Source organism: Poecile atricapillus, chromosome W (genome assembly GCF_030490865.1).
Source record: "Poecile atricapillus isolate bPoeAtr1 chromosome W, bPoeAtr1.hap1, whole genome shotgun sequence".
Lineage (NCBI taxonomy): Eukaryota > Metazoa > Chordata > Aves > Passeriformes > Paridae > Poecile > Poecile atricapillus.
The window spans coordinates 63525129-63597217 of record NC_081288.1 but is presented as its reverse complement, the minus strand read 5'-3'; positions in this window follow the sequence as shown (position 1 = coordinate 63597217).

Below are 72089 nucleotides of genomic sequence, written 5' to 3'. Positions count from 1 at the left end.
TTGTTTCTTTTCCTTCTTTCTTCTTCATGTTCTTCTTCTAGAGTTTTTTAGGTAATAGTAAGTGATTAGACAGAAAATGCTGTAGCACAGCACACAAGTGATGAGTCATTAGGTCATTAAGAAAAATAATATACGTGTCTATTGTTAATTGGGTAAGAATAAGTATAAAAATAAAATAACTGCATAGTTCAGAGCCATTTTATGCTTTCAAAACCAAAGCGAGCCACAAGGCCATTCTGTAACATCAGAAAAAAATGAGCCAGATTGCAGTGAACTGAACTTGTACAGAAAGTCTGGAGAGACCTGCCAAGTTTTGTGATAACATCCTAATAAACATGAGAAACAAGATTCTAATGAGCTCAAGAGTTTTCTTCAAACCTAAAGAACTGAGATAAGCGGGACTCCCCAAGAGAGAAGATCCCAAAAGAACTCACCTCAGAGGAGACTGAGAAATCCAAGAGAAGAAAAATACAGAAGTAGTCCAGTGGAATCAAAGAAAGAGAAAAAAGAAACAAGAAAGAATTATTAGAAAAAGTTACAAATGGTGCCCCATGTGAGGAATGGTGCCCTGTGTGAGGATCGAACTCACAACCTTCAGATTATGAGACAGGTTTTAAACCTTTTCTTTTGTTTGAGCAAGTGTATTGTGGATTTAGTTCAACACAGTTTTCAGTAATCTCAAAGTTAAACTGAAAGAGATTCAAATAACAAAGAGCTGATTAAATTCTAATTGTTAAGAATTTTGTTTAAGGAAGGCAAGATAAGGGCATCCCTCCAGTTTAAAATTGAGGCCTTGGCCAAGATGAGAGTATATCTAGTACATTCAGTAATCCATACTACAGATGATTTAGATAATTTTAATATCGCATAATATTAATTATGCAACTTCTTAACAAGTTCTTGATCACTGTAAAAGTGTTATTTCCTATATGTATACATGTGCAAGTGTCTTACTTTGAAGGTTTTTTATTGTCATAACAAGAAAACAGATATTTTACCTTTGCTTACAAGAGGGGGGGAGAAACAGAGGTTGCACCTCAGAAGCATGGAAACCCTATGGATTTTGGATTTTGGAAAAAGCGTAAAAATCTTATATCGATTGCAAATAATTCCTGAACAGTCCTTTTCAAACTTATCGGCTGCAGAAACAAGCAGACAGCCCAAAGAGCAGAAGAGCGAGCACACAGAGGTGAACTGTATCAAAACCACAGTTGACAGCTTGTCGTGGTTTTAAAGCAGTAAATAAAAAATTACTAGAAAACTTACTTATTTCTTGCTGTGAGATATGGATTAGAACAAGAGCAAAACAGGCTTAAAATTTAAAATAAATAAAGTTTATTAACAAAACTACAAGAATAAGAACACCAGAATAAACTTCCAGAAAACTCCTTTATCCCCCACTACTTAACCATTCCCTCGTTCACATGACAACATAGAGACAAAAAACTTTGGAACTTTGGTGTTTAAAACAGTCACAACTCCTGCTAGAGTCTTTTCATCAGTCTTTGTAGAGAAACAGAAGTCTTCTTCTGCTAATCTATGGAGTTTCTCATAAGAAAACTATTTCTGTTATAGTTTTCTATTTCTCTGAGGCCAGCTGCCCGGAAATCTGCCATCAGTTCACTCCTCCCATTTCACATCACTCTGAGGTGTGTATGGGTCAATGAGTCTAGGGATGTCATTTTTAAGGATGAGTTATTCAAAGGCAAAAGTTCTCTTCATTTGTCTCTGTGAGCTTCCCTGGAAAACAGAAGTTTTCTCTTTGCCTCTACAATGGCCCCAAATCTTCAACTATTACTTCTCTCCTTCTGTTCCAGCACCTCACTGTATCATAATTACTCCACCTTTTCCTCAAAATCCACACTTAGAACACTCCATTCCTCCCTATATACTCTGTCATGAATTAAAGGAGCTCTTTTTCAGAACATTATTGTCCATCTCCATAGCTTTAACAGAAAAATATTTCAGCTTATAAAGCATCTCCTTATTCTCTACCTTTTCTGAAGCTTAATTCTTTTCTTTACTGTCTCTGATAGTTTATAAAGTCTCTTTACATGTTGATTACTCTTTTTTTCTTTCTCTGGAAAAAAGGATTAATCTGCAAGTCTCATCTGGGTAATGATAGGGTTAAAATCTTGCCCAGGCTTTGTAGATGGTTCTGTGATCTCTGCCTGAGCAGCAGCTGGAGTTGTTTGCGATGGAAGATTCTTCATGGCTACTCTGGAGAGTGTGGTCACTGTCTCAGCCTGCCACAGGTCAAGAGCTTTTTTTCTCTCTTTTCTTGGCAGTCTCTGGTGAATTCAGTCACAGGAAAAACTGCAGCCGAGCCAGGGACCGGCCTGGCCAGGCCAGAGCCCGGGGCAAGCCCCATCTCCCGGCCGGGAGCCGCGGCAGGCTCACCCCAGCCCCTGCCCTGGCGCATGGCCTTGGCAGGGGACGGGAAACCAGCTAAAGCTCAGTTACCTTTCACAGCCAGGAAACAAAGAGACAAAGAAATTCCCAGGCTTAGGTCTTAAGGTGGTGTTCGCAGGTTGATCTCACTTTTCGATGGTTAAAACTGCTGTCAATTCTTAGAAATAGCCAGCTGTTGGCTAGGAGAAAAACTCCCATCAGCCTCCAGCAGTTTTAACTTCCTTAGGTGTTTCTCTTTGTTTTCTTAAATGCCAATCTATCACACAGCTGAACAGCTTTAATCCCACATGCAAAAGCAATGAACTTTGGGTTTCATGTGAAAGAGTGAAAAAGAATTTTTTAGAAAAAGTTACAGTGCGTATTAAGGGGAGACCCAGCACTGGCTCAGAACTGGCCCAGAGCTGTTAATAAACATACCACTCTGTAACCCCAAAACAGTTAAAGAGTCTTTGTCCGTCTCAGTTGGATATTGATACTAGATCATATCCATATTTTGGTAAATCACCACGATTTCCCATCCTACAATGGATGTTCAAAGGAAACATTTCCTCAACACATCATGCAACCAGCACTACATGGAGTAAGTGGGTAGCATTAATTACACGAGCCCAAATGGAAAAACCCAATTTCCCAAGAATCCTAGAAGAGATTTTGGATTGGCCAGAAGCCAGAGATTTTGGAGCACTGCCTGAGAAGGTGACTGGTGCCCAAGAAGCACCACCATATAATGAGTTACCAGAAAATGAATGAAGATATGCTTTATTTACTGATGGATCCTGCCAATTGATAGGAAACTGTGGATGCTAGCTCTGGAGCATGCTGCAGGGAGCCTGCAGAAACTGCAGGCCGCATAGCTTCTCAGTCCTGCCTGAGAGCTAGCCTGAGAAATTCATGGGAGGATTTAAAAACAATCCTCAAAGACAGAAAACAGCCCTTGCAGGTGCTGTTTGTCTGTCTCTTGTTTTCTTGGCAAGAAAAAGTCAGAGGGTGTTGTTCACCACTGACCAATGATGGTGATGTAGTGATTTGATGACCAATGAGAGTTTCCTTTCTGTACTTTCCACGAACCAGTCTATAAAACAAAGCTGAAGCAATAAACTAGGGAATTCTCCTGTTCTGACTCCATGAGAGTCTGTGTCGTCTCTTCTCAGCTGTTCCTTAATAGAGCGACAGGAAACAATCAGAGGTGGAAAGCTGCTGTGTGGAATCCCACATGAGAAGTTGTCCTGGTTTAGGGCAAATTTGGGAGAGAACCTCCAAATGGGGATTCCCCCAGAAAAGCAAATTCAAGCAGCCCCTCCCCCAACTGGTTCAGGAAAAAGGATTTCCTTGGAGAAAAGTGGAAAAAACTGTTTATTTAACAGAAATTTAATAATATTAAACAATAAAACCTCTCGCTGTTCGATGAGATGGTCCTTTTCATGTGGGGTTGCTCGGCTCGCTCAGGTTCTTATCAGTCCCTTCAGTGTTGGAAAGTGCTGAGGCCCAGGCCCTCGTGGGCCACAGGTGTGAGCTCCCGGGATTAGGCTGTTTTTTCAGTCCAGAGCAGGTTTGAACAGATCCAAGTAAAAGGAAAAAAAAGTCCAGGGAACTTCTCTGCCTCAGATGCAGCTAAGCCAGCAGCTAAACCAGACAGTGAGCCCAAGCCAGCAGCTAAACCAGACAGTGAGCCTAAGCCAATGGTTGTTGCTCCTACCACAAGAGGCATGAAATTCAAAACCAAAACCGATCAGCCAGTGGATGATTACAATGGTGATGGGGGGAAGGACCCTCAAGACCAGCAACTGACACAAAATCAGAAGGCACTAGTGAGCCCTTTTCCCTGAAGGACTTTCATGGCCTAAGAAAGGATTACACTCAACAACCTGGTGAATCTATAATTAGCTTGTTAGTCCATCTGTGGGACGCCGCAGGTGAGGCTACAGTTCTGGACAGTACTGAAATGAGGCATTTGGGATCCCTGTCGCATGATCCAGTTATTGACCAAGGAATGATGAGAGGGGATGACCCTTATAGTCTCTGAGAACAGGTCCTAAGAAGTGTGGCACAAAGAAATCTGTGTGCAGACAATCTCTATATACAGCAAACTCATTGGAAGACCATAGAACAAGGGATTCAGTGCTTGAGAGAAATGGCAGTGGTAGAGATTGTCTTCTTGGATGACTAGAAATCCAGACTTAGTACCATGTACATCCGTGATGAAGTGAAAACTTGTATGACTCGGGCCACGAGAATACGCTTCTGCTTTAGCAATGATAAAGCGGGATGACAGGTAGCTAAAAACTAACTAAAAGCAAAAGAGATCTCTGTCCCTCTGTCTGTCCATGCTGCAGACAACACAGTCCAGGAGCAGGATGTGGGGGAGTGAGTGTTTTTCCTCAACACAAACTGAGCTATCCTTCTTCACCCCCGCTTCGTTCTCAGAGCCAGTCTTAAAGGTGCAGAACTTAATATGTAACAAAGAAGGCGATTTGGGATACAAGTCACCCCAGGACACAAGTCATTGAGGATGCTGTAGGGGAAGGCGAATCAAGCCAATCTGCAGAGGTGAAAGCCATTCAACTAGCCCTAGAGATTGATGAGAGAGAAAAGTGGCCCATACTTTATCTCTATGCTGACTCCTGGATGGTAACTTCTCTTTCCTATGTGCCTGCCCCTGCCCTCCTGGTTGCCTTGCATGTCCCTGGGTGCTCCCATCTTTTCTTGTTGTGTCCTTCAGAGGTCCCTGTGTCCATCAGTCCTTCTGTGTTGGGTGTCTTAGCTCTCCTTCCTGGCTACAGCAAAGTACCAACTCTGCAGCTGGGGTAAAAAAGAGCAGGACTTGGGGGTTTGGATTGAGAGGGAAAATTTCCAAGCCCCTGTTGCAGCTACCCAGCTGTAGAGGGATTACTGTTGAAGGCATGACTCAAGGGAAGCCTTGCCTGCTTGGGATGGATACTAGGGGCTTGTGGGAACCGACAATGGTCAAATAAGAGATTTTTAGGCTTTAGGCATTAGCTTAAGCCTGTGTGAAACTAAGTCACATAACTTTCTCTGGCCTGAGAAATCATAAGGAGGAATCCAAACAATCCTTAGAGAAGGAAAATAATCTTTGCAGGTGTTATTTGCCACTTTGTTGTTTTCTTGCAAGAAACGGTTAAGGGGTGGTGTGCCTAACTGTCCAATCATGGTGATAGGTTGGTTTAATTGTTTCTATGGGGTTAAATGTTTCTGAAAATGTTTCTTAAAATCATGTAGAGGTAGGCCTCAAGAATGCTTGATATTAGGGATGGTCTAGCAAGCTGGAATATTTACGGTAAAGGGAGCTGGTACTTGGGGTCTTGAAGATACCCACCCAGAGATAAGATTCGTACATGTTCATACAAGGATGAGCTAACTCTCATGAAGCAATATCGATCAAGTTAATGAAGATTTATTAATGAAGCAATATTGATAAGGTTGTTATAGTGACTACTGCTACAGCTGAAATTGTATAAATATGTGCACTTTGGACAAAGACAATGGAGCTCGATTTGGGTTGCTGATACCCCTAGTTCCCGCATGCTTCAATAAAGCACCTGCATATAATCAATCCATGATTATGTGTGTTCCTGAATGCTAACATAATGACCAACGAGAGTTTTATCTTTTCAGACTTTCTCGGAACTGTCTATAAAAGAAGATCTGGAAAAATAAACCTTGCTCTCTTGTGCAACCCAGCCAGAGAGTCTGTGTCATACTTTTGCCATTCCTAATACAGTGCGACAGGGGCTCAGTGCAGCACTGCAGATATGCACCCCCAAGGGTACTCAGCCACCCTCATCTAAGCTGCTGTGGTTGGGGGAGGGGTCCATCTGTAACTTCCACTGAGAGTAAGAACAGGGGGAACATCTGGTAACTTGCATGATGATGAAGGAAAGGGCCCAACATTCATACCTGATGCAGAAATCTGTTTGCTGGAGGGGCTTGACTGTCTGGGGCTTCCCAGGACTGTTTGGATTAAGGATGGGGTGAGAGGATAAAACCTGGACCACATCAGGGAGCAGGACATGAGCACAAGGACATAGCAAAGAGCAGTGGATCTGCTGGGGCAATGCCTGGAGAAGACAAAGAACCAGGAGCAAGCACTGAGCTTCTCTGCATGAGGCAGGACATGTCAGGCCAGGTTTGGGAGGGATGGGAGTTTTCCATTAGAAAACCAAAGAGCAAGAAGCAGTGGGAAGTGTCATTGGAGGACTGTGGGGAATATCCTGTCAGTGGGTCACTGACCTCTGTTGGGAAGCATGGACTTGAGCTGGCTCTGCTACAGTTGGCTGGTGGAACACAGTGAGTGGCAGCTCTGTGATAAGCATGTGCCAATCTGATCCCTGACTCAGATATTCACTTTATGAAGAGCTGTCTTTCTGCTTTCAGGAATAAGTACTTGGCTCCCAGCAGCATTGCCATCATGGGAAAGGACTACTACAAGATTTTGGGCATCCAGTCTGGTGCCAATGAGGATGAAATCAAGAAAACCTGACAGAAAATGGCCCTGAAATATCACCCTGATAAGAATAAAGACCCCCAACACCAAGGAGAAGTTCAAGATCACAGAGGCTTGCAACATCCTAAATGACCCAAAGAAATGAGACATCTATGACTAGCATGGGTGTTGGAGTCTGAGATACAGACTGTGTGCCCTTGTTTTTAATATTTAGTTCTAAGATTCAAGAAAACACTGAATTTCATATAATATGAAATTCATGAGCATGTTTTCATAGTGATACATGAAAACAAATGCTAAAGTTAGATAAGAAAGGTAGGTGTGTAGATTAGAAAGTTTCTTAAATCACTGGGTGAAAAAAATAGTTTAGAGAACAGGAGACAAGATGGAGGATTTAGGGTGTTGTCCCTTGTCCCTTCTTCTTTCTTCTTCATGTTCTTCTCCTAGAGGTTTTTGGGTAATAGTGATTGGATAGAAAATGCCACAGTGCATCACAGAGGTGATGGGTCATTGGGTCATTAAGAAAAATAATATACGTGTCTATTGTTAATTGGGTAAAAATAGGTATAAAGATAAAAGAACTGTGTAGTTCGAGGCCATTTTGTGTATCAGACATGAAGTGTGCCACAAGGCCTTGTTTGTACCATCAGAAGAAAGAAATGTACCAGATTGCAAAGATTAACCTTGTAACCAGCCTGGAGAGACCTGTTAAGTTTTGTAAAGATCCTTCAATAAACACAAGAAACAAGATTCTAACGAGCTCGGGAGTTTTCTTCGAATCATAAGGACTGAGATAAGTGGAACTCCCCACGAGGGAGGATCCCAGAAGAATTCAGCCCAAAGGAGGCTGAGAGACTAGAGAAAAGTTGTATCCACAGAGAATTGAGCCCAAAGGAGGCAAAGAAAAGAAAGAGAAATTACAATGGGGACGAGTGCTGTCACTCAAAAGTGGGGGTGCTCTGTCCAAATAGGCTTTTATAGGTGAGGGACTGTTGTCTCACCCTCAGCATAGCTGGAGTTTTCCTCATGATTCATGTCTTCCTCTGAAATGGAGATGATAGGTTGTCCTGGAGTGACTTTATGATACTGGTATCCCCAATCGTCTGGTTTATGTTATATATTAAGTTCTACACCTTTAAGACTAGCTTTAAGAGCAATAGAGGGGGAAGAAGAAGCGCTCAGTTTGTGTTAAAGAAAAACATCACTCCCACACATCCCGCTCCTGGACTGTGGTGTCTGCAGCACGGACAGACAGCGGGACAGAGCTTCTCTCTGGCTTTTAGTTAGTTTTAGCTAGCTGAGGCAGAAGAGTTCCCTAGACCTTTGGTTTTTTTTTTCCTTTTTTCTTGGATCTGTGCAAACCTGCTCTGGACTGAACACCCAGCCAAACCCCGAGAGCTCACCCCTTTGGCCCACCAGGGCCTGTGCCTCGGCACTTTCCAGCACCAGAGGGACTGATAAAAACCTGAGCGAGCCGAGCTACACCACATGAAAAGGACTTTTCTTCCTAGACTTGCCATCCCATTGAACAGCGAGAAGTTTTATTATTTAATATTATTCAATTTCTGTTAAATAAACAGCTTTTTCCACTTCTCTCCAAGGAATTTTTTTTTCCTTTTCCCGGACCAGTTGGTGGGGAGGGGGCATTTCCCTGGAGAAATCCCCATCTGGAGTTTTTCTCCCTAATTTGCCCTAAACTAAGACATAGGTGAAGAATCGAGAGCAAAGGTTCTACAGATGCCAGAAATTGCCTCTCAAACCACTTCTCCTCAAGCTGCTCCATTTTTCCAACCTGCCACCCTGCTTCCCAGGATGGCTGGAGTCTCCTTGCCCTCTGCCCCAGAGCCTGGCAGCCAGCTGAGACAATGGAAGTAGAAGGAGCTTATCTCCTGGGTCATTCCTGGGGTAATTTAATAGCAACTTAAATTTCCCAGTATTGCTTTTGCCTACATTTCCCCACACATTTGGACACTAGTCCCACTGTCCTCCTCAGTACAGGCTGACTTAGAGGACTCAAAGCTTTTCCCAATTTAAGTAATAAGCTCTTGTTTTGAAATCAAGTCTTCTGTTGTCAGAGGTTGGCACAGAGGAGGACATCCACTCTACCACAGGTGACCTTATTAGTTGAAAATGGAAGAGTGCAAATATCATCTACATTAATCAGCCCAGGGCTTGGGTGCTTAAAAGAGCAGGAAGTCTGGCAGGATCAGGTTGCTGGTTGAAAGATGCAGGCCTTTTTGTGGGGCCAGCAGGTAGATGCATCCCCTGATGAGCTACCAGCAGGATTTAACTAGTGGTGGTGATTTGCTCCAATGCCAAGTCACCTCAGAGACTGATTCAGTGAGGTGGGTATTTGCTTTATTCGGCACCAGGTACACAGGGGTTCGCTCCTCCTAACATGCGCAAGCAGCACTTTTACACAGCACAATATATTGTTAAATTTCATGCATATTATTACATTCCTTGGGATGGGAGTGGTTATGCAAATTACTCCTCAGAAGTCATTAATATCATTAGCATACATGATGGGCAAGCACAGTGTACTCTGGTGGTCACACTGAGGAAGGCTCTGAGTCTTCCTCAGGGGTTGTTCCCATGAAGACCGGCAGTCTGCCTTTTTCACCTTTCTTTCTGAAGCATGTGCAGTCCTTCGCTGGCTGGTTCAGCATTTTCTGCTGACAATAGGTTTTGTTCCTCTTATCTTGTCAAGGTGCATTCTGTTTCTCTTATCTTGACAAGGCTGAGGCGCATTCTGCTTCTTACACTTGTGATTAATATTTGCTGACTCTTAAAAGTTAACTCATGCTCACATGAGTTAACTACTGATCAACTCCTTTCAGTGGGTTAATTCTTGACCTATTATACCAAGACTGTGATGGATGCACCCGAGTCACTTGATTTGCTGTGGTGTAAAATGAGACGAGATTGTCTCAAGTGGGAAACCAGCCTTTCCCTGAAGTTACCACTGAAATCAGACCCTGCTTGGGTTGGCAGCACCAGATTAAAGGTGGAACGTCCTGGTTGTACAGTCTGTTAGGGACAGAGAGTGGGGTTTTGGTGAAATCTCCATGGCCAAAGGCAGCTAAAATAACTTCAAGTTAAGGAGGGAGGGAACAGCAGCCCCTTCTTTGCAGCAGGATGGGGAATACTAGTAAAACCAAACACCATAGGTGTTTTGGGGAACCAGCACTGGTCACACACAAGAAGCTGGGGCAGAAATGGGTGAAAACATGGTTGGTGGCTCCACACATCTTTTGTGTCCATCAGATGCCTTTTTTTTTTTTTTGAGCAGTTGTGGTAATTTGGCATTTAGGGAAAGAAGTGGGAAACAACCACGGAAGTGATTTCTTTGAGAAAAGCTGCTGGGAGTTTTTTCTGAGCTTGAGATCAGGCCAATAACTGGCCAGTTCTGAGAACTGACAGCATTTTGCACCACTGAAAAGTAAGTTCACCTTTGTGGATGCCACCTTTTAAAAACCCAAGCCCAGGAACCCCTTCCTCTTTCTTTCTGGCCTTGAAAAGCAGCAGAGCTCTGGTGTGGCTCCCCTGTCGCTGTTGGACACAAAATGAGTCACACAAATGCAGTTTGAGGTGTGGTGAAGGAAAGAGCAAACTTTATTTTTTCTCTCAGTATTTATAGGTTTCTGACCACGACCAGGGATTGGATAGTCAGGTTAACACTGTAGGAGTCTAGAAATGCAGGAAAATTTCTCTGCCTGTGAAATTCTCTGGAAAATACATCAATTGTATATAATACTGATAAAAAGGCTTCTAAATATCCCTGAATAAGCCAGAGCTTGTAGGAAATTAAATAAGAAGTAGAAAAGTAGTTTTTTTGACACAGAGGTGAAAGTATAAGTTTTAAGAGGGTTCCACACATGGAGTAAAGATGGAGGGAAAAGGGTGTAGTTTTTAGTCCTTCTTCTTCCTTCTTCTCCATGCTTCTGCAGTTTATAGAAGCACAGAATGTAATTGGTTTAGAGTTAGTCGCACTTTTAATTACGTTAGTAGATATAGAAAACCTATTTGTTAAAGTATGATAACAATATACGTGTCAGTAGTTAATAGGATAGAAATTAGTATAAGAGTGAAAAGGCCGCGTGGTTCGGGGCCATTTTGTATCATTAGAACAAGATGGACCAGGCCGTGGCGATTTAAGCTTGTGCAGTTAGTCTGGATGGACCTGCCAAGTTCTGTAAAAATCCTTTAATAAACCCGAGAAATCTGAACCTAATGAGTCCGGGAGCTTTCTTCGAGTGACAAAGACGGAGATAAGGGGAACTCCCCACAAGGGAGGATCCCAGGAGAATTCAGCCCAGAGGAGGCTGGGGAATTAAAGAAGGACTGTATCTACAGAGAAGTCAGCCCAGAGGAGGCTGGAGAGTAAGAGAAAATTGTATATAAAAGAGAGTTCAGCCCAGAGGAGGCTGGGGGACTATAGAGAACTGTATTCACAGAGAATTCAGCCCAGAGGAGGCTGGGAGAATATAGAAAGTTATATCCGCGGAGAACAGAGCCCAAAGGAGGCAAAGAAGAGAGAGACAGAGGTAACAAGTGGTGCCCCGTGTGTGTGCTATATATAGCTCACGAAAATCTTTATCAACGCCTGTTTGGATCACAACTCCGGATCTCGGACCATCCATCTGCTATCAAACTCCGAAGTTCCAAGGGCCCTGAACTCCGGACGCTGGATTCTGCTGGTCGGTAATCCTCGTAGATAGCCATCTGAACCGGTAAGCTCGTTCCAACCTTACGAGATGGGATCAAATATCTCTAGAGGAGAACAGGCAATCTTAGAAAAATTAGAGACTGTTATTGAACAGTATCATTATAAAATTCCTAGGAATGAATTAGAATTATTGTTATTGTGGATAAAAGAAAATTACCCTAGGGTAACTGAAGAGCAGATATTTCAGCCGTGTATATGGGCAACTATAAAAATGAGATTACAAGAATCAAAAATCCCAGAGACATGGGTACCAGAAAAAATGATAGAGAGATGTGATATTCTTTTTGATGTAATGTATCAGTATCATTTTCCGAAATTACCTACCCTGAAAAGTGGGGAGGGGAAAGATATTGAACTGCCCTTTCTGGAGCAGCGGGAAGCTCCAAAAAGCCTCAGCGGCATGGTTACCCTTAACCCCACCCCTTCGGATATTGTGCGGGAGGAGGGAGGACTGCGGGAGGCGGCGGAGCACCAAATAGGTCCCACTGAAACTCCAGAAAGCAAAGTGAGCAGTTTGTTGCAATATTGCAAAGAGAAAAGTCGCGCGCGAACATATGAAGAATGGTATAAAGTCTTTATGGAATTAATAGAATCAGAAAAAGTAGCGGGGGGGGTAGAGAAAGTACTAGAAAGTATCCATGATATTTCTAAAGCCACGCCTATAGAACAACCCCCTTACCCGCCTCTGTCAGAGGAGCCAGAGCGAGGGAGGGATTTCTCCCCGCCCTCTGACAAATCTAATAGCCCGGACATGATATCGGAAAAAAATAATGAAACAGAGCATGCCCAGCAGGCTAGCTCAGATATACCCGCCCAGCAGGCGGAATCAGAGGCTGCCCAAGAGGAGGAGCCACAAAGAGCGGCGGGAAACGGCAGATTGGCCGCGCCGCAAGCAGACCCCGGATATAATGGGGAGAAATTAGGAGCAATACCAAAGCGCCGCCTTAAAAAGGCAGGAAAAGCAAGGGGGCCGGCCAAAGCCATAAAGGCACGCCCCGAAGGGAGACCCATGACGCGGTCTATGACGCGGAAGCTCCAATCCATTAAGGCGGAGACTGGGGAAGCCCCCTGCCAAACCGCGCATGCGCAGTCCAGCATAGCTTCCGAGCCTGCGCAACTTAAACATGAAGACGATCTATCAACAAAGAAAGAATTATCTACTATAAGCATCATTAGTACAAAAAAGGATTTATCTCTTAAAGAGAATTATCCCCCTGATTCTGCATTTTTAGAATTTTTCTCATATTTCTTAGAAATTATAAGAACAAGTACTAATGATTCAACAGTGACAAAGGAATTACAGCCGATTGCTGAAACAACAGCATCATATGGGCAAACAGCATCACACCAGCCCTCATTATCATCTGAAATTACAAGCGCAAAGCATGTGGAGGATGACAGTATTTTAGCCATTACTGCTAGTGAAGGAATTCCACTGTCATCATTTAAAGCACAAGATTTTTTCCTTCAAGCTGACAAATCAGCTTTTCAAAATATAGATTCAAAATTGGATTTGTTTTCAAAAAAATATTCCTCCTCTTCAAAAAGATTACATCATTCTTTAGATTTCCAGGATCTAATTGATCCTAATTTTACTCAATTCTCACAATCACAAAATTTCCCTATGATACCGCAAATTAGAATAAAACAAAAACAAAAAGCAATATGGACCCTTCCTCAAAGAGAAGGGGGAGGAATGGATGCTCCTGGAAATATTGAGGATATTGCTGTTCTACCAGTGAGACTTGGAAGAAGGGAGGATGCCCCGAGATGGGAGCCAATAGATGGCTCACTTTTAAAAGACCTACTGGATGCAGTAGAAAAGAGAGGACTTGGCTCTCTGTATTTTAAACAATTATTGAGAGGCCTCTTTCGCAGTCATGAAATGCTACCTTATGATTGCAAATACATAGCAACAACAATATTTACAGAGTCACAGTACATGTTATGGAATAAGAAATGGAGAAAAGCCCTCCAAGAATTGAGAGATAAATATGCAAGAGGACCATATGCACACATTACAGTAGCCCAGATGGCAGGAGATATCCCATATCATAAACCAGAAATCCAAATGGCAGATTTGCCTCCAGAGGTGCTCCGAGATATCATAGAAGCAGCTGAAAAGACACTGCTGCAGATTCAACCCTCTGGATCCTCAGAAGGTATTTACACTGAAATAAGGCAGGGTCCTTCAGAGCCTTTCACCAGTTTTGTGGACCGTCTCACACAAGCAATTGACCGACAGGTGACAGATGAAAATGTGAAGCCACATTTGCTTCAGGGTCTTGCTTTTGCGAATGCTAATGCAGAGTGTCGACGTATTATCAGTGCCTTGCCAGGATATCCAACAGTTGAAGAAATGATAGAGGCCTGCAGTAAGATGTGCATTTCACAAGTTGCCAGCGTTTCTGCAGAAGAATTTCAAAAGTTACTTGCAGAACAACGAGAGGGATTTCAGAAAATATTCAAGAGCATGGAATCAGGATTTCAACAACTTAATTGTACAGACGAGGTGGAAACAGCACTTTCCAAAGGAATATGTTTTCAATGTGGAAAACAGGGACACATAAAGAAGAATTGTACGTCACAGAAGAAAGCACAAACTCTTTGCCCTAGATGCAGAAGAGGAAAACATCATCCTAGTCAATGTTTTTCCAAGACAGATGTAGATGGGAAACCTCTGGCAATGCCGGGAAACTTCAAAAAGAGCGCGCCGAGCCACCGCGCGATGACACAAGTGGTGGTAAGGGAAAATCCTCAACATCAATTTTACTGAATTCTTCTAATCAGAAAGTGATTATTGGGGAAAAACAAACTGATTCACTTAGCAAGACTATTTGTCAATTCCCCAGTGATCCAGATTTATTACCACCAGGTGCGCAATGTGAATTAAGGACCTCAAAAATGGTGTGTTTTTTTAATGAAGATCATGCAGTAATTCATACAGGAGCAACCGGAGCATCAAGAAAGAGACAAGATTTTTTGATAATAGGCAGGGACAGATGCACTATTCTGGGACTCATTATATATCCATGTGTTGTCTCTGCGAATTATAATGAAGAATTAACAGTACTAGCTAAAGCTTTACGTCCTCCATTGACCCTTCCAGCGAACACACTGATAGCTAAAGCTATTGCCCTGCCTCCACATGCAAATACTCCAATCAAGATAAAGACCAGAGAGCGGATTGCGTCTGTCAATGAATACCTAGAAGTTCATGCTACATGGGTGAAACAAATTAGCCGTGATCGACCTGTAATCACTTGCAGGCTGACATATGACAAAAATACAGTTTTAATACAAGGGACAGTGGATACAGGCGCGGATGTCACAGTCATTTCACATCTTCTCTGGCCTGGAGAGTGGAGTTTAAAAACTCCTCTGAGTGCCCTCTCAGGGATTGGAGGGAACACCGTGTGCCTGCAGAGTGAACACCCCATCATCATTACAGGGCCAAAAGAAAAGACAGCTATTGTGTGTCCTTTTGTTGTACAGAGACCCTTCACAGTGTGGGGAAGAGACATTCTATCCCAGTGGGGGATGAGAATTGAAATGGATTTTTGATAGGGGCCACTGAGGCACTCACCACCTTGAAATTAACTTGGAAAACAGATGACCCTATTTGGGTGGACCAGTGGCCCCTAGAAAAGGAGAAACTGAGTGCTCTAGAAGAATTAGTTCAAGAACAGTTGCAGAAAGGTCACATTACACCAACTACTAGTCCCTGGAACTCTCCAGTTTTTGTAATTCGTAAAAAGTCTTCAGGTTCGTGGAGATTGATTCATGATCTCAGAAGAATTAATGAGGTCATTGAGGAAATGGGACCCCTTCAACTTGGACTTCCATCGCTTTCAATGATTCCGAGACACTGGCCAATCATGATCTTCGACCTCAAGGATTGTTTTTTCAACATTCCGCTTCATCCGAAAGATGCTCCAAGATTCGCTTTTTCAGTTCCAAGTATTAATAGAATGAGACCTCTACAGAGGTATCATTGGGTGGTATTACCACAAGGTCTCCGTAATTCTCCAACAATTTGCCAATGGTTCGTGGCACGAACCCTGTCTCCAGTGAGAGAAAAGCATCCAAAGGCATTGATCATTCATTATATGGATGATCTGCTCATTGCTGCAGCAACAGAGCAAGAACTGGAAAAAACTCGTGACAGCATGTTCATAGAAATTCAGAAAGCAGGACTAGAAATTTCGACTTCTAAAATTCAAGAAGTTTCACCATGGAGCTATCTAGGTTGGAAGATCACAGCACAAGAAATAAGACCACAGAAAATACAAGTAAGAACCCGAGTCAATAACCTACAAGAGCTACAGCGACTCCTTGGAGAAATCAACTGGGTCAGAACAACTTTGGGAATCACAAATTATGAACTCTCGCCGCTTTTTAATTTGCTTAAAGGGGACACTGATCTTAGATCTCCCAGAACTCTTACACCCGAAGCTCAAAGAGCTCTCGAAAATATCACTGAAGCTCTCCAGAAAAGACAAGCTCATCGAGTTTCAAGAACTCTCCCCTTTTTTCTGGGAGTATTAGGGGAGGGTATTCAGTTGTACGGTCTTATATTCCAGTGGGACAATTCAGAAAGAGATCCTCTATTGATAATAGAATGGGTATTCTTACCCTATAGGTTCCCCAAAACAATTTATACTGCATTAGAAATGGCAGCCCAGATAATTATCAGGGCCAGAACAAGATTGTTAACAATGACAGGTAAAGATTTTGCTATCATCTACCTGTCTCTGAAGAAAGATTATTTAGATTGGGCATTGCAAAAGTCCGATGACTTGCAGATTGCGTTGTTGAATTTTACAGGAGTTTGCTCAAGTCATTTTCCTAGTCATAAACTGTTACAGTCCAAATTAAGTTATAAAGAAAAACCAAAGCTGAGTGAAGTACCGCTAAATGCAATAACTCTATTTACTGATGGTTCAGGAAAAACCCACAAGGCAGTTGTAACATGGCAAAATACCACTACAAAAAAGTGGGAATCAGATATCCAAATTGTACAAGGCTCACCCCAAATTACAGAATTAGCTGCTGTAGTTCGAGCATTTCAGTTGTTTCAAGAACCTTTTAATTTGATAACAGACTCGGCTTATGTAGCAAATATTGTCAAAAGAATAGAAGGATCTCTTCTGAAAGAAGTAGATAATGAAAATCTGTATTGTTATCTCATCAGTATGCAACAACTAATAGAACAAAGAGAAAATCTGTATTTTGTTTCACATATTAGAGCACACTCTTCTCTCCCAGGTTTTCTAGCAGAAGGAAATGCCCGAGCAGATAAACTGACTTTGATCATTTCAAACACTTTACCCAATATTTTTGAACAAGCAAAATTGAGTCATGCATTCTTTCATCAGAATGCACAGGCATTAATGCGCACATTCCATATTTCAAAAGAGCAAGCAAAAGCCATCATAAATGCTTGCCCAGATTGCCAGTTGGCACAGCCTCCTATGTCCACAGGAGCAGTAAATCCGAGAGGATTGGAGAGTTTGCAATTATGGCAAGCAGATGTTACTAAATATCCATCTTTTGGGAGATTTAAGAACATTCATGTATCAATAGATACTTTTTCAGGTGCAGTTTTTGCCTCTCTACACACAGGAGAAACAGCGAAACATGCATGTAAACATTTTTTACAAGCGTTCGCATCATTAGGTGTACCTAAAGAGATCAAAACGGACAATGGTCCAACATATAAAAATCGTACTCTTGAAGAGTTTTTGAAAAAGTGGGGTGTTTATCACACTGCTGGCATTCCCCATTCATCGACAAGTCAAGCAATTATTGAGAGAACACACCGTACTTTAAAATCTATCTTAGACAGACAGAAAAGAGGAGAGGCAGAAGCTACACCTCAGATGAGATTGAATAAGGCATTGTATGTCTTGAATTTTCTAAATGGCTCCTTTGCAGAACCAATTCCACCGATTATTAGGCATTTCTCTAACAGTACCCAGGCAAGACTAAAAGAGAAACCTTTAGTCTTGATTAGAAACTTAGAGTCAAAACAAACAGAAGGTCCATTTCAACTAATAACCTGGGGAAAAGGATATGCTTGTGTCTCCACAGATGCAGGACCAAAGTGGGTTCCCGCGAAGTGTGTGAAACCATACTGGACCGAGAAACAAGCAAGAGAGAAAGTAGACTCCAGAAGCCAAGAAGCCAGCACACAAACGTGATCTCGAGTGAAAACAACATCTCAATTGCTGAAGAATCAATAACGCAGGAAATAAGTGGACTGAGAAATTTAAAAGGGAATTGTTTATTATAGAAGTTTAAGAACCTTTGAAGGGAGATAAGGCTTTAGAATAAGATCAGTTAATTATTTCGTTTGTGCCTTATCTTTTTATTAATTGTATTAATCAATACAAATTTGCTCGTGATTTAGTTCAGTGAAAATGTCTGAAGACATTGTTTGCTCGGCTAATTCATGGATAGAGAAGCCGTTTTAAAAAATTAGAGAAAGCTTTTGCAAAGAGAAGGGGGAGATGTAGGAGTCTAGAAATGCAGGAAAATTTCTCTGCCTGTGAAATTCTCTGGAAAATACATCAATTGTATATAATACTGATAAAAAGGCTTCTAAATATCCCTGAATAAGCCAGAGCTTGTAGGAAATTAAATAAGAAGTAGAAAAGTAGTTTTTTTGACACAGAGGTGAAAGTATAAGTTTTAAGAGGGTTCCACACATGGAGTAAAGATGGAGGGAAAAGGGTGTAGTTTTTAGTCCTTCTTCTTCCTTCTTCTCCATGCTTCTGCAGTTTATAGAAGCACAGAATGTAATTGGTTTAGAGTTAGTCGCACTTTTAATTACGTTAGTAGATATAGAAAACCTATTTGTTAAAGTATGATAACAATATACGTGTCAGTAGTTAATAGGATAGAAATTAGTATAAGAGTGAAAAGGCCGCGTGGTTCGGGGCCATTTTGTATCATTAGAACAAGATGGACCAGGCCGTGGCGATTTAAGCTTGTGCAGTTAGTCTGGATGGACCTGCCAAGTTCTGTAAAAATCCTTTAATAAACCCGAGAAATCTGAACCTAATGAGTCCGGGAGCTTTCTTCGAGTGACAAAGACGGAGATAAGGGGAACTCCCCACAAGGGAGGATCCCAGGAGAATTCAGCCCAGAGGAGGCTGGGGAATTAAAGAAGGACTGTATCTACAGAGAAGTCAGCCCAGAGGAGGCTGGAGAGTAAGAGAAAATTGTATATAAAAGAGAGTTCAGCCCAGAGGAGGCTGGGGGACTATAGAGAACTGTATTCACAGAGAATTCAGCCCAGAGGAGGCTGGGAGAATATAGAAAGTTATATCCGCGGAGAACAGAGCCCAAAGGAGGCAAAGAAGAGAGAGACAGAGGTAACAAACACCTTCCCAACCGCACTGGTTGTGAGAGATGTCCATCAAAAGGCTACAGGGCCAAGGGGGAGGGGAAGGTATGACTGATCCTCCTCGGCGGCAAGGATAAAAACAGAGGGGTCTGAGGAAGAAAACTCCAATAACCACGGTAACTGATCCCCCAGCAAGAAGACAGGAGAAGGTGGGGGGGGGAGAAGCCACGGCTTGGAGACGAGGAGGAATGCATTCCAGGCTAACAGCTACAAACATAAACTAACTTAGTAACATTCTAACAACCCTTACTGCAACATTCCATCACAGCGTTAACCTTCCAGAGGTCTTGCAGCAACCTCCTCTTCCCGGACTTCTTGATACAGAAAACAGGAGTGTTCCAGGGACTGGTCGAAGGCTCCAGATGACTCTGGTCCAACTGTTCTTGCACCAATTCATGGAGGGCGACTAGTTTATCATGAGGGAGGGGCCACTTGTTTCTCCCAAACAGGTTTCTCCACCAGCCAGCGTATGGGAGGCGTAGGACAGTCTGCACCCTCCAACACAGTGGCCCCTATCAAAAATCCGTCCCAATACGCACCCCCCATGCAGCCAGAACGTCCCTCTCCCAGAGAGTTATCTGTGAGTCCTTTGTGACATATGGCCAAATCATGGCCATCTCCCACAGGGTTCATGATGAACACGGGCCTCTGGCTCACATGGCATTGCGCTGCTCCTGCCAACCCTGCCACAGATGTCTGTACCGGTTCCAAGGGCCACTCCGGGGGCCAGTCGGCAAACCTGACAATCGTGATGCCCGCGTCATTGTCAAGAAGCCTGCGGAGGCTAACCTCTGAAGGGCTCTTACCAGGGATGGACAGGGTGCAGACCCATTCAGGACGATCCTTTGCCATCAGAACAGCAGTCCAGTGAACCTGAGGTGGCCCAGTGGACCCGAAGCTGCCATCTCCCCGCAGCCGGCCATCCGCTCTGCGAACACAAGACTTAAAAGGCAGAAGTTGAGCAAGTCTGGTTCCCGCAGGGATAGCAAGAAGGGGGATGAGCGTGGAAACTATGGCGTAAATCCACCCCGTGAAGTCCGAATCAATGATTCCTAGGTGCATAATGATGCCCTGAGCAGTGGTACTAGACCTCTCCATAAGAAGAGCACTCATGACCTCACCCACTGGGCCAAAAGCATCCAAAGGAACCCTGTACATCCTGCAAGAGTCCAAGACAACTGTGTCTGCTGTGCAGACATCAAGGCCTGCTGAGCCGGAGGTGCTGGCTACAAGCTGGCTGAGCAGACCTGCATTGGCTCCGGAGTGTGAAGAGAGACTTGTGTCTGAGCATGTCTGCCTATCGCGCTCGACTTCCCATTTCCCAAGCTTGACAGTGACTGACCATGGGCATGGACCGTTGCCTTGCACACATTCGCCACATAATGCGGCCTTCCACACCGTGCACAGTAAAACAGAGGAGCCGAGGCCCCCTGCGCCTTCTTTTTCTGCTTCTTGCTGGCCTGAGCAGTCCCCCATTGCTGCTGCCCACCCTGTGGCTTCACCCAAGTTGGCCCCAGTGCAGCAGTCACAGTAGGGGGCTCCTCAGCAGCGACACCTGCCTCTACACAAGCCCGCGCCATCTGCGTCAGCAAAGGATCACCAGGGAGAGCCCTAATGATCCTCCGACACACGGCATTACAATTAGTCTTCGCGAGACTCTTGAGCACAAGCAGCCTCGCCACACTATCTTGCACCTGCCACTCCACAGAAGCAGTCAGCCGATTTGCAAAATGCAGAAAAGACTTGTCAGCCCACTGAACAATATTCGCAAACGGCTCCTTTGGGGAGGCCTGTTCTATGGTCCGCACCAAAGCCGCCTCGCCTGTCTCCTTCCATTGCTCCAGCACAATAGGGTCAAGGCCAACTTGCCTACTAACGTCAGCAAAGCCATCCTTACCCAGCAGAGCATCAGAGCCGATCACCTGCCTGGGATCCCACTGACCCAAGGCACTATTCTTCTGCACCACTCGACAGGCTATCTGAGCCCATTCTGCCTCAAAAATGCCATACTCCACCGGCTGAAAAAGAACACAGGCTATACTCCAGATATCATAAGGTACCAGGACACCACCCACAAGGCCCCAAAGAGCTTGCATAACCTCATTCAACCCTAACCCATTTTTCGGCCATCTCCCGGAGATCCGCCAAGGCCTTCCAGGATAACAGTTAATGAGTCCTCTGAGCCGCATCCTGAAGCACAGGGAATGCCTGATACCCATCCAGAGGAGCGGCCTCACTTGCTACGTCCTGTGTCACAGAGTTCCCCAAGACAGGGCCAGGCACCTGGCCGGAAGACCCCACAACAGAGTCCAGCACCACAGCCGTCATAACACCAGCAGAACCCAAGAAGCCATCCCTGCCATCTAGGGAGCTGTGCTCAGAATCACAGCCAGCTACCTCATCAACCTTAGCCTTCAGAGCGCCTCAAAATCATGCCTAATCCTGCGGCAGCACAGTCATCTGGCAGGGGGGCAGTCCACAGGCTAGCCGAAGAAGATCCAGCAGCCCAGGACCCCTTGCCCGTGGAGGCCACTGGCTTCACCCCTGGGGCATCACCACCCGAGCCAATAGTAAACAGTGCAGGACCCCGATCTGCAGCGGCCGCAGGAGGCAGCAAGGACATCCTCTCTCCAGCTGCAGGCTCGGGCGACACCCAGGAACCCGAGGCGGGGTGGAGTGGAGCCAGCTTGGCACAGCCCGCCTCCAGCCCGGGGAGGGGACCAAGGCGCAGGTAGAACCATGGCCCGCAGAACCGCGACACTGTCGCGCTCCACTGCCAGGGGGCGTCCCGGGCTCTCAGAAGGGGAAACCCGCACCATGGAGCTGGCAGAAGCCGGCCCGGCATCCGCACCACTCCCAGCACCCTTCCCCACGCCCCACAAATCCAGCGCGGGAGGAGGAGTGATCGGAATCGCCCCTAGTAGCATCTCCTCGGGAGTGCAAAAGCCAAGAAGCGGCGCCGGCCACTCTGTGCAGAGTGGCGCTGGGCCCTTCTCCATTGGAACAGTGTACACATGCTCGGCCATGGGCGCGGAGCCTGGCCCCCTCCTGTCCCCCACCACAGGGTAGGGCACAGCTGCCCCCCGTTCAGGCAGCTCCCCGTTGGCCTGCTCCAGAAAGACACACAAAGGAGGCGACCCCGCCCCAGGCTTATGCCGCCAGGGTGCCGGGTAAGGCGACATCACACCCATCGGCTCCACGACGCCCCCGATGGCCTGCTGGCCAGGATCCAACCTGCCAGGGGCCCCAGCAACCCTGGGGGAGCCGACCTCGGAACCTGCGACATAGCTGCCCCCTGGCTCCGTGTCACGGGGGGAGAGGGAGAGCCCCACCCCCTTCCTACAACTGTGTAACTTTTCTCTAAAAAATCATTTTTCTGTTTCTCTGATTCTGCTGCATTTCTTCTGTATTTTTTCTTTCTCTTTCTGGTTTTCTAAGCCTCATTTGGACTGAATTCTTTTGGGATCCTCCCTCGTGGGGAGCCCTGCTTATCTCAGTTCTTATGATTTGAAGAAAACTCCCGAGCTTGTTAGAATCTTGTTTCTTGTGTTTATTAGAAGGTCATCACAAAACTTGGCAGGTCTCTCCAGACTAACTGCACAAGGTTAGATCTTTGCAATCTGGTACATTTTTTTCTTCTGATGGTACAACAAGGCCTTGTGGCTCACCCTGTGCTTGAAAGCACAAAATGGCCCCAAACTACGCAGTTCTTTTATCTTTATACCTATTTTTACCCAATTAACAATAAACAAGTATATTATTTTTCTTAATGACCCAATGACCCATTGTCATGGGGTAGCTTCACCTTTAAGACAGATCGGAGAGAGGGAAAGTTGAAGCTACTGGTGGCTGATGGGAGTTTTTCCTCCAGACCAATTATCAGTCATTTCCAAGAATTGACAGCCATTCTGACCATTAAAAAGTGAATTCAACTTGTAAACACCTCCTTAAGAGGTACATTCCGAGCTGTCTCGCTCTCTTTGATTTCCGACTGCTGACCAGGTAACAAGCTCTGTCTTGGCTTTCCCCCCCCCCTCCCAGGCCGGAACGAGGCCGCAGGGAAGCGGGGGGGGGGAAGCAGAGCTGGTCAGCCGAGCTTGGTTTTCAGTTTCTGCTGCTGGACTGAAACCTGACACCATGAACTTCTGCAGTTTTTCTAAGCTTTTAATTCTTTTACTACCTGGATAAACAAACAGATTACTCCTTTTTCTTAGAAAAGACAAAGAAAGAGAGACAATCAACATGTAAGACATCATAAAACCACTAAAAACAGTGAAAAAAAGAGTTAAGTTTAAATAAGAAAGAGAGAGAAAGAAGATGCTTGCTGCTGAAATGTCTTTCTGTTACAGCTATAGAGATGGACACTAGTAGTTTAAAGACTCCTTTAATTCATGACTAGCGTATGAGAGGAATAGAGTATTCAAAGTGTGGACTTTAAAGAAAAGAGAGAGTGGTTGTGATACTGTGAGTTGCTGGAAATTACGAGTAAAGTGAAGATTTTTAAAGCCTTGAGGGAGCAAGGGGATAGCTGTATTCCAAGAAGGCTCACAGAAACAAATGAAGAAAACTTCTACCTTTGAATAACTTATCCTTAAAATGGCATCCCTGGACTCATTTGACCCATGCACACCTCGGAGTAGTGTGAGATGGGAGGAGTAAACTCTAAAAACTCCATAGATTGGCAGAAAGAGACTTCTGTTTCTATACAAAGACTGATGAAAAGACTCTAGAAATTAAGACTGTTTTTAACCACCAAAATTCTAAAATTTTTTGTCTCTATGTTGTTATGTGTACAAAGAAATGGTCAAGTAGTGAGAAGTAAAAGGGTTTTCTGAAAGTTTATTCTGGTATTCTTATTCTTGTAGTTTGTTAATAAACTGTCTTTATTCCTTTTAAGTTTTAAGCCTGTTTTGCTCTTATTTTAATCCATATCTCACAGCAAGAAATAAGTAATTTTTTGTTACTAGTTTAAAACCACGACACTCATCACCTCTGTGCTACACTGCGGCATTTTCTGTCCAATCACTTACTATTACCCAAAAACCTCTAGGAGAAGAACATGAAGAAGAAAGAAGAAAGACAAGATTCAACAGCCTAAATCCTCTATCTTGTCTCTTGCTCTCTAAACTAACTTTTTCACCCAGTGACTTAAGAAAACTTTCTAATCTACACACTTATACTTTTAGCTTTTTCTATCTAACTTTAACAGTTGTTTTCATGTATCACCATGAAAACATGCTCATGAATTTCATGTTATATGAAATTCAATGTTTTTCTGGATCTTAAAACTAAGTATCAGAAACAAGGGCACACACTCTGTATTCCAGACTCCAGCAAACTGGAGTTAGAGCTGTCTCTCTCATCCAGGTCAGAGAAAGCGTCTATGGATCCAGCAGAAGAGGACGCGCAGCTATTCAGAGCGCAGTCACACTGCTGCCAGATCTGCAGCAGCTGAGCCAGGTGGCAATCATAAGCCACAGACATTGCCCAGATCTGGGAATCGCCTAACGCATCCCAAGCAGGCTTCAAAACAACCGCCTCAACCACAGGAAAAAAAACTTCAGCTCTCCCATAAGCATACAACCGCTGAAAGTCAGCATCTGAAACATCAATCCATTTCTGATCAAAAACAGCATGCCACACCCCCACAACTATGGCTTCCGTAGGAGAAAACCCAAAGGCAGCCATGGTCCCAGGGCTAGACAGTATCCTGCAACCATCACCTGCAACACATGTCAGGGTCACCAGATGTCGCTGTTGGACACAAAATGAGTCACACAAATGCAGTTTGAGGTGTGGTGAAGGAAAGAGCAAACTTTATTTTTTCTCTCAGTATTTATAGGTTTCTGACCATGACAAGGGATTGGATAGTCAGGTCAACACCTTTCCAACCGTACTGGCTGGGAGAGATGTCCATCAAAAGGCATATTTTTAATGGAATGTATAAACACCTATGTTTATAGTTACTTTCCTGGGAAAGTGGCCAGAACTCGTAGAAAAACAATATCGAGGGCCCGATTCCCAGGGCCACACTCCCCCTCTCCCCCGCAGCCTGGGTCTGACCCCAGAGGCTCCCAGAGGGGAGATGGAGACTGTGGGGACACCCCAGGCTAGGCCAGGCTGTGCTGTGGCGCTGGCTTCTCCCGGGAAGCCCTCCAGGTCCCAGGCTGGGCTGAGCCATGGTTCCTTGACACTCGCCGACACCTCCCCCACTTCCCTCCGGCCCGTACAGACAGCTCCAAGCTGAGCACTGTCCACTTCCTCCCAGCCACTGCCGGGCTGAGACAGGCACCAGTGACACCTGAAATCCAACACCGTGACTACCTGCCACGGTCTGGGAAAAATTTAACCCCTTCACTACACAGATGAGACCTACAGACTTAGTCCCCTCTCCAGAGAGAGAAAAGATGGAGCAATCAACACGTAAAGAGACAACATAAAACATCAAGGTCAGTAAGAGTCAAGCCTCAGATGGAAAAGTAATGAGGACATGCTAAATGAGGCTGAAATATTCTTTTGATAAGGCCATGGAGATAGACAATAAATCTCCTTTAATTCATGAAAGAGTATAGGGAGGATGAAGTATTCAAGATGTAGATCTGAAAAGAGGTATCCATTGAGGAAGCTAAGCAGATGGTGGAGTAGCTGTGATCCCATGAGACACTTGAACAGAGAGCGATGAGAATTAATGAAGACCCTTTGCCCCCAGGGAGAGAAGAGGAAAACCTCTGTTCCCAGAGATGATCACAGAGACAGATGGAAAGAACCTTTGCCTTTGAATAACTCATCCTTAAAATAATACCCCTTGAGTTCATGGCCCATGAACATACCACTAGGAGAGCTCATGGTTTTTCATTTCTACAACTGGCAGCCATCTGGGAAGAAACTCTGCCATCATGCTCTCCTCCAATTTTCACAGCTCTCCTAGTGGTATGTTCATGCACAAACCAGCCTTTGAAATAAGTCGTGATATTAAGGGCTAAAGTCCTTGAAACCTTCCTGCAGAAGAGAGAGTAAAGCAAAACAATATCCCTGTGTGTAAGAGAAAAAATGTAAACTGTGTGTGTTAGCCAACAGTAGCTTGCTCTGCCTGCAGACCCTGTAGAACCCTATAAAAGTGTGCTAAAGATAGAAATAAACGGCATTCACAATTACTTCTGTGAAGACTGGTGAACAGCTCGGGGGTCTTTCAATATTTGGCGCTCCGACCAGAGACACCCCTGCAGGCAGAGGGGCTTTGGAGTCAGCAGAGTGGATCTGGGCATTAATCGTCGTGGGCTCGGATCGGCACCAGATAGGCAGTCTGAGCGCGGTGAGACGCGGTGCGGTAGGACGTGGTAATTCAGGCTGCTGGGGGGGGCCCAGGCAGGCAAGGGTGTTGTAGAAGGGTAGCAACCTTCCCTCTTGCGGGTTGCCGTCAGCATGGATGTGGAATTTGCGGCGGCAGATAAACTGCTTCTCTGCATCCTCATTAAACGAGGCGAAGCAGCCCAGGAAAAGGACCTGGATATGCTCATTATATGGGCTAATTGTCTTGGGCATTTGCAGTGCTCACTGCTTTTTGCGGTGCAAGAACGGACTGATATATCGGCTCTGATATGGGAAACGGCAATTACGGAAAAGAGCAAGGACACTGTGTTTCTCGGTCGAACTTGGCAGATTGTAATTAATACCTTAAAAAAAAAACAGAAAAATGAGATATGCTGAAGCTGTGAGCCCCGTAATTCTACCTGCGTCACAGCGGCAGATGCCTTTACCTCCCACTGCTGGGCAAGTACTCCTATCATGCTGCCCTTGGAGAGAGGGAGGGAGAGTTAGGGAGAAGAAAATAATGAGAAAAAAAGTTCCACAGCGAACGCTGAAACAACGAACAAAATCTGTTCAGTTATGGCAGGATGTGATACACCCAGAAATATTTGCTTCATTTTTGGAGTCACTTTTAGCACTACAACCTTATTTAAGTTCCATCTTTACCACCCTGGAAGAAAAGAAGCCGGATTTGGACTGGTTTCCACCCGAACCAGGGGGACATGAGGGAGTAAGGTGGGCGCAGAGAACAAAGGCACCCTGGGGTTAGAAGCAGCGCAAGAAAAGTTCCAAGGCCACTCTGAACAATTACAGAAACAACTGAGCAGAAACAGGTGGCTCAGACAGCTTCAAAGAGAGACAAACTAGTCAAAAAATCTCAAACTATATGGTATCTAGTTCAAAATTCATCCTTGTAATTAGAAGCTGATAAACCGCAATGGTCACCGTTGTTAGCACCTGGACGTGAGAGACTTTTCGTGTAAAATCGCCTGCTTTTGCAAAATCATGCCCTTTTTTCCTCTATCGGCGAACAAGAGAGATTGAGAGAAAAAACTGCATTTGTTAAAGTTAACTTTGTGAGGCTTTTCTTTTTCTTTCTCTCCGTTTTTCCTTGCTGCGAGAGTATGTAGAGAATGTGAAGAAAGATAAGAGCAGAGCTGCAGCAGCGGCGGGGCGGGCGGTCAACCCCCCCGCTCCCTCTCTCGGGGGGGGGCACGGAGATGGTGCCTGGTTTGTTGCAGGGTCATGATTTATTGGGTTTTCGGAGTGTTTTTATATACCATTGTAGAGTTAATTTTGTGTTTTAAGTATTTATGAGTTTATGCAATTGCAGTTTTTAGGATTTTACTATAGAAATTATTGTGGTTTTTTAAAAGTTAAGAAAAAAAAGAAAAAAAAAAAAAAAAGGTGTTTAAAATGAATATTATCAGAAATTGCCTTGCAATAATTGGTTTTAAAACCCAAGGTTAAAATATGGTGTGATTTACAGCTTTTAGGAAAACCTTCTTCCAATTAGTGTTATCTATAGAAGAGATTTGTGGTTTAAAAAAAAAATAATTAGTTAAGAGAACTTTACTGTACAAGACAAAGCTAAGTTAAAGTATATATTATCCATTTGCTTGGTTTTTTCCACAATTTTAATAAGGTAATTTTAATGTGAGTCCTTTTGTTATATAAAACACATATAACTGCATATATACCAATTTGGATTTGGGGTTTTAGATTAAGAATTGGACTTAATGTTTTTGAAAAGCGCTACAAAAGCTGGATGGCAACTTGCCAAATCCCATGTTGTTGTGGTTTTTCTCTAGAAAAACTGCACTTTAACATCCTAACCAATTTAAGCATATACTAGGCAAATTTCTATTATGAATAAGTATTTTTAGTAACATATGCAGTTATTGTGGGTTATTCTCAAAGCTAGATGACATAGAATTGTGATGTGTTCGCTACATTTTTATAATCTTTATAGTGAATTTATGTTATTGTTATATTGTGTTTAAAAGGTATATATTAAACTTTTAGTTGCTTTTTTGTAGTAACAGAATAAGATTAAGTTATGTTTTCATTTAATATAGATTAAGTGCTAATAAAATTAAGGATAGTCAAGTTTTATAATGTTTAGGCTTGAATATTTTTCAGTTAAGTTTTCTAACTTAGATATTCTTTTAAGGTTAAGTTTGTTATTTCCTTTTGTCATAAATAATTATTGTTAAGTTTAAATATTGTCTAATTTAAATTGTTTTATGTTTTCTTGGAGACACTTGTTTAAACTGCAAAGTATAGTTGTTTTCCTAGAGAGAGGAGGACGGCCACAGCTGAGACAGCTGTGATGGAACACTGGTGAACACCTGCTTGTGGATAGAAGTAAATGCAGTCTGTGACACCCTTGACTCCATTAGGAGTTCTACTAGTTGTTGCAATCTCTGCAGTTTTTGTTTGTTATAGTTTTCTTATTTTTCAGTGTTTCCAGAATTTTAAGATGTGCCATTGCTGAGGATCAGCTGCCATAGGAGAGGCTTCAGATTAAACCAACTGCTGCATGGTTTAATTAGTCTGGTACCTAAGGCTCCTGATCATTTGCTTTGTACAAATGCATTTTAACAGTTTGCTGTGCTGTAGGCATCTCATAGCTGCTACTATTGAGAACCTTGTTTTAGAAATGAGTTAAGAGGCATCTTTCCAGTTTAAAGCCTAGGCCCTGGCCAAGCCTTGACTTTACCTGGATAGAATGTTTGCCAGCAGATCCAGATGTTTTCTGTACCAAATCAGTATTTGAGTCACTTTTTGACTCAACAATTTGACCCTATTAATATGACAGCTGGATCAATTTTGAAGTGGGCTTGGAGAATCATTTTCTGGAGGTGATGATCCAATCCTTCACTGATTTTTTTTTGTTTCTGTTTGTTTGCTAACTATGGGATGCTGGTGCAGTGTTTTCGTAATTAATAGCAGTTTTATATTATATACCCTATTAATAATGTTTAAGATTTAATTGATTTTTAACTAGTATAAGTTCTTATTAATTGTGTATATGGTTTTGTGTTGTTGTTGATGTTTATAACAGAAGTACATTTCATTTTTATTTTTTTTTAAGAAAACGGGGGAGATTGATGCCCTAAAAGCATTTAATTAGTGTAATTTATTAACTTCAAGGAAAGAAGTGTCTGTGTTTAGTTGGCAGGTTCAGAAAGGTCTCCTGTTCATCTGACCAGACTGTGTGCCTCTGAACACACGAGATCCAGTGAACAGAGAAGTCATCACACAGCCTTGGTACTCCAGACATGGATCAGAAGTGGACCTGTCAGGACACAGTTGTGTCTGAACACTATATAGACAGTTGCCAACAGAAATTTTATGTTGTTATTATGATGTTGTGTCTCTACCAATTTTTCAGGTATCCTTTGTTTTAAGATTTAGAAGGATCTGAAGAACAACTTGAACATCAAAGCCCTCAGTCACCAATCAACTGCCAGCTGACATCACAGGTGCAGTGAGCGTTCCAGGACTGAATCGTGCTGGAGAAATTCTGTAGAAGATCTAAGAAGTGTAGAGACTCCATTTTACTGTATATAAAGCAAATTGTAGTTATGTGTTTACCCTTTCAGCAAATTGCTTTCACGCTTAGACTACATATATACCAGAGCACCTGTGTTAAAAGTAGTTAGATAATAGTTTAAGTGTTTAGCTTGTGTAGTAATTGTTATGTTACTAAAAAATATAAGTATTCCCTCTTCAAGAGGTACTGTAAGCATCTTTGAAAGTTCATTTAACGATTGAAGTTCTAGCTGTGAGTTTGCAAATATGGTGTCATTTACATGGTAAAATGCTTATGGTAATTGTGTTGTGTATAGTCCTGACCAACTGTCTGCTAACTAACATCCAAAAGTGACAGAACATATGGGTCACTCTGGCACATGGAACTGGCCAAAGGTCAATGTGTTTGAGCCTAGCCACCCCTGGAGATCCTTTCGCACCTGTCTCGTAGGAGTCCCTGAATGGGATCCTCCAGCATTTAAAGGTTTAATTAGTAATGAGACTCGACTGAATCGATTGGCAATGTTGCAAGAGTGTAGTCGCACTGTTGGCTTCACATTAAGACAACTTGAAGACTGTTAGCAAGCAAAAATTACCAAAGTTCTTAATGTTACCATAGAACCCTCAGAAGGATTAGATTTGTTAAGTTCCACCTATACCTCAGGTGGATGGATAATGTTTGAACCCCCGACAAAAAGTCATTCTAACAAAGTAATGCGGCACTGGGCTGCAGTCAACCCTATAGCTGATCTCGTTACTACCACTGTAAGTAAAGCCTTTATTCGTGGTGCAATCTCACAGGACAATTACCAAAACAATTACCTAGTTCCATATTCCTAATCTGTGGAGATAGAGCATGGAATTAGATTCCTGCTAATCCACATAGAAGACCCTGTTATCTTGGGAAATTCACTTTGTTCCACCCAAGCTTACATCAATTGTTGAATGTAGCTAGCAAAATGAAGAACATCAAACAGTCAAAGCGAAGCCTGAATGAATTAAAGTTTAGCCACCATAAAAAGGCTCGCTTGCTGGACTAGGAAAGAATTAAACTTAACATCCACAATGTTAAGTGAGCTTTCAGCCAATGTGAGTAGTGTATATCATGCAGTACTATGAAATCAAGTTGCAATTGACCTTTTGCTCTTAGCACAAGGACATGGTTGTGGAGAGTTTGAAGGCATGTGCTGCTTGGATCTTACTGATCATTCAGCTTCCATCCATGAGCAACTACAACAGCTACAGGATGGGTTACATGCCCTGAAAGAAGATAGTGATCCCATTGGAAGTTGGTTCGCCAGCTGGGGCATCACTGGATGGTTGAAGTCTCTTATGCTAGAAGGGGGACGGACTTTACTTATAATGTTAATTGGGATGACAGTCTAAGTTGTATGTTATCTTATCCAAAGATTGGTTTGTGCAAAAAGAGAAAGGGGGAATTGTTGCTATATTTTATATATTAGTAAAGGCCTGTATGCACAAACCAGCCTTTGAACTAAGTCGTGATATTAAGGGCTAAAGTCCTTGAAATCTTCATGCAGAAGAGATAGTAAAGCAAAACAATATCCCTGTGTGTAAGAGAAAAAATGTAAACTGTGTGTGTTAGCCAATAGTAGCTTGCTCTGCCTGCAGACCCTGTAGAACCCTATAAAAGGTGTGCTAAAGATAGAAATAAACGGCATTCACAATTACTTCTGTGAAGACTGGTGAACAGCTCGGGGGTCTTTCAATAACGCAGCACTCAAGCTGTCCTACTTCATCTAGTGCCTTGGCAGCTGCAACCCATGGAAGAAATATGGATGCAGCAACCCTTTTTGATTTTGCTCAATGAAATATATCCGAATCATAATTTGAGTCTAAAATATCAGTGCTTCTTTTGTGGATTTCATGAGTTGAATTGTCTTTCCTAGTCCATCTAATAATTTGGTATTGGTTGGATGCAAACAGGGACAGCCTCCCAAAAGTGCAAGGCCCCCCTTGAAGGCGTTATGGGACTCCTGCCCACGCTTTATCTCCACATATTAGAAATATACCTTTAGGGAGGATTCTTGGATGTGAACAACGAGGATCGTCCGCTAAGGCCTGACTTAGAGTACCACACCATTGTTTTGCTTTGTATTCTTTTCGATACTGGATTATGTGATTGTATAGTTTTGTGTCTGGCAGTAAGCTGTAAATGAAGTGAACACAAAAGGGTGCAGAGGAAGAACCTAATAGCTCTAATTCTTGGGGCTCTTTATTAGCCCTGGGCAGTACTGGTAACTACTTTTCTATAGGATTTTTTACTGCTACAGCTCGTCGTTTACGATTTCCATGTGGTTGGTCACTGTGTGTTTTAGGTGTGGTATTAAACTTGGGATCACTGAAGTTGGCTGTAAAATCTTCATCCTGCAGGGGAATTCCTACCAGACAGGTGGACATAGGGTCTTTTGCTGCTGCAGTAGACAGGCAGATATTGTCTTGTTGAAGTGTGTGTGCCAGGGTTACCCAGATGTTCTGTCGTGGCTGAGGGATGATCTGGGCAGTGGTCAGGCTGCTCAGAGCAAGCAGGAGGATAGCTGAGGTAACACTCATCATGGGTTTGGGTGTGAGGTAGGTTTTTTCTAAAAGAAAAGAAACAAACATTTCTAAAACACATTCACAGTCAATGCAAGCAGGTCAGAGAATAGCCAGAGGTTAGGAAGGTTTCTTCTTGTTTTTCCCGGCGGCGTCTTCTTTTGGAAGCGACTGCCACTTGTCTCTCTTCTTCTTCTGCTGGGGCTGGGTTTTTGGGAACAAAAGGCTTTACCCATTTTTGAGGAATCCATCGGGGGCCTGCAGGGGTGGATACACATAGGTAACCACGCCCCCAGGTGGTAAGTTCATAAGGGCCCTTGGTTTGCCAAGTTTCAGGGTCCCTGATTAAAACCGGTGGACGCTGTGACAATTTAAACTGATCACCACTGTTAAAATGCCGAGTCACTGAAGGATTCATGTGTTCAAATGAACAGTTCAGGAAATTGATAGTAAACATAGCTTTGCAAAGATTTTGCTGTGAAGACATCCACATTGTTTCACTACCTTGCCTGGCTAGGACTTGTTTGAGCATCTGGTGTGTACGATCAATCACAGCTTGACCTGTGGGGGAGTGGGGGATGCCAGTTTTATGTTCCACTCCCCACTGCTGGACAAATTCCAGGAACTCCTTGGATTTATACACTGGGCCATTATCTGTTTTAATTTCTTTAGGGATCCCCAGAACTGAAAAGGCCTGTACTAAGTGTTGTTTGGCATGCACAGATTTTTCTCCTGCATGAGCAGAGGCATACACTGCTCCTGAGTATGTGTCAATACTCACATGTACATACTTAAGGCGACCAAAACTGGGAATGTGAGTGATATCTGTTTGCCACACCTCACAGCTTCCAAGGCCTTGGGGATTAACCCCGATGCCTAATGATGGCACCGCCTGGAGCTGGCAATTGGGACAGGTAGCCACAATGGCTTTAGCCTGACCCCGTGTCAGCTGGAACTGACGCATCAGTCCTGGCACATTTTGATGGTATTGCTGGTGACTTAACTTTGCCTGTTGAAACACATCTGGGAGACGTGCCTTTTCAGCTGGGGCAGCAAGGGAATCAGCTTTCCAGTTTCCCTCAGTGATTTCACCTGGCAAATTGGAATGCGATCTTATATGCATCACATAGAAAGGATGTTCTCTATTTGAAATCAAATAAATCAGTTTTGAGAGCAGTCTAAAGAGATGTTCGTTCTCAATGTCCTTGAGAACTGCCTGCTCTGCTCTGGACACCACTCCTGCTACGTAGGCTGAGTCAGTAACCAAATTAATCAGTTCTGAAAACTTCTCAAAGGCTCTTACGGCCGCAGCCAGTTCAGCTATCTGGGGTGATCCTTCTACAAACTCAATATCAGATTCCCAATGCTGAGTCTGTGGATTTCTCCAAGTCATCACCGACTTGTGAGAGGTTCCAGATGCATCAGTGAACACTGTAAGAGCTTTGAGTGGCCTTCGGCTCCTTTTCTCACAAGGAATGAGGTGGAATTCCTCATGAAACAATTTGTTTGATGGTGCATGAACTGAAATTTGCCCACTATAGCTGTCCAGAGCAAACTGGAGATTAGCATTGCTCTGCAGCAGATGCTCAAACATCTCTTTGGTCAGTTTCTCAGGGGAGTGTTTGCCTTCTCCAGAGAGTCTCCAGAAGGTTCTCCAGAAGGTGAATACACATAAGGTCACACCCTGCCAGTTCTCGCAGCCTTACCCTGGCCTTTTGGATCAGCTGAGCCATCAGTTCTTGTGGCTTGGTGATAATTTTGGGTCGTTGATGGGAGAGGAAGACGCATTCTATTATTAAGAGTGGATCTCTCTGCCCCTTGGCCCACTGGAATATTAACCCATGTAAGTGTGGTAATTTCCCCAGGACAATAAATTTGAAAGGCAGTTCAGGTTTGAAGCGATGTGCCTGTCTTTCTGTCAAGGCCCTTTGTGTCTTTTCAATTGCAGTTTTTTGCTTCTGGAGTCAGCTCCCTGGGAGACAGCAACTCTCTCTCCCCTTTCAATAAATTGAGCAGGGGGCTCAGGTCTTCATTAGTGAGACCTACCCAGGGTCGGACCCAGTTTAGTGACCCGCATAGGGAATGGAGATCTGCTAGAGTTTTAGGATTGCAAATAATTTCTAATTTCTGTGGAACAACAGGTCGTTTACTTATCTCTAAGCCCAAGTATTTCCAAGGTGGCATCATTTGAACTTTGTCTTCCTGCAATTGGAATCCAGCAGAGGTTAAAACTTTAACTACTTAGGTCAAGGGTGTCTTGCAGCATGTTGTTATTGGGACAGCATACTAACACATCGTCCATGTAGTGCAAAATGATGGCATCTTTTTTTTCAGCATGCACTGGTGTCATGATTTTGTAATAAATTAATCTGTAAATAAAAATTCGTAAAGGTATAAATAAGATATATATGTGTTGAAATAATATAAAATCCAAAAATGTACATAAACCCTTTCTCCAAGCCTGGCCGGGAGTTTCCTCCAAAGGCAACGGATTGCAGCCAACACCCAGATAACGAACATTAGCTTGGAAAATAGACAGGACGAGGGCCATCAGGAAAACAAAAGAACTAGCTCGGAGGAGACATCCATCTCCGGACCTGACCAACGTCCCTGCAGATCTCTGTTGGGAAACAATCAAGGTCGACAAAAGACAAGCCTCAGAAAAAGTATCCGTTGCTAGACCTGAACGCCTCACCTGTCAAACCAGTGTTGGAGATGCAATCAATGGAAACAAAAGGAAAGACTCAGCCGAGATACCCATCGGCACCAATCCCGGATCACACCACTTTTGCATTGATAACCCAAATTGAAATACATACAGAGTCTCTTTACATATGAGGAGACTCTGTCTGGACACTGGTTAGGTCTATTTTTCCAAGCCAGGAAATCCATTCACCGGACAATCAAGAACACTTGGTGAATGGAGCCTGCTTGGAATTTTAGCCTGAGGACTTAAAATCCCTATAAAACCCCAAGCCTGAGAACACTCAGACGTGGATTTGGGAACCCTACACCTCCGGTGTAGACCCTGTCCACCCAGCGCTGCGCTGACCATTTTTATTGTGGTTTTTTTTCTCGTTGTTTGTTCTTTGTTGTTTATTAATAAATTTCTCTTTTTGATTTTATCCCAAAATTGCCTTTGCATTTATAACAATTTTAAACCAGTAACTAAAATAATTACTTATTTTTTTTTGCTGTGAGATATGGATTAGAACAAGAACAAAACAGGCTTAAAACTTAAAAAGGAATAAAGAAAGTTTATTAACAAACTACAAGAATAAGAACACCAGAATAAACTTCCAGAAAACCCTTTTTATCCCCTACTACCCACCATTCTCTTGTTCACATGACAACAGAGACAAAAACTTTGGTGTTTAAAACAGTCCCAATTCCTGCTAGAGTCTTTTCATCAGTCTTTGTAGAGAAACAGAAGTCTCTTTCTGCTAATTTATGGAGTTTCTCACAAGAAAAACTATTTCTGTTATAGTTTTCTATTTCCCTGATGTCAGCTGCCCATAAATGCTGTCATCAGAGCTCACTCCTCCCATTTCACATCACTCTGAGGTGTGTTATGGGCCATGAGCCTAGGGATGTCATTTTAAGGATGAGTTATTCAAAGGCAAAAGTTCTCTTCATCTGTCTATGTGAGCTCCACTGGAAAACAGTTTTCTCATTGCCCCCCCAAGGCTTCAAATTTTCGCTTCACTGTTCCAGCACTTCACTGTATCACAATTACTCTACTTTTTACTCAAAATCCACACTTCGAACACTCCATTCCTCCCTATATACTCTATCATGAATTAAAGGAGTTTTTTCAGGACCTTATTGTCCCTCTCCATAGCTTTAACAGAAAGATATTTCAGCTTATAAAGCATCTCCTTATTCTCTACCTTTTCTGAAGCTTCTTTACTGTCTTTGATAGTTTTATAAAAGTCTCTTTACATGTTGATTACTCTCTTTTTCTCTCTCTGGATAAAAGGATCAATCTGCAAGTCCCATCTGGGTAATGAAAGGGTTAAAATCTTGCCCAGGCCTTGCAGATGGTTCTGTGATCTCTGCCGGAGCAGCAGCCGGAGCCGTCTTCAATAGAAGATTCCTCATGGCTGCTCTGGAGAGCGTGGTCACCGTCTCAGCCCGCCGCAGGTCCAGAACTTTTTTCCTTTCTTTACTCGGCAGTCTCTGGTGAATTTTGTCACGGCAAAAACTGCAGCCGAGCCAGGGACCGGCCTGGCCTGGCCAGAGCCCGGGGCAAGCCCCGCAGGCCCCATCTCCCAGCCGGGAGCCGCGGCCAGCCCAGCCCAGCCCCCGCCCGGGTCGCATGGCCGGGCAGGGAACGGGAGGCCAGTCGGAGCTCTGTTACCTTTCACAGCCAGGAAACAAAAAAAGAACAAGAGAGCTCTGGCTTTACATCTTAAGGTAGGGTTCACAAGTTAATCCCACTTTTCAATGGTCAAAATTGCTGTCAATTCCCAGTAATGACCGATAATTGGTCAGGAGAAAAGACTCCCATCAGTCACCAGCAACTTCAACTTCCTTAGCTCCCAAAACCACCTTAAAGGTAAAGTCACCCCATGACAACTGGGGACAGCAATGACCCCACATACCACTGGCAGATGAAAGGGCTCGCTTTCATCCCCTGAGGTAGTACTGTCCAGTGGTACCGTTTCATTGGGGCTTCTCGGTTAATTGTGGGAATGGAAAAAGCAAACCGTGGTGCATCAAGTGGGTGTAGGGGAATTTGAAAAAAACAGTCTTTAATATCTAGCACTGCTAGTAGCCAATTTTGTGGTAACATAATCGGGGATGGCATACACTGTTGAAGAGACCCCATGTCCTCTATTTTTTTGTTTATTTCTCTCAAATCCTGAAGGAGGCGCCACTTATCCTTCCCTGGCTTTTTTCTCACAAACACCAGAGAATTCCAAGGGCTGGTTCTTTCTACTATGTGTCCCTTGGCCAATTCTTCTTGCACCAATTTTTCTAGCGCCCCTAGTTTCTGTTTGCTGAGAGGCCACTGGTTCACCCAAATTGCATTATTATCTAGCCAAGATAGCTTTTGGACCGGATGCTCTACAGTGGCCTCCATTAAAAATCCTGAGGTGACTCAGGAATTGTTAATTTCACTCCCCACTGGGACATGGTGTCTCTTCCCCACAGCGGACACTTATAATCAGTGACAAAAGGTCGGACACTAGCTAACCTACCCTCCGGACCTTCAATCTGGACGATAGCTTTAGTGATTTTTGCCAGTTTCATCCCTCCAACACCCTGTATTTTTCCTGCCACAGGTTGCAGTTCCCAATGTGAAGGCCACACCTTTTCAGGTATGGTAGTTACATCTGCCCCAGTGTCAATTAACCCTTCTACATGAAGATGTTCTGATTTATGTGTTAGGTTACACCCCATAATGGGTTTGTCTTCACCCACCACTTCTGCCCAGTATACCCCTGGTGCCTTGTCATCTACTGGGACTTTGTTGAAACAGGGATCACTTGGGCTATTATCTGCCCTTTGGCTACATAGAAGGGTGGTTGAGGACGTCTTGCCAAGAGAATGAGGTGTGTCAGGTCTCCCTTAATTGTCATGGGAGCTACCTCAATCTCTATTGGTGTGTGTGTTGTGTCTCCAATAACAAAATACCTATTATCCAGTCCAGACAGGTCTTGTGAATTGTCTTGCAAGTCCACTCCAATGACAGTCCAACGATTAGATCTGAAACAAAAAGCTTTTGCAGTTACAAGTCTGAATCGCTTTTGCGGTTGCCAGATCTTATTAGGCAAACGTTCCCCACAATTATATTTCTGCAGTTTCTCACCCCGCTCCCTTTCCTCCCCTTTTCCCATTAAGACAGAGTCTTTTTCCTGTTTCAGGTCTGTCATTTTTATGTCTCTGCGCTTGACAGAAAAGCGCTTTGAATTCAGTTTTTTGATTTGCTACAGCTTCTTTCTGGTCTTTCCCTTGTTGCTGGGTTTGAGGACAGTTCCTTGCAAAATGTCCTGGCTTCTTGCACTGGAAACAGATGATGTGCTGCAGCTGTTCTGGTGACATCTGTGGCTTGTTCATCCCGGGTGTTACAGCTGCTACAGTCCTTGGGTTGTATGGTCCTGGCTTCTTGTCATGTGCACTGTACAGCTCTGCTTTCTTGGCACACGCTTGGATCATATCTGCTATGGTGGGTGGAGGACAGATGGGCAGATTTAAAATCACTTTATGGCAGGCCTCGTTGTCATTTCTTTGTGCCATTTCCTTAATCAGTTCTGCTTGTGCTGCTGGCTCTTGCACTTACTGTTGTATCTGTAACCTGAGACGGTCTACAGACTGCAAGAAACTCTCAGGTGGGAGTTGATTAATAGTAACATAACTGACTTGGGTTTCTAGTGTAGGTATTTTATTGTAAGCTTTTTCTGATACTTCACAGATTTTATCTAAAATAGGTTTTGTTAGCACTTGAGCCTGATCTTCAGGCTTAGACCGCCTTCCCTCCCCACATAAGTGTTCAAAAGTAATTTCATTATTTTCTGCATCTTTTGCATCTTGTATGCTTTGCTTGAGTTCATCTAAGAGGTCTTTTAATGATCTTTTCCACAAACTTTCCCAAAAATCAAATTCAGTGGGTGTTGGAGGCACCTGAAGAAATCTTTGATGTCAGCAGGAACTAATTCCTGAGATTTTAAAGTAGCTTTAATCATTCTTTTTAATATTTCGCTATTTTTTCCAAATTCACATTGTATTTTACATATGTCTCTGATATCATGGTAAGAGAAAGGCTGATATTGTCTATTAGCTCTTTTACCAGTAAATATCACAGGTGCAGCTGTAGGTGTATCCTTATCTTCCCCAGAGCCTGTATCTCTGGGGTCTCCCTGCCCAGCCCCGCCCCCACCGGGCAATGGGGGCTTTGTCTCACCCCCGGGCTGGTGAAGGGACTTATCTGCCTCTGCAGGGGGCCCAAGGGCCCTGCCTCACCCTTGGGTCGGTGAAGGGACCCACCCACAGCCCCAGCAGGCCCAGGGGGCCCTGCCTCACCCCCAGATAGGTGGAGGGTCCCACCCACAGCCCCACAGGGGGCAGGGCCACCCCTCTCACTCCCCCCCTTCCCCGTGGAGACAGGAGGCAGGTGCGTGGAGAGCAAGATTGCAACACTTGGAGGCGGGTCTGTAAGGTGATTCCATGCTTGAGCAGGGCATCGCAGGAGGGAGGGAGATGTGAGACGGAGGGGAGGGGTTATGGGAGGAGTAAGGGAACTGGGCAGAGTGAGGTGGATAGAAGGAATCATGGGAAGGAGGAGGGAGATAGGAAGGGGGTTCCTCCACCTGGGTAGCTGGCACATAGCCAACTCCATATTGGATTTCAGGCACATGGAGGCCAGGAATTTCACGGTCGGAATATTAGGGTATAGGTAAGAGTCTCTGATAGTTAGCGCAACATTATCAGAGCTGGGGATCTGAATGAGACCCATGGCTCCAGAAATGGCACTATTACAGTGCATTTGTTGAATTTCTGGATTTGTTCCATGTATCTTTTTCAGCACAGGAGCAGAGGGTATGGGTAAAAAGCTATGGGATACTGATGAAGAGTGCAATGGCTGGTTTTTTATGTCTTTTTCTCTGTTGATCAATTAATTTCGAATTATAAGAAAAACTGGGAGATATTTTGAAGCATTTTTTTCTCCTTCCTCTATATTTAGAGTGAGAATATTGCCAATTTGATTCCATGTAGAGATAGAATTTAGTTCTGACCAATCAAGCTGTGGATTGTTATGAGATAACCACACTGTGAAACATTTTAACTTTTTTCTAGAGATTTTAACATGTATAGTACTTAAACATTCTTGCAATTTGGATTCTAATTTTGGTTGGGGTGTAGATGTGTTAGATCCCATGCCTGTTATTAAAATTGTGTTTTCAAACCTCGTTTTTATCTTGTTTTACTGTAAAGCAACAAAGCGGAGCAAAGGCAGGCTTTTTTTTTTTTTTTCCTCTCAGCTTACTGAGGGAGGTCCCCCTCCCGCACTGGGCTGAGATAGGCTGTCCCGCAGCTGTCGCTGCCGTGCCACGTGGCTGCCCTGCAAAACATGTCACGGCCAGCACGGTGCAGGAGTCGTGGTTCGGTCCCTGAGCCGCGTGTGGGGGGCTTCCAATGCCGCGGCCACTGGGGCTGCCGCCGCCCATGACGCGCCACGCCTGCCGCCACCTGCGCGCGCTGCTGCCCACTGGCCCACTGCGCACCCCACGCATGCCTACTTCCTAGCCGAGTGCCGCACCTGCCCGGGCACCCCATGCCTGCCACCGCGCCCAGCTTGCGCGCACGCTCAGCTGATCCCAGCTTGGCTCCCGCACCGCTTCACCTGCTGGGCTGGCCAGTCTGACTCATCACTCTTACATTGCCAAACAGTAGAAACGTCTCCTCTGTGAATTGGCTTCCTCTGAACCTGGGGAAGTTACCAATCCAGTCCTTGTATGTTGCAGTTCATTTATTTGATTTTGTTAAGATTTGTTGGTACATTCTTGTTTCCCCCCTCCCCGTTGTTGTGTAATGGTTTAGCCCTAGTTGTCAATATTGTTAACCCCTCCCCTATTTCCTAAAAGTTCCCTGTCAGTTGTCTTTACCCTGCCCCATCTCCCCCATCATTGTAAACCCCACCTCTCCTTCCAGCTCCTTCTGTGTATTTCATCCCTTCTTCGATACATTATTGCTTACTATGTTGTTATCCCGCCCTCTTTGTATTGGTTCCCAATATTGTAATCTCCTCCCCTTACTCCTCCCTCCACAAACCCTGATTGGACCCTGGATTGTGCCCACCCCTGAATAAAACCCAATGCACAGAGGTGCTCGAGGCTCTCTCTCCTGTTCCGTTGTCCCAGCCCGAACCCTTGCCTCTGTTCCCTCACCCTAATAAACTTGTTCCTGGGAAGTACAGCAGATTGAGCCTCCTCCGTCCTTTCATCGTCATCCACAACGCCTGAATTAGCAGAGCCCGGCAGGGGTCGGAGCTCTGTAGGTTCCGCGGTGGGATCGCTTTTCCCCTGCGGTTCCCCACTCCTGGCCGCTGCGCGTGCCGGAGTGGCATCACAGAGCTAGCCCAAAGCTCCAGTACGGCTAAAGAGCAGCATCACTTGTAAACTATAATTAGTTTTTCAAGGTAGCTGACATGCACAGGCTTGCAAAACACCTGTGTTTCCAGCTGGTTTTAGGGGGTCGTTCCCTCCTAGGGATGCCACCTTCTATTATTACTTGGTCCCCCGCCTCTCTGCTACCACTGTCCACCCTGCAGCGGCCAGGGAGGCAGTGGAAGTAGTTTAACTTGCCAGAGGAGACCCTAAAAACGAGACTCTTTCCCTTTGCTGAGATGGCAGTTGCAGCTTATTTCTTGGGATCTTTCGGAGTGAAGTTGCAGGAGAGAAAGAGGAAGAGGTATCGATAAGCACTCCTTTTTGAGGACAGAGGAAAGGGGTGGGGGGGGAATTTACACAACCAATAAGGAGAACTGGGGAGAACAAGATAAGGGAAAGAACTTACAAGCCTACATTTTCAGGGGTACATTGTTTGGGTCATACCATTTTTCCTAACTGCATTACAACAGCTGCTAGCTCTGTGAGGAGGCAAAGGAATGGGATGAGTGTGTTTGCAAAGGGCTTTGCAAGCGGTAATGTTATGAATAAAAACTCTCTCAAGAAATCCAGCCCAGTTAAAACATTGTAGGTGTTTGGTTGTGTACGGTTAATTGTCCCACTTGTTTACCCCAATAGTTGTTAGTAATGTTAATTACTTACAGGTTATTGAAGTGTTTTAAGAGTTCTCTTATAAGATGTACCTCAATCCCCTTTCCCTTACTTACCTGTTACTATGTAACAACCCCTGCTCCCTACACTCCTACCTCCTTTCCCCCATCAGGAATCACTGCTGCTGCTCCCAGGGGGCTGTGTGCCCCAAGTGATATGCAAACGAAGGTGTTGTGAAGTGCCTCAGGGAAGCAAAGAGTTAGTTTCAGATAAGCATTGTGAAAGGAGAGGTATGGCTGTAAACCATGTGTGTGAATTTTGACCCCCTGTGTTTGGGGATGGACATGTGAGCCCTGGATGAAGTTACCCCACCCCAAACCCCATGTGAGGGGCAGCCCAGGAGTTCTGATTGGGTTTAAGTCCCTGGGGGGTTTCTCCCTTGCTGTGTTTCTAGTGGTCCCTGACCCTGAACTCCACCCTAGTTCTGTCCCTCAAAAACCCCTGCTCAGCCTCTGTTTGGGGCTCTCTGTTCTGGATCTGAGCTTGTTCCCATGCTGAATAAATGGTTTCATGAACAGAAGCCCGTCTTGTTGGTGTTCCATGCTGGTCCCCAGAACCCTGCGGCTTCTCTGGATGTGATCCTGCAGTTGCAGACTACAACACTAAGGCACACCAGACACTAAAACAAGCTAACAAAGGAATAAAAGGCCAAAGTGACACATCCTAGCAAGCTACGAAGGAAGATAGTCTTCCCGCATCACCTGAGCCTGCTTAAGAGGTGTTGCCGTGACCAAAAACGACTGGAAAAGAGTGACCCCCTTGGACAATGAGCCAGAAAAGCAGGCCTCCTGGCTACTCCTGTGAGGATGGTTATAGATGTACAAAACACTCTCTTGCGGTGAGAGACTTCTGCAGGTTCAAGCTGTTCAGGTATAAGCAATTTATTATATGGGTAGAGGGAGGAAGAGACCCATATCCGCCACCAGCCGCGGCGTACACGTGGTCAGGGAGGGAGAGAGTGGAGTGGGGAGAGAGGTTAAAGAGAGAGGGGATAACAAGAGTAAGAGAGGGTGAGCGGGGAGAACAAGAGAGGCTTAAGAGAGAGGGGGGAGCGAGAGCCTAAAGAGAGCTAGGAGAACAAGAGCATTAAGAGGTTAAGAGAGAGAACACAACAGAATTAAGAGAGCTAAATTCTCATTACAATACATTATATCCTTTTCTATAGTGAATGTTCCAATTCCCAGTAACCAATCACAATGAGACACACCCACTAAAGAATTTACACACAGCCTATAAGAACTACTACATTACCATACAGTGTTACATTTTAAGCTCTAAAAGCTTTACAAATTCTTCTCTTGCTGCTTGACCTTTGGATTCTCCATCAGCAGGAGGACATTATTTCATCAACAGGGATTCTCCTTTAGCTGACTAGGCTATTGTTCTTCAGTCATATAGTAACTAGTACTCAGCATCTTATGACTCAAAGCAAGCTTTCATTTCTATTTCAATTTGAAGCTTCATATTTTCAGAATCTTTTGCTAAACAATCATATTCATAAGGTTTCCCTGTTTCATCCTCCCCAACAGACGGGGATTTGTGCCTCCTCCTTGGAGTTGCCAGTGTGGGAGCACCAGCGGTGTGAGCAACCCCTCAGGCCCCCACCCCAAGGCTGAATTCTAATAAAGGTGTAAAATGGGAGTCCATCTCCTGACCCACTTGTTATAAATGCAAAGGCAAATTTAGGTTAAATAAAAAGAGAAATTTATTATAAAACAATTTCAATAAAGAACAAACAACGAGAAAAACCACAATAAAATGGACAGCGCAGCGCTGGGTGGACAGGGTCTATACCAAAGGTATAGGTGTTCCCAAATCCACGATCGAGGGTTCTCAGGCCTGGGTTTTTATAGGGATTTTGTGTTCTCAGGCTAAATTCCAAGCAGGCACTATTCACCAAAGGTCCTTGATTGTTGGATGAATGGATTTCCTGGCATTGGAGAATAGTTAATAGATGTCCGGGCAGAGTCTCCTCATATGTAAAGAGATTCTGAATGTTCTTTGATTTTATTTTGGTTCGGGCCATCAGGATGGAGTGGTTGGATCCGGGTTGGAGCCGATGAATATCTCGGCTGGGCTTTTCCTTTTGTCCAGTCTGATTGCTTCCCCAACCGTGGTCTGCCAGGTGGGGTGTTCAGGTCCAGCGATGGGTATCTCCTCCGAGCTCGTTCCTTTGTCAGCCTGATTGCTTTCCCAACAGTGGTCTGCAGGGCGGGGTGTTCGGGTCCGGCTCCTCCGAGCTCGTTCCTTTGTCAGCCTGATGGCCTGTGTCCTGCCCATTCTTTTCGGTTGATGGGCGCCGGCTAAGATCTTTATCTGGGTGCCGGCTAGCATTGTTATCTCCTGAATGGGAATTCGCGACTAGATCTGGGGAAGGACCTTTTTGGCCACACTGTATTTTCTATTTTATATTATTATTATAGCTACAAATATATTTATTTAGACCTTTACGAATTTTTATTCATAAGTTTATCTATTACACACTTATTTCAGTAATTTATGGGATAGTCACAAACAAGCGTAGTCCAGGGTACCTAAATTTCACCTCAGAAACCCCTTCCTCAGCCACTCATGCTGAGCACAAACCACATCTTTACCAGTAACTCCTATAGCACAGAGACCACACACACAACTGCACTGAACATGTGTTTGCCTGTGCTACAAAACAACAATGGAGATTGGCAGAGCCCCCATCACCTCCCTGCTTAGCCAGGGCAGACAAGGGTGAACTGTGAGCAGCCGCAGAGGTCTGCAGGGAGCTGCAGATCAAACCCCAGGCAGAGTCTTGGCATGAGCAGCTCAGCTCAGAACTGCACATGTTGCCTTCGCCCCTCCAACATTACTCTTGGAAATGGCTTCACCCTTGAATTTCACAGCCATTGTCTGTCTTTGCGATCTTTTCCAAAGTGACGGTCTGTGCGTCACTGTGTGAGGTGCAACGGCAGGAAAGCTCAGGGTCAGAATGGCAACCTGGGCCAGGCTGGAATCGGAGCGGGGTCACCTTTGTTATAAATGCAAAGGCAATTTCAGGATAAAAACAAAAAGAGAAATTTATTAATAAACAACAAAGAACAAACAACGAGAAAAAAACACAATAAAACGGTCAGCGCAGCGCTGGGTGGACAGGGTCTACACCGGAGGTGTAGGGTTCCCAAATCCACGTTTGAGTGTTCTCAAGCCTGGGGTTTTATAGAGATTTTAAGTCCTCAGGCTAGAATTCCAAGCAGGCTCCATTCACCAAGTGTCCTTGATTGTCCGGTGAATGGATTTCCTGGCATGGAAAAATAGAACTAACAAGTGTCCAGACAGGATCTCCTCATATGTAAAGAGATTCTGTATGTATTTCAATTTGTGTCATCAAGGCAGAGTGGTGTGATCCGGGCCGGTGCCGATGGATATCTCGGCAGTGTCTTTCCCTTTGTTTCTTTTGATTGCTTCTCCAACATTGGTTTGACAGGTGGGGTGTTCAGGTCTGGCAACGACTACTTTTTCAGGGCTTGTCTTTTGTCGACCTGATTGTTTCCCAACAGAGATCTGCAGGGGCGGTGTTCAGGTCCGGAGATGGATATCTCCTCCGAGCCAGTTCTTTTGTTTTCCTGATGGCCCTCGTCCTGTCTATTTTCTGAGCTGATGTTCGTTATCTGGGTGTTGGCTGCAATCTGTTGCCTCTCGGAGGGAAATCCCGGCCAGACTCGGAGAAGGATTTTCTTACATTTTGGATTTTATATCATTACAACATATACATATCTTATTTATACCTTTACGAATTTTTATTTACAGATTAATTTATTACAGTCCCCCGCCTAATAATTCATCTCATTAAAAATTTGTATTTTAATCAATTGTTACTGGAAGAGGAATACTGGTATTCCCCTTACTCAATTTCATTTTTCTTCCCAGTTTGTTAGTGTATCCTCACTATTTTCTTGAGATAACATATGTTTATTTTCAAACTCCTCTAAGGCTTTAATTGCATTTTTACTTTCTTTCTCTTCTTCTAACTTCATTAGTTTAGAAAGAAGGGTAGTTTGCCCTTGTGCTTTTTCCGGGTCTATTGGGAGGGTGGCAATTTGCATTCCTTGTACCACAGAATGTATCAATCTGATCAAACAAGGAATCAGACAAGGCAGGAAGATAACTCCGGCAATTGAACATCCTATAAAGAAAACTAGCCTTTTCCACCAAGCCCCCTGTCCAAAAATTTGATCCCACCAGGAGGCTTGCAAAATGGAATTCCATTTTTGAACTGGCACATGTGCCACCTTTTTTATTTCAGCTGCTAATCCCTTTATAGTTTCTCCGTAGTCATCGATCTCCATGCAACACTCGGATTCATTATATCTACCACACACTCCTTCCTCCTCAGCTAGCAAATAGTCGAGAGCTAATCTATTTTGATATACAAAAGCTCTCATCTGTGAATGTTGTTTCGCTAGGAGTTCTAGGGCTTCTGAAGTGTGATTCGAGACTACCTCTACTACAGCCTGCAACCTAATAAGCCGATTGAGGAGATAAATGGGGGTTTGGTAACCCCAGCTGCCGTCATTTGCCCAGGTAGCGGGCCCATAATATTGAATGATCCTTTCGGCAGGCCACTCCTCCTCTTTCCACTTTTGGTTGCCTCCTGCCATCGGTAGTTCTTGTTTCAATTCCCTCTTTTGCCGGGCCAATGTTTCAAAGAGGGGAGCACCTAAAGACTTACTTTCATCTTCAGGCAATGTAAAGAAAAACGGCCGAATTATCCCAAGTGTGCAGGATCCTTTCCATTTCTTTGGCAATTCACTGTATGCTTTCTTTCCGCATACCCAGTAAATCCCGTCCGGTGCCTCCCAACCTTTGTTTGATTTTGCCGGGTCCTCCCAATAGTCTCTCAGGCCTATAAATGCATGGAAGGGATTTGCCCCATGGTTTTTATTCCAGCAGAGTCCAATTATGTCTACCCATTCACAGTTATTTTCCCGAGAGTGGCTCCAATAACCCTCGGGTGGTTCTGGTTGCCAGACCTTCGTTTTTTTATCTGAATTTACCGTGAGAGTGTTTACACACGGGGTGTACCCTACTAAATCGGTAAATTCTTTTCCCTCCCGGCTAATGCAAAACGTTCCAATTATTCTCTTATCAATTACCCAACCCTCGGGTCTCCGTGTTGTTTTGGATAATTTCAATCCTGTCTATTTTAGCAATTGTTCCGGGGTTAATCCCTCTCCCTTCCATGGCCATCTTTCGGCCGATTTCAAGCCACTACATATCCAACAATTAGATAAACCTAATTCGGTGGCAATTTCTTGCATTAAGTCTATAAATAGATTTTGGCTGGGGCTGGGTAAGTTCCAGCTGTTATATTGTTTTTCTAATTGTTCATATTGTTCACTGAGGGAGTTTAGCCTTTCTTGTTCTAACCTCTTTCTCTTATTTTCCATTTCTCGTCTCTTTAACTCCAGGGTTAGTTGTTTTATTTTATTTTCCGGATCTAACCCTTCATTATCTTTCGAAAAACAGAATACTTGGTCAAACTGCAAACACACCCGATCATCATCACTTTTTAGCAAATCTAAAATTATAGGCTCATTATTGAATGACGTTTTTGTTTCATGTTTTAAATTTTTCCCTTCCCAATACATTTTTCCACCCATTGTACAAGGTTTTAAGCTTGCTTTATTGTAGCAAAGAGGGTTGACTTGGTAATAAGCTATGAAAGTTGATTGCCTCTTCCCCCCAATCCAGACAGTCTTGTTACACTGTCCACAGACCGAAATTGGGGGAACTCCCCTCAACTCCCTTTTGTTTCGGAAGTGAGTTGTTTGAATCTTTTGTTTTCCCGAGGTCCAAAATTGCTTTTCCATAATACTTGCTCCTGGGTTGGAGCACCAAATTTTCCCCTTTAATCTGCACAAATCAAATTGGGTATCATTTGACCAGCATACCCCTGCGTGCAATTCTGGAGGACAAACAACCAATTGCTCGGTTTCTGTGGCAGTTCGGCACTGCTCACACTTCCCCGGGGGACTCACCCCCGGAGGCGCCTCGGGGTTCATTCCCTCGGCCAAGCACATGGCTAGGTTCAGGATCATCAGGATTCCCCACCACTGCATCCCTCTGCCTTGCCCTTCGCCCGTATATGAACATACGGCGGGGAAAGCCATCTTCTCGGCAGCAGGGACTGTCTTCAGGGGCCCTTGAAGTCCTGATGGCATACCTTCTCTTAAAGGTCGCCCACCGAGATGCTTTGATCGTGTCGATCCTGCACGGTACTTTTATTGTTCGGCGGCACTCAATTACTAAAGGTTCCGCCTTGCAGTCAAGTTGACCTCTCAATCCCTTTCGAAAAAACAGGAACCACTCAGGAGAGTCAAGTTCCAGCAGGCCTGCCCGGGTAGCAAGTATTAGGAATCGGTTAGTCTGATCTAATTCTTTTTCTAAACACTTAGTGCACAAACCCCTTGGTTTATACTCTGTTAAACAGTGAGCCACCCAAATTTGCTTACAATAAGCGCACTTAAAGTGTACAAAAGGAAAGCAGTAACAATCAAAATTGGTCCAACTTATCCGTTCTTCACTCATTTGTGGTGTCGCTGAAGCTTGATTTTCAATTCTCCCGGAGGGGTAGTAACTTTCCACTCGGAGGAATTGTAGTTTGAAACTTTCTTTGCTCGAGAAGAGTGTGTCCAGCCCTTCTCGGCAGTTCGAACCGCTGTATCCGTAGTTAAGAGGACGAGGAATGGGCCTTCCCAGTGAGGGCTCAGGGGAAGCTCCTTCCACACCTTGATTAGAACTTTATCTCCCGGTCGAATCTGATGAATGGGAAATCCCAGCGTTGTGCTTTGAGGAATCAATCCTCTTCTCCTCAGTTCCTGTAAATTTTTATTTATAGAAATGAGATATGGTTGAAGTTGCACATCCTCCACTTGAGGATGTGCTACCGACATTCCATGCTTATATGGCATTCCATATAGCATTTCAAAGGGGGACAAGCCTGTTTCGGAATGTGGCATGGTTCTGATATTCAACAATGCCAAGGGGAGACATTTGATCCAAGACATTTTTGTTTCAATTATAAGTTTTGACAGCTGCGATTTTAATGTCTGATTCATTCTTTCTACTTGCCCCGAACTCTGAGGATGCCAGGGGGTGTGATATTGCCATCTTATTCCTAATGCTTCTGATAATTGTTTAATAATTTTTGAAGTAAAATGAGTGCCTTGATCTGAGTCAATATGATCCACTATCCCATATCTTGGAATTATTTCTTCTAGTAGAATTTTAGACACTGTTTGGGCTGTCGCCTTTGCTCTGGGAAAAGCTTCTACCTAATGTGTCAATTTATCTACTATTACCAGCAAAAATTTATTTCTACCAATTTTTGGTAATTCTGTGAAATCAACTTGGATTCTTTCAAACGGCCGGTACGAGAGTGGCCGACCTCCCCAGTTTGATTGCTTAAAATTTGATCGATTTACTTTTTGGCATATCACACACCCCTGTACCTCTTGTTTTGCAAGCTCGAAGATTCCTTTACACCCAAAGAACTTCAAAAATTGTTCGGCCAATGCCCTGGTTCCCCAATGCGTCTGTTCGTGTAACCTTCTGAGTATTCCTTTTGCTATTCCCTTTGGGACTAGCTCTCTCCCGTCTGGTAACCACCATTTTCCTTCTTTGAAGTAGCCTCCTACCTTTTTGAATTCTTCCAGCTCCTTCTCCGAAGGAAGCAAGGAAACTTCTGGTGGTTCCCTTGGGACTATCTCAGGAATACTTACTGTTAACAAAGCCGCTCGTTTGGCTTCTTTGTCCGCCAAATTGTTCCCCCTTGTGTGGAATTGCCATCCAGTTTGGTGTCCTTTTACGTGAACAACCGATATCTCCTGTGGCTCCCTGACTGCTTCTAAAATTTGCCTGATTATTTCTCCATGTATTAAACCTTTTCCTTTTGTGTTAATCAAACCCCTCTCTTCCCATATTTTTCTAAAAGTATGCACCACTCCAAATGCATACTTTGAATCCGTGTAAATGGTTCCCCTTTTTCCTTTCAAGCCCTGAAGAGCTCTTAGGAGAGCAAATAGCTCACAAGCCTGTGCAGACCAACTTGCTTTTAGGGGACCCGATTCTATAGTTTGTCCTGTCATGCCATTTATGATGGCATATCCTGATCTTCGTTTTCCTTCAACCATTTTTGAGGAGCCATCAATGAACCATTTTTCTCCTCCTTCCAATTCCTGATCCTCCAAGTCAGGCCTAACCTTGGTTTGCAGTTCTACTGTCTCGATGCAATTATGAAGTAGCTTACCTGTTGGTTCCCCAAACAAAAACTGCGCTGGGTTCTGCACAGTAGTTGTTTTTAGTTCCAGGCCTGGTGAGCTGATTAACATGGCTTCATATTTCAGAAGCTTTGAATCAGTTAACTATTTTTCTGCTTTCTGTTGTAAGATATTCCTTACATCATGTGGGGTGAAAACTATCAAAGGAGCTCCAAAAAGTTACCTTTTTCGCTTCCCCGACCAACAGGGCTACTGCCACAATTGCCTGCAAGCAAGTAGGCCAGCCTCGACTGACTGGATCTAGAATTTTTGACAAAAATCCTATGGGCTTTTTCTTTTCTGCCCATTCCTAGGTCAGAACTCCTTGTGCTGTTTGTCCACTTACGTCTACAAACAGCTGAAACTCTTTATTAGTGTCAGGTAAGGTTAGTACTGGGGTAGTTATGAGGGCATTCTTTAATTCTTGAAATTTAATTTCATCCTGTACTGTCCATTTCAATCTATCGGTGTTTAATCTTTCATACAGAAATTTTACCTTCTCACTAAATCCTTCAATCCACTGTCTGCAATATCCCAGGAGCCCTAAAAATGGTCTAATTTGTCTTTTTGTTTTTGGGGCAGGGAGCGCGAGAATTCCCGCCACTCTCTCAGGATCTAATTTCTTTTTTCCCTGAGATATCCAATGTCCAAGATATTTTACCTCGGGCTTTGTGAATTGCAGTTTGGATTTTGATACCTTCAATCCTTTCTGTCCCAGAAAATTTAACAAAGAAATCGTGCTCTTTTTCACCTTCTCTTCCGATGCTCCGGCAATTAACAAATCATCTACATATTGTAGTAATTTTGTCCCCTCCTCTGGAATGAATTGGGTGAGTAGCTGCTCCAAAGCCTGCCCAAACAGGTTTGGAGATTCTACAAATCCCTGCGGGAGGACGGTCCACCTTAGCTGTTGCTTTCGGTTGGTGTCTGGATCTTCCCACTGGAAGGCGAAGAAATTCTTACTTTTTTCATCCAAAGGGCAGGTCCAGAAAGCGTCTTTTAAATCGATTACACTATACCATACATCCTCCGGTGAGAGTCTGTTTGGTAAAGTATAAGGATTTGCCACCACCGGAAACCTGGTTCGGGTTCTAGCATTTACTGCTCTAAGATCCTGAACCAGTCGGAAGCTCCCATCCGCCTTCTTTACTGCCAGGATGGGGGTGTTGTGTTGGGACATACAGGGTTCGAGGGTACCCCCTCTGAGAAGGTCATCGATTACTAATTTCAAACCCCTTCTCCCTTCTATTGGGATGGGATATTGTTTGATCCTTATCGGATCTTCCAGGTTCTCTATTTCAATTTTGATGGGGGTAATATTTAACTTCCCCACCTCCCCTTTTGAATGCCACACTCTGGGATCGATTTCCCTTTCATCTTTTGGAGTTAGATGGAATATCTTTATTACCAATTCGGAATTTCTTACAACAATATTTATACCTAACGCAATAATCATATCTCTTCCTAATAAATTGTAATCAGCTTCTTCTACTAATAACAAATTTCCTAAACATACTTTATTTTGTGATTCAATCTCCACATCTTTTATTACAGAGACCTTGAAGGGATCTCCTTTAGCACTAATTACAACCACCTTTTCCTTACTTGCCACACATCCTATAGGTAATTTCTGCAGGGTGCTTCTTTCAGCTCCCGTATCAACCAGGAATTTTATTTCCTGATGATGGGGACCCACTTTCAATTTTATCAAGGGCTCTTTTGCTGTTACCGTCCCCATCTGAAAGAGCTCAAGACTTCCCTAGTATTCTTGAAATACTTTTTCATCCTTTATTTTTTGTCGACAGTCCCGTTGGATGTGTCCTACCTTTTTACAGTAGAAACACTCCGGAGGATCTTTTCGTGGAGCGGGACCGCCCTTTTTAAACCCTTGTTGCTTTTTCGGTACTGTTTTAAACTTGCCCTGTGCCTGATCTTGTTTTTGTGCTTCTTTTACCGCGGCCACTAATATTTTGGCCTGGAGTTTCTGCTTTTCATCCTCTCTCCTCATGTAAATCTTTTGAGCTTCCCTCAGAAGCTCTTGGAGACTTTTCTCCTGCCACCCATCGATCTTTTCTAATTTCCTTCTGATATCTTCCTATGACTTTGCCACAAATTGGGTTTTGAGCAGGACTTCCCTCACCGGAGAGCTAGGGTCAGTCCCAGAGTAAATCTGCAGACTTCGTTGCAATCTCTCTAACCATTCGGTGGGTGATTCTTCCTTTCCCTGGCATTCCCCAAATACTTTACTAATATTCTGACCTCGGGGGACCGCCTCCCTTATTCCTTGCACGATTATATTTCTTAGATCAATCATGCTCCTCCTACCTTCCTCCGTCTGGGCGTTCCAACTCGGGCTCACGCTAGGCCACTTTTGATCGCCTGGCGTCCCCTGCGGGTTTCGCCGCTCCCAGTCTCTGATACCAGCCTGTTTAATCATTTCTCTTTCCTCTTGACTAAACAGTGATCTCAGGATGGCCATGAGATCTTCATATGTATAAATACTACTACCCAAAAATTCATCCAATCTTTCAGCCACCCCAAACGGATCATCTAGCAATCGCCCCATCTCTTTCTTAAACGCTCGCACATCCCCTAAGTTAAGGGGTACATTCACGAACCCAATTACTCCAGGGGCAGTTGGCACTTCCCTGAGAGGAAACATTCGGTGTCCATTCTCATTCTCCTCCCACTCTTCGCTCATCAGCTTTGCTTTTAAATGAGTCCTACTCACAGGAGGGGAACTGGGGTTTGTGGGGGTCTGTTCTTTTATTATTTGTGGGAAGTCCGCTGCCGCCAGGTTACCGAGAGGGACCTCCTCTGTTAAGTTTGAGGGACCTGGCTGTGGTGGCCGGACGGGCAATTGTGGATAGGGTGATCCCCAGCCTTGCACTACCATAGACTCTGGAGAGGTTGTGGCGGCTGGGGTTTCCACAGGCAGGGACAAAGGGAGGGTTGCCGGAACCACTGCTGGTGCCGACTCCCTTGTTCGCGATGTGTGTGTTTCAACCGGTTGCCCTGGGGAACCCGCGGGTGCTGACGGCACCACTTGATCCACCGCAGAAGGCTCTGCTGGCCCGTGATATGGAGGGGGTAAATGATCAAGGGGTTCCCAGGTTTCTGTCTTTGATCCACCTTTTAGTTTCATTGGAAATAACCCTACTCTGGCAGTTAACCAGAGCCTGGCATATTCTTTCTCCTCGGGGTCCGAGGGAACCTTACTCTCCACATAAGAGAGTAATTCGTTGCACGTCCACCTTTCAAATGTTCCTAGTATCGGCCAAGTGAGATGGCTTCTCAGTTCCTGCCCTCCCCAAACCTCGGCACAATAATAGATCATTTTTGCTTTGGATTTCTTTTTCCTCTCAGGACAATTTTCCCAATATTTCAACATCCATCCCAAGGGACTTTCTGGTGGGATGTCTAGCAATTCCTTCGCTTTCTCGGAAGGACTCTTTTCATCACCTTTCTTTTGTAGTTTACTTTTTCTCTGCCCCATATTTAAACAAAAATTTTACCTGTCCTGCGTTGTGTTCGTTCCGCTTTTGCCAGGAAAATCAAAGTCTGCTAATACTCACCTCTCGGTTAGCTGCACCGGGGTCTTTTGTTTCGATTTTCCTCTGGACCTTCTCCTAGGTCCGTTGGCTGAAACGGTTTACTAATTCCCGAGCTCGACTGGACGTCCTCTTCCCCTTTCAGCCCCTTGTGATCGGTCCCCCGGAACTCCCTTTAGTCCCAGGTTTTACAAGCGTGAAGAGAGAGTCTTTCTCACACCGAATCGCTTCCTCCGCGGCCGGCCAATTCCCTCGCGGGAGGATGGAACCGCGGCCTTGAAGTCCGCTCTCGCTCCATGATCAGATCACGTCTCACACACACTTGCCCAATCACCCGCTCAACCTCACAGTACTTACAGCAATTTTCTTGCGAGGATGTCTTCGTGCACTGTCGACTTTTTATGAGCTACCAAGCCGCGGCTTTACTCGAAGGCTCCGTGCCTTCCCGAGCTCCTCTGGATCCATTTCTCTTTTATTGTGGTTTTTACCTCAGCTTAAATTTGGTTTGGATGTCGGAGCGAACTGCGGAGGTTCTCGGCTCCCCAGGCCGCCAAAATCAGCGGGGGTACCCGACCTGGACAACGAGATTCTCCCACAGTTTTTCCCGATCCGAGTCACGGCACCAATCTGTTATAAATGCAAAGGCAATTTCAGGATAAAAACAAAAAGAGAAATTTATTAATAAACAACAAAGAACAAACAACGAGAAAAAAACACAATAAAATGGTCAGCGCAGCGCTGGGTGGACAGGGTCTACACCCGAGGTGTAGGGTTCCCAAATCCACGTTTGAGTGTTCTCAAGCCTGGGGTTTTATAGAGATTTTAAGTCCTCAGGCTAGAATTCCAGCAGGCTCCATTCACCAAGTGTCCTTGATTGTCCGGTGAATGGATTTCCTGGCATGGAAAAATAGAACTAACAAGTGTCCAGACAGGATCTCCTCATATGTAAAGAGATTCTGTATGTATTTCAATTTGTGTCATCAAGGCAGAGTGGTGTGATCCGGGGCCGGTGCCGATGGATATCTCGGCAGTGTCTTTCCCTTTGTTTCTTTTGATTGCCTCTCCAACATTGGTTTGACAGGTGGGGTGTTCAGGTCTGGCGACAACTACTTTTTCAGGGCTTGTCTTTTGTCGACCTGATTGTTTCCCAACAGAGATCTGCAGGGGCGGTGTTCAGGTCCGGAGATGGATATCTCCTCCGAGCCAGTTCTTTTGTTTTCCTGATGGCCCTCGTCCTGTCTATTTTCTGAGCTGATGTTCGTTATCTGGGTGTTGGCTGCAATCTGTTGCCTCTCGGAGGGAAATCCCGGCCAGACTCGGAGAAGGATTTTCTTACATTTTGGATTTTATATCATTACTACATATACATATCTTATTTATACCTTTACGAATTTTTATTTACAGATTAATTTATTACACCTTCAGGCAGTCAAGTAGACACCTTTGTAAGGAAGAAGGGCCTCAGTGGTACCACACCAAAGATGGCAGCCCAGCCGGAAGTGGCTTCTGCCAGCACAAAAGATGGTGACGAGGGGTTGGTGTCACGTGACGCCATACCAAATATGGCGTCTTAAATGTACCAAACGTACCAAAGATGGTGGACCAACCAGGTGGTCACGTGAGGCTACACTAAAGTTGGCGTCTCATCAGAAAGTGACTTCTGCCAGTACCCAGTATGGTGGCATGAAAAGACAGTCATGTGATGCCACTCCAAAGAAGGCCTCATAACTAGAAGTGACTTCTGCCAGCACCCAAAATGGCGGTCTAAGGAGGAAGTCATGTGATGCCACACCAAAGATGGCCGGTAGGCACGATGCTTATTTGACCTTCTGGAAACGGCTGCACTTTTTGCACATGCACCCTGTGTAAGGATGAGAATGGCACCAAGAAGGACCCCCTTGCCTCTCAAAGGTGTCTTTCGATTGCCTGAACTGGATGCTGACTTCACTCTTTCAGCACAATTTTCTGCGGCGTTTCCCAGTGTGAGGACATGGACTCTGGGGCCAGCAGCACCAGGGGCAGGCAAGAGCCTGCATGGGCAGCGGCAGGTAGCAGTGATAACGCCTCTGTTGCAGCCACGCCTCGCCACTCTGTGAGCACTCCCCGAGGCCACAAGGGGCCGGCCCGGGTTTCCCCCACACCCCTTGGCCCAGGGAAATGCAGGAAAACACAAAAGCATGGAGGAAAAAAAGTCACCAGAGCTGTCTGAGCCATCTCCCTGCCCACAGTCCGGCATCTGCCCAGAGCCAGGAGTACCCGGCAGGATGCAGCTCCTCTTTCCCAGGAGGTGAGAGCTGCGGGGGCCACAGCTGGGAAGGCAGGGTTTGCCAGGCAGGGGCAGCAAGGACAATTCCAGCTCCCAACAGCTCTCTGGGAGTACTGCATGGACTCTGGGCAGAGGAGGTGGGAGGTGTGGGTGGTGTTCATGTCCTCGGGAGCTGCTGCTGAAATAGCAACTGGAAGCAGCCTCATGTGAGCTGGGAAATGAACATAAGCAGGCTGAAAACAAGCCACAGAAATGGGTTAAAATGGGATGGACTTCTCCCAAGCATCTAAAAATAAGAACACTTTTTGCTTTTGTTTTAGTAAATCAATGCTGCAGTGATTCTTGAGGTGTTGGCATTTCTTTTGCCATAGTTTTGGTCAAATGCTGTGTCCCTGCCTTTCTCCCATCTGCTGTTGGCTCAGGAGGTGCCCCTGATTTCCCTGTGAGCTGCTGGTTTGTTCACTGCTTCTCCGAGTCCACTGGTACATTGGAGACAGCTCATGGTGTTCCCAAGGCGGCATTTCTGCCTGCAGGGACAGTTCTGGTGCCATTGGAACCATGGTGAGAAGCGAAGGGTCAGCAGTGAGAGGCTTGGGACGCTCGTCCTGTGGGCATGCACATTCCTTCATCCCAGGCAGGCTCTTGGCTTGGATTCTTCAGCTGTTACTTGCCAAGCACTGGAACGGTCTTACTTGTGCAGGGAAAAGAATATTTAAGGGGAAAGCAAAGCTGGGTATGTTCTGGCTTCAGAAAGATCCTTTCAAAAGGAAAGGACAGTGAACTGGTCCACTGTGCCAAAAAGAGCAAGTGGGATGTTAAGGTGTGGGACAGTCTGGAAGATTCCTTCTGCCCAAAGGATCATGTAAAGCTCAGCACTAGAAAAGTCTGAAGTAAATCTTGGAGTGCCTTTTGTTGGCTTATTGAGCATGGAAGAGATGCTGAGTGTAAAATTCCAATGGAGCTGCCATTGCTGCAGTGAGAAGCAGTGGAAGCTGTTTGCTGGCTTGTTGCCCACCCTCCCCTGGAGCTCCAGGTCACCACACATCACCTTTGCTTTTCTAAGGGTTTTTATGCTGAAGGGTTTTTAAACATGGCCATGGGCTTAGCTGCAGCTGGATTTTGTTTGTTTCAGGAAGTGTCTCCTTGTCTGGCTTGTGATTTACCAGTTCCCATGCCAGATTAACTGCAGTAGAAGCAAGTAGTTGAAGCCCAGAGCCTAGTCTGGGATGATCCAGGCCCCTGCCAAGTACTGGGGTTGTTGCTTAGTGTTGATTCTCCACTCCTGTCAGCTCAAACTTTGTTCTGAACTGCTCAGCCATAAATGCCACTGCAGGAAGAGCAGAAAATCCCATGACTCCTGTGGGTCACTCATCTTCATTGACGTTGTGCTGCAGCCTGAGCTGTGGGGCCTGAACAGCCTCCAGACAGCCAGGATTGCTCCCCGATGCCACCCCCTGACTTGACAGGGTTGTGTTCCTCCAAGCCCAGGTGCTGTTTTAGTGGTGCTGGAGAGATTGAGGGGATGGGGAGCTGGGTTTTGGCAGCAGGAATTCAATGAGGAGGGGAGAGGAGAGATCCCCCAAAACTGGTTAAAAGCAAATTCTGCTGGGTTTGGGTGCCCTCACCCCAAAAAATTATCCCGGTTAAAGGGAACTTGAGGAAACAGTGGGATATGCTGAGAGGGCTCTGCTGGAACCCCCAAACCCTGGTCAGGGATGCTGGGCAGTGTCAGCTCCATAGGGACACTATAGAGGGGCTCTACTGGGATCCCTGAATTCCAGCCAGGAATGCTGGGCACTACGAGCTTTTTGGGACGCTGCCTGATCCAGAGAGATTTCCTATTATTTTCTTTCGTGCTCAGCACCTGGCAGTTCATTGGAGTCCCACAGGCCAAAAATCCCATGGGAGCAGCTGGGGAGGAGGTGTGGGTAGGTTAGGGTGGACCCCTTCCTCCGGACTGGGGCCCAGATGATGTGGGGGTGAAGCAGGAAGGGAAAAGAGAAAGGAGCGTATTGAGGAAATTAAGTACAGAAGAAAATAAACGTAGAAGAAAAGAACTATAGAGAGAGACATATGCAAAGAGCCCAGCCCAACCACAACCTCCCGCGCCGAGGAGCAAATGGTTGCAAAAGTCATTCCCGGGGGTTAAATCCCCTCGGGCCCGCCCCGCGCAGCCACTCTAAGGCCCCGCGCACCTGAACCGGCCCCGCCCCACCCAGAAATTCCGGCGGGTCCGCGCTCGCTCCGCTTAGTGCGGTGTATGCTCAGCCCAGGGTGCGGAGGGATCGTCGCTCGGAGCGCTGTGTGGAGCCCGAGGCGCTGAGATGGGACCGACACCGGGATCCGGCCCCGGAGATCCGGGTCCGGGTCCCGACGGTGTCCGCTGGGGGTCCCGGGCGGAGCCGCTTCTCCTTCGGCGGGCGGGATGCGGGATTTGAGCTGGGATGAGGACTGGGATCGCCGCAGGCGGGAGGAGCCGCTCCGGGACGGGCGCTGGGGTCGAGCCCGGCGCTGCCACTCCTGCTTCCGCCGGCGCGTGGTTGGGGTCCCGCCGGGGCTCCGGGCGCGGTCCCGCTGCTGCCACGGGGAGCCAGGGCTGTGCCGGTGCCGTGCCGGTGCCGGGAGTAGGGCGGCGGCTCCCTGGAGCAGGAAGCGGGCGGGGCGCGGGGACCACCCGTGCTGGGAGTAGGGCGGCGGCTCCCTGGAGCAGGAAGCGGGCGGGGCGCGGGGACCGCCCGTGCCGGGCCCGGCCCCGCCGCCGCCTCGTCAGCACCGCCCATCCCCTGGCGGGGCGCCCCCTGGCGGGCGGGAGCGGCGGGCGCAGCGCCCCCTGGCGGACAGGAACGGTGAGTGCAGCGCCCCCTGGCGGGCGGGCCCGGCCCCGCAGCCCCGGAGCGCTCCGGGCCCAGCTCCGCGCGGAGCCGCCCCCGCCCCGGCACCCCCGAGGCCACCGCGCCCTCCGGACCGGGCAGCGCCCGCCTCCCCCTCCCCGGTGCCCGCACCCCCGGGCCGAACGAGCGGGGCTGGATCGCCGCGGGCGGCAGGAGCCGCTCCGGGGCTGGGGCTGAGTCCGGCGCTGCCGCTCCTGCTCCGGCCGCTCCCGCTGTGGGACCAGAGCCCGCCGGGGCTCGGTCCTGCTCCAGCCGCTCATCCGACACCTGTTGGGTGAGACTTGACGCTGTTCCTGCTCTCCCCCACTTTCAGTGTGCCTCGCACTCTTCAATGGAAAAAGCTGTGAGTTTAAAAAGCCAGTGAAAACTGTTTGCTCTTTATTTCTAGAGGACAGGAGGTTCTGAGTTGGAAAGAGCTCTGAGGATCATCAAGTCAAGCCAGGGGCTGCTCTGAACAGGCACCTGGAGATGCTTCAGCCCAGACAGACCCCACCCACACCCCAAAAATACCCCAAGAAACAGCTAGCATTACCTGGGAATGTCGGCACAGTGCATTTGAGGAGAGGCTTAGGTAGCAGTTCCCAGTGCTGACCTCCTGGAGCTCCCACACACCCCCAGGTATGTCCCACCCACCCCAAATCTTTTCCTTTCCAGCCTGGGGACATCATCTATCAACAGCATTAAAGCCAAGAGAATCTTCCCCCATACAGAAATTAAACCCTGAGCAATAGTCCTTAGAAATTACTTAAAATAAAAGGTTAGCATAGGACGAGGTTTTGTTTGGATTAAATTTGGAGTTTTTCAGGGAGCCAGCTGGAACTACAGAACTGATGGAGAGCTTTCACGGGGGGATCCCACTGAAGGTGTGCTGAAAGCAGGGATGTTCATCCCTTTCCTCAGGTTAAAGAACTTCCAGAGGCCACTCCAGAGGTTCTGAAATGAAGTCAGCTTCTTCAGGGAGAGATGACCTCCCCTGGGCCCAGGAGCTGCCTCAGCACGGGCCAGGAGTGTGTGCGGCCACCGCTGTCTCCTGCTTTAAAATATCGACTGGAGCCTGACCTCAGGGGGGTGAAATCGGCTGAATTCCAGGGAACTCTGTCAAGTGTCCCCCAAGGACATCGGTGGGGCTGGGGAATGAAGGGTATAAATAGCAGATGCTATAGATTATAAACCTGTTTTTGTCCTGATCCCACTGAGCTTCCCTGGAACCTCTGCTGGTTCCTGACACAGCTGGTGTTAAAGTGGCAGCTCTGCATGGGAATATCCACATTCCATGAGGACTGTCAGGTTATTCCAGCAGGAATTTGGGGCTATGGGTATCGTTCATCTGAACTATGGTGTAAGACCTTAAACTGCACATTGACCTGGGTGACTGTGACTGGAATTCCAGCAGGGAGTTCATTGTTTTACAAGTATAAACTATTCCAGGGGAGCAGCACTGACAAGGTTGGGAGCTGCTGCTTCACCACACAGTATCAGCAAAAGAGAGAAAACACAAAATGTGCATCCAAAAACAAGGATAAAATGGTTCCTCTGGCTTTTTGTGGGACCGGGGCTTATTCTGCCCTGAAATGACAAAGAACTTCTGCCTCAGACCTCCAGAGACCCCTTGAGAAGCCAAAATGAGGAAGGAAACAAACACACAAATAAACCTCTGCCTCTCCTGGGGACAGCACAGGTCCAGCTGTTCCTGGGGACTGGGAATGTGTCTGTAGCTAAAAGCAGCTTCCCAGACTGGAGGGGCTTTCCTAAAGCACCGCCTCTGGGAAGTAAAGGGCAATGGAAGAAATGGAGTGGTAATTTACAATAATAATAATAATAATGGTACTGGGAAACAGCAACAATGGGAGCAACAACAATTCCAAGGGCTCAGGAGGGATGCTGAGCTTTAAATGGTGTTTGAGTGAGGCAGCATGTCCTGGGAGTTGTAAAGCACAGCTCCAGGTCTGGGATTACAGGAGCAATGCAAACTCCTACTGTCCAATCCCTGGATATGCCTCCTGCCAGCACTCTGCACCTTGGGCATGTTGGGGTGCTGGTGCTCCAGTGCTGCTGCCTTGAGGGACTGGGAAAATGGGTTTTAAACACCTTCCCACAGGGCTGGCTCTGAGCTCTGGCTGGGGAAAACATTTGGCACCCCTGGCATTTCAATAAAATCAGTTTCCAGCGTTTTGGAGATACACTGAGTAAACCCAAGGTACACAAATAAACCTTTATCCATAGGGACAGCCCATGGGAATGCAAAGTTATTCCTATGCCTGCAGCAAGTATTCCTTGCCAGCAGTGAGTTTTTGGGGAAAAACTCCAGACTTTTGTCTCCTTCCCTGACTGTGAAACGCTTGCAGAGGCTTTGGGGTTCATACAGGCTTGTCAGGATTTGGATACTTCATTTAAATTCCATTCATGGTAAGGAATTGGAAGTGTCCTAAGGGCACCTCCACTTATACTTGAATTTTAACTCATACTTGAATTTTAAGCTTTCTACCATGGATAAATTTGGATGTCCTTTTGTTAGGAACATCCCACCTCTGCTTCTTTAAGTGCCTCCATATGGGAGATAAAACAAGTGGGGACAAAAGTTCTGTACGCAGCTTCCAAGTCAAGTTGCCTGCTAGGAAATGACCCCAGCTCTCTGGTACCTCAGGTTGTTTAACCACAGCCTGGCCATTTAGGGCTGCAGACTCTGAGCTACACAACTTGGGAGCGGGCAAGTAACAGCAGCTGAGGCCTCATCCCAGCTGTACAAAAAAATAGGGATTGGGCTGCATTTGGATACGTGCAGGCAGGTTTGGGCCACTTCAGAAAGCTTCAACCCTTGTTTTTCAGAGATTCCATCAGGGATAATGCCTTTTCACAAATCTCTTCTAAGGTACATTAGAACCTGGGTAGGAAAATGGACTCAATCCCTTTGATCCATTGGCCTCACACCCCAAATTCCAACGGGACAGACAAGTCCCTCTCCTTGGAAGGCAATGTCTCCTACCTGGCCCTGTGCCTTCCCCAGCCATTAGTGGCTGTTGTCTCCATCCTCCCATACCTCCTCATCTTCCTCCTTGGCAAGGTTGGCTTCCTCATCCTGCGGAGCAAACACAGACATCAGCCTGCTCATCCCAAACCTGGGCAGCAGGGGTGGACTGGTGGGACTCTCTAGATGGTTGCTGCTCTGCTGGGCACCATCCCTGCTCCAGGGTCCATTCCCATCACACAGGTAATATCTGCTTCCAAATGGATTGTTGGAACAATCAGGTAGATTTAGTCATGCTGGATCTGTAACACTAGAATCTATTACAATGAGTTATTCTTGCACAGAACACTTGGTTGCAGGGATATATTCCCATTTTTCTTGCCCAGGTTCCCAGATTAAGACAGTATTGTCTTTCCCTGGAGCTATGACTTCAGCTGGTTCAGGAAGGCAATTTGGCCTTTGGCTCCATTATTAAGACTGGTGGATCCAAACTCTTTATCTCCACCAACAGGAGTGACTTGAGGTGGACCTCCTCTTTTCACAATTGTTTTTAAAACTATCAATATAAATAACTGTGCTACCCTGCCATGGGTTAGATAATCACATCTTGTTCACCACTGTTCTATGTGAAAAAGTGTGAAAGGAGTGTAAACTAGTCTTTGACACAGCATAAATAATGCACTCAGAGAAGGGTGTTTGTTGCTGAGGAGGGTCTTCTACCCATGAATGTTGTAGAAAGTGAATTTTCCAGGAGGTATAGTACTTACTAGATATATATATGTAGTACTCACTATATAGATTAAGGATGTGCTGACATCTCTCTATGGCACTGGGCTCTCATCTTGCCTCCTGTGGTGGTAAGAGACCACAGTTAAGAAGCTCCTCCTCTGCTCCTGAGTATGCCATCAGGGTTTTTTATTCTTTCTTCTCCTTGGAGAATTTCATGGCAATGGTATGTGTCAAAGCATATTTGGACAATGTGATTCAGTTTTTAAATCTGAAAAGAGCTTTCCCCTTTTCCCCTGAGCCTGTTCCCAACCAGCTGTAATGTAGTACATCCTACAGGGAAAGTAGGTGGGGAGATACACAGGGCAAAGTCAATTCAAGGGTTTGCAGCAAGTCATCAAAGATGATTTAAAAGTTGGAAATGACAAGTGAAGAAGGGAATTGTCTGAGCCAGTGTTCAGCTCCAGTGCTTTCCTTAGAAAAGGATGTACTGGAATAAAAAAAAATAATCCTGGCTGTTGCTATATTTTATATATTAGTAAAGGCCTGTATGCACAAACCAGCCTTTGAACTAAGTCGTGATATTAAGGGCTAAAGTCCTTGAAACCTTCATGCAGAAGAGAGAGTAAAGCAAAACAATATCCCTGTGTGTAAGAGAAAAAATGTAAACTGTGTGTGTTAGCCAATAGTAGCTTGTTCTGCCTGCAAACCCTGTAGAACCCTATAAAAGTGTGCTAAAGATAGAAATAAACTGGCATTCACGATTACTTCTGTGAAGAGTGGTGAACAGCTCGGGAGTCTTCTCAATATTTGGCACTTCGACCAGAGACACCCTGCGGCCAGAAGGACTCTGGAGTCATTGGAGTGGATCTGGGCATTAATCGTCGAGGGCTTGGATCGGCACCAAATAGGCAGCCTGAGCGCGGTGAGACGCGGAGCGGTTAGACGTGGAAGTAGGGCTGCTGGGGGGGGGCCCAGAGGCAAGGGCGTGTGTAGAAGGGTCGCAACCTTCCCTCTTGCGGGTTGCTGTCAGCATGGATGTGGAATTTGCGGCAGTAAATAAACTGCTTCTCAGCATCCTCGTTAAACGAGGCGAAGCAGCCCAGGAAAGGGACCTGGATATGCTCATTATATGGGCTAATTGTCTTGAGCATTTGCAGTGCTCACTGCTTTTTGCGGTACAAGAACGGACTGATATGTCGGCTCTGATATGGGAAACGGCAATTACGGAAAAGAGCAAGGACACTGTGTTTCTTGGTCGAACTTGGCAGATTGTAATTAATACCTTAAAAAACAGAAAAGTGAGATATGCTGAGGATGTGAGCCCTGTAATTCTACCTGCGTCACAGCGGCAGATGCCTTTACCTCCCACTGCTGGGCAAGCTCTCCTATCTATATTGCCCATGGAGAGAGGGAGGGAGAGTTAGGGAAAAGAAAATAATGAGAAAAAAGTTCCACAGGGAACGCTGAAACAACTAACAGAATCTGTTCAGTTATGGCAGGATGTGATACATCCAGAACTATTTGCTTCATTTTTGGAGTCATTTTTAACATTGCTATCTTATTTAAGTTCCATCTTTACCACCCTGGAAGAAAAGAAGCCAAATTTAAATTGGTTTCCACCCGAACCAGGAGGACATGAGGGAGCGAGGTGAGCGCAGAGAACAAAGGCATCCTGGGGGTAGAAGCAGCGCAAGAAAAGTTCCAAGGCCACTCTGAACAATTACAGAAACAACTGAGCAGAAACAGGTGGCTCAGACAGCTTCAAAGAGAGACAAACTAGTCAAAAAATCTCAAACTATATGGTATCTAGTTCAAAATTCATCCTTGTAATTAGAAGCTGATAAGCTGCCATGATCGCTGTTGTTAGCACCTGGCCGTGAGAGACTTTTCCTGTAAAATCGCCTGCTTTTGCAAAATTATGCCTTTTTCCTCTATCAGCAAACAACAAGAGAGATTGAGAGAAAAACTGCATTTGTTAAAGTTAACTTTGTGAGGCTTTTTTTTCTTTCTCTCCGTTTTTCCTCGCTGCGAGAGTATGTAGAGAATGTGAAGAAAGATAAGAGCAGAGCTGCAGCAGCGGCAGAGTGGGCAGTCCACCCCCCCGCTCCCTCTCTCGGGGGGGGGCACTGGGATGGTGCCTGGTTTGTTGCAGGGTCATGATTTATTGGGTTTTCAAAATGTTTTTATATACCATTGTAGAGTTAATTTTGTGTTTTAAGTAATTATGAGTTTATGCAATTGCAGTTTTTAGAGTTTTACAAGAGAAATTATTGTGGTTCTTTGAAAGTTAAGAAAAGAAAAGAAAAAAAAAAAAATAAAGTGTTTAAGGTGAATACTAACAGAAGTTGCCTTGCAATAATTGGTTTTAGAATCCAAGGTTAAAATATGGTGTGATTTACAACTTCTAGGAAAACCTTCTTCCAATTAATGTTATCTACAGAAGAGATTTGTGGTTTAAAAAATAATTAGTCAAGAGAATTTTACTGTATAAAACAAAGTTAAGTTAAAGTATATATTAAACTTTTAGTTGCTTTTTTGTAGTAACAGAATAAGATTAAGTTATGTTTTCATTTAATATAGATTAAGTGTTAATAGAATTAAGGATAGTCAAGTTTTATAATGTTTAGGCTTGAATGTTTTTAAGTTAAGTTTTCTAACTTAGATATTCTTTTAAGGTTAAGTTTGTTATTTCCTTTTGTCATATATAATTATTGTGGAGTTTAGAACAGTTTGCTATGCTGTAAGCATCTCATAGCTGCTACTATTGAGAACCTTGTTTTAGAAATGAGTTAAGAGGCATCTTTCCAGTTTAAAGCCTAGGCCCTGGCCAAGCCTTGACTTTACCTGGATAGAATGTTTGCCAACAGATCCAGATATTTTCTGTCCCAAATCAGTATTTGAGTCACTTTTTGACTCAGCAATTTGATCAATTTTGAAGTGGGCTTGGAGAGTCATTTTCCGGAGGTGATGATCCAATCCTTCACTGATTTTTGTTTCTGTTTGTTTGCTAACTATGGGATGCTGGTGCAGTGTTTTAGTAATTAATAGCAGTTTTATATTATATATGTTATTAATGATGTTTAAGATTTAATTGATTTTTTACTAGTATAAGTTCTTATTAATTCTGTATATGGTTTTGTGTTAATGTTGAACAGAAGTACATCTCATTTTTATTTTTTTTTAAGAAGACGGGGGAGATTGATGCCCTAAAAGCATTTAATTAGTGTAATTCATTAACTTCAAGGAGAGAAGTGTCTGTGTTTTGTTGGCAGGTTCAAAAAGGTCACCTGTCCATCTGACCAGACTGTCTGTCTCTGAACACATGAGATCCAGTGAACAGAGAAGTCATCACACAGCCTTCGTACTCCAGACATGGATCAGAAGTGGACCTGTCAGGACACAGTTGTGTCTGAACACTATATAGACAGTTGCCAACAGAAATTCTATGTTGATACTATGATGTTGTGTCTCTACCAATTTTTCAGGTATCCTTTGTTTTAAGATTTAGAAGGATCTGAAGAACAACTTGAACATCAAAGCCCTCAGTCACCGATCAACTGCCAGCTGACATCATGGGAGCAGTGAACGTTCCAGGACTGAATCGTGCTGGAGAAATTCTGTAGAAGATCTAAGAAGTGTAGAGACTCCATTTAATTGTATATAAGGCAAATTGTAGTTGTGTGTTTACCCTTTCAGCAAATTGCTTTCACGCTTAGACTACATATATACCAGAGCACGTGTGTTAAAAGTAGTTAGATAATAGTTTAAGTGTTTAGCTTGTGTAGTAATTGTTATGTTACTATAAAGTATAAGTATTCCCTCTTCAAGAGGTAGTGTAAGCATCTTTGAAAGTTCATTTAACGATTGAAGTTCTAGCTATGAGTTTGCAAATATGGTGTCATTTACATGGTAAAATGCTTATGGTAATTGTGTTGTGTATAGTCATGACCAACTGTCTGCTAACTAACATCCAAAAGTGACAGAATATATGGGTCACTCTGGCACACTGAACTGGCCAAAGGTCAATGTGTCTGAGCCTAGCCACCCCTGGAGATCCTTTTGCACCTGTCTCACAGGAGCCCCTGAATGGGATCCTCCGGCATTTAAAAGTTTAATTAGTAACGAGACTCAACTGAATCGATTGGCAGTGTTGCAAGAGTGCAGTCACACTGTTGGCTTCACATTAAGACAACTTGAAGCCTGTTAGCAAGCAAAAATTACCAAAGTTCTTAATGTTACAACCCTCAGAAGAATTGGATTTGATATGTTCCACCAATACCTCAGGTGGATGGATAATGTTTGAACCCCCGACAAAAAGTCATTCTAACAAAGTAATACAGCACTGGGTTGCAGTCAACCCTATAGCTGATCTCGTTACTACCATTGAAAGTAAAGCCTTTATTCGTGGTGCAATCTCACAGGACAATTACCAAAGCGATTACCTAGTTCCATATTCCTAATCTGTGGAGATAGAGCATGGAATTAGATTCCTGCTAATCCACATGGAAGACCCTGTTATCTTGGGAAACTCACTTTGTTCCACCCAAGCTTACATCTATTGTTGAATGTAGCTAGCAAAATGAAGAACATCAAACAGTCAAGGCGAAGCCTGAATGAATTAAAGTTTAGCCACCCTAAAAAGGCTCGCTTGCTGAACTAGGAAAGAATTAAACTTAACCTCCACAATGTTAAGTGAGCTTTCAGCCGATGTGAGTAGTGTATCATGCAGTACTATGAAATCAAGTTGCAATTGACCTTTTGCTCTTAGCACAAGGACATGGTTGTGGAGAGTTTGAAGGCATGTGCTGCTTGGATCTTACTGATCATTCAGCTTCCATCCATGAGCAACTACAACAGCTACAGGATGGGTTACATGCCCTGAAAGAAGATAGTGATCCCATTGAAAGTTGGTTCGCCAGCTGGGGCATCACTGGATGGTTGAAGTCTCTTATGCTAGAAGGGGGACAGACTTTACTTATAATGTTGATTGAGATGACAGTCTAAGTTGTATGTTATCTTATCCAAAGCCTGGTTTGTGCAAAAAGAGAAAGGGGGATTTGTTGCTATATTTTATATATTAGTAAAGGCCTGTATGCACAAACCAGCCTTTGAACTAAGTCGTGATATTAAGGGCTAAAGTCCTTGAAACCTTCATGCAGAAGAGAGAGTAAAGCAAAACAATATCCCTGTGTGTAAGAGAAAAAATGTAAACTGTGTGTGTTAGCCAATAGTAACTTGCTCTGCCTGCAGACCCTGTAGAACCCTATAAAAGTGTGCTAAAGATAGAAATAAACTGGCATTCACGATTACTTCTGTGAAGAGTGGTGAACAGCTCGGGGGTCTTCTCAATACCTGGCCTACATGGTACCTACCCACAGGGAGGTCACAATTCTGTTCCTGGCCAAAGGAGACCTGCTGGCAGCTAAGTGGTTCAACACCTGGTTGTGTTGCAGCAACATGGAAGGGCTGGACTGGAGGCCTTCTCTCCTTGCCACTTCTGAGAGCAGAAGCATTGCTGTCTTCAGGTGGTTTTTACCCAGAAGCTGTGTGTAAGAGGAGAGAGAAAGAAATTTATCAGGGACCAACCATAATAAAGATCTTTCTAATGTTGCCCTCCTTTATCAACAGCAAAATCAAAACACGGACTTTTTCTGAATGATTTTTGCCTGACTCAATGCCCACCTGATCATTTACAAGACACTGATAGTTATAGTATTACCTGCAGTTTCCTGAGGCCATGGAAACAGCCAAACAGCCAATGCCTGCAGGATGTTACTCCCTGACAGCACATTCAGAGAGAAACAAAGTGCAGGGTACTCTTGTCCAAGCAAGCAGTTGCTTTCCTTCACCTGAGAGACCTTTGAGGTGCTTCTTGGAGCCATTTTGCTAGTCCTGGCAGCAGGTAAGGCCACAAAAATGTAATTGATACTCAAGATGCATTTTGGCCCTTTTTATATAGACCTGTTTAAGATAAAACCTTGGGAGGGTTCTGGGGGGTTGTTTTCCAAACAAAAGCTTTTCTTCAAAATAAACAAACAAACCCAAAATTACTTGTTTTCAAAATGCAGAAATGCAATATTAGGGGCTGACTTTTCATAATTGTCTTCTCCTTTCTATATCCATTATTTCTGCTCAGTTATGGTCTGAGCTTAACACTCCACAATGTGATGTTTCTCAACTATGTTTCTCAGTTAATCCATCCCCAAAGCCCTCTCTGAGAATCCCTTGTCAAAACTTGTAGCTCTTAAGTAAGTAGAGTAAACAAAAATGTTTACTCCAGGGCCAACGAAGAAGCCATTCAGTCAGAGCCAGTAGATGACAATGGGGAATAAGGAAAAAAATCAAACCTGTAATTGGGAAACAGCAGGTGGGTTCTCCTTTCACTACAGAGACTTTCCCCAAGCTGGTGCCGTGCCCTGTTTCCGTGCACAAAAGAATGGTTTCCTGGGGAGCCATTTTTGTCCTGTCTCGTGCCTTTTCCCCTGGGTGCTCTGGGCATACAGGAAACACCAGCATATCTGCCCAGTAAATTAGTTTTTCACTGTTTAACCCCACAAAGAAGATTCCCTAAAGAGGAGTTGCAAGCACAGTACCCAATCCACAGGCAGGATCACACATGAGCTGCTGGAGGTCAACTCCTCAGCACTAACTTTTGGGGGTGATCCAGAAGCTGCACAACAGCTGATGGAGAAAGAGAAGAGTGGAATGTGCACAGCCAGCTAAGGATCTGAGAACCTACTCATCCCCAGTAGTGTCTGGGCAGCATTTGGATTAATGAATTTTACAGAGAAAATCATCCTGGGACCTTGAGCCAGTGTGGTGGTCGAAGTCCAAACTGTGCACTTTGATACAAAGCCAAACCTTGGGAAGCAGAACTCTCTGGTTTGTTCTCCTCTCCTTTCACCTCAAAAATGCCCTCTGATTATCACATGTAGTGTCATGCTCCAGCTATGACATATTTCTTAGTTTTATAAAGTGCAAGGAAAATGAACACAGTTATTATAATAATCAATATTGTTACTGCAATTAAAATACATTAAAAGTCTAAATATATCATGTTGATCGTTTTCCTCTCTATTTTACAACTACCACCACTTGAGAGTCTCAGAAAAATTTGCATGGAAAGGTCAACAAGTCCCACTCCCCCCTCAGAGTGGAGGAGCAGGGCTAACTTCAAATTTGGATGAAATCACTCAGATTTTCTTTTAGGGCTGAAAACTCTGATAAAACCCTGTAGCTGGGGCAACCAAAAAGCTCTTGAATGGCAAGGGAAGTCTCAGTCATGGCAGCTCTTTAAGCTATTCCCTGACAACCATCATTCAGTTCTGTGCCCATCACAGGCTCAAAATCTACAATCTGCTGCCCACGTGATGTCTGACCTTCACTTTGCATTGTGCTTGTTTAAAACATAAATTGCAGTGTGTAAAGCAGGAATGCACAGGGATACCCAGACAGGTATTTAATACCATCAGTGTCTTGTCTCCTGTATCCAGGTTCTGTTTGCTCTGACCTGGGGAGGTGGCTTTGTTTGCCAGCTGCTTTCTGAAGTTTGGGGATCAGCAGGGCTCGGGGAGTGTTAAAAGTGAGTATCAGGCTAAGGTGTGGATTACAGGAGATCCTTGTGGATTATAGGAACCTAAAAAGGTTTGTATTTGAATTGGATCTGCCTGAGGTTAGCTGACAGTGCTGGAACAAGGGCTGTGGCTGAATGGCAAATCCTATCCTTAAGTTTGTGTAAGTGCCTGGACAGCTGCAGGGAAATATCAAAGCCATCAGGTCTTGGTCTCCATTTATGTACATTTATGTTTGTGAATGGCTCTGTGGAAACAGAGCCATTCAAGCCTTCTCTGCAGGCAAAGTCTGTTTTATGGTCCCACCATAAGCTGCAAGGGCCTTATTGACTAATTCCTGACTTGGGAAGTGGAATGAGGAGGGCAAGGAGCAGAGATGGAATGGAAAGGTGGAAGAGAGAGCCCAGCAGGGCTGTGCTTCCTCATCTTGCTGTCCCTGAGGAAGATGGCACATTCCTGAGGAGGCTGGTATCTGCTTCCCACTGGCACAATCCTCCAGGAAGCCCTCAAGTACAGAGCAGCAAACCTGGACTTCCCATGCTGCAGCAGGGGCAGGGGCCTTGGCTGTTGCTGCTCATGTGCACACAGGAAACGTCTTGTTAGCATCTGAATATTGTAAGTGCTTTGTTTACTTATGTGCTTTAGTGAATAATAACAATAAAAAAAGGCACATTTCCTTATGAGTACTTTAGTGTTTGTCTACTCTAAAGGATGTGGCTGGCAAGGTGGAAAGGAAAAGAAAAAAACAAAGCAAACCCAAACCCAGCTGAAAATAAAGTGCCCTCAGAGTCAGTGGAAAGCGTTTTCAGAATTGTACCAGTGTGTTCTGGTCCTGTGACCAATTCTTCCACCTCATCTCAGAGTCCAAAAAGCTCAGCTACAGTTAAAGCAGAGTGGTGCTTGATGCCAACAGCTTGTAGCGTGCCTGCTCTCAGGGAGGTAGGTGGCAGGGTCACAGATCACTCTTAGCACTGTGCAGGGCAGGACTATAACCAAAATTACTCTGAGGCAAATAATCTCTCAAGGCTTTTCAGACTCCATGCAAAAGATAAACAACAAAAAAACTATTAACTCAATCAAAAAGATTACAAGCTCACATCATTCAGGAATCAACACTATCACTAAGTTAGGCAAGGAATTTTTTAACATGCCACAGGAGAGGGGACAGTTGGTACTAAATCAGATTAGCAGAATAATTTCATTCAGCAATTTAGATACCACATAACCACTTAAGCTTGTAGAGCATAAGTAAAAACTTACCTTTACTAAAATTTTAAAATAATAATCAGACAATCCATATCAAAAATTGGATAGGATCTGTAACTGAGTCAAGATAATCACAGTTTTTCAAAGTGTCATTTGGGGAATTTACCATCAACTTAAATGCATGTGGTATATTATATTTACTTAGATGTGTCTTACCTTTAAAAATGTTTAACAAACCAAATGAAATATTCTCTGAAGTTGGTGGTGTGAGCTATATTGTCTAGAACATGATGTGAAAAACAACGTTCACTGTTCTGGTAAATTTTAAGAGGTTTAATAAAAATAAAAAGACAATAGAAGACAAAGACAATAAACAAAGTGTTAGAATGGTGGGGTGCTTGGCTCTCTGCCAAGAGCACATT